The following is a 72,089-nucleotide window of genomic DNA, read 5'->3' on the forward strand; positions in this document are numbered from 1 at the left end:
ACGGGAGAGTGTCAGTTCAAACTGTCACAGGACAGAGAGTTTCAGGTCCAACTGTCCCATGATGGGAGAGGTACAGTTCAAACTGTCACAGGACGGGATAGTGTCAGTTCAAACTGTCACAGACAGAGAATATCAGTTCAAATTGTCACAGGACGGTAGAGTGTCAGTACAAACTGTCACAGGACGGGAGAGTGTCACTTCAAACTCTCACAGGGCATTAGAATCTCAGTTCAAACTGTCACAGGATGGGAGAGTGTCAGATCAAACTGTCACAGGACAGAGAGTGTCAGTTCCAACTGTCACAGTAGAGAGAGTGTCAGATCAATCTGTCACAGGACGGGAGAGTGTCTGTTCAAACTTTCACAGGATAGAGAGTGCCAGTTCAAAATGTCACAGGTCAGAGAGTGTCAGGTCAATCTGTCACAGGATGGGAGCGTGCCGGTTGAGACTGTCACAGGACGGGAGAGTGTCAGTTCAAACTTTCACAGGATGGGAGAGTGTCAGATCAAACTGTCACAGGACAGAGAATGTCAGTTCAAACTGACACAGGACGGGAGAGTGTCAGTTCAAATTGTCACAGGACGGGAGAGTGTCAGCTCATACTGTCAAAGGAGGGGAGAGTGCCAATTCAAACTGTCACAGGACGGGAGAGTGTCAGATCAAACTGTCACAGGACAGAGAGTGTCAGTTCATTCTGTCACAGTACAGAGAGTGTCAGTTCAAACTGTCACAGGATGGGAGCGTGCCGTTTCATTCTGTCACTTGGCGGAAGAGTGTCAGTTGGAACTGTCACAGGACGGGAGAGTGCCGGATCAAACTGTCACAGGACGGAAGAGTGTCGGTTCAAACTGCGACAGGATGGGAGAGTGTCAGTTCAAACTGTCACAGTACGGGAGCGTGTCAGTTCAAACTGTCACAGGACAGAGAATGTCAGTTCAAACTCTCACAGGATGTGTGAGTGACAGTTCAAACTGTCACTGGACGGGAGGGTGTCAGTTCATACTGTCACAGGAGGGGAGAGTGTCAGTTCAAACTGTCACAGAACGGGAGAGTGTCAGATCAAACTGTCACAGGACAGAGATTGTCAGGTAAAACTGTCACAGGACGGGAGCGTGCCGGTTGAGACTGTCACAGGACGGGAGAATGTCAGTTGAAACTGTCACCGGACGGGAGAGTGTCAGTTCAAACTGTCACAGGAAAGAGAATGTCAGTTCAAACTGACACAAGGCGGGAGAGTGTCAGTTCAAACTGTCACATGATGGGAGAGTGTCAGTTCATACTGTCACAGGAGGGGAGAGTGTCAGTTCAAACTGTCACAGGCTGGGAGAGTGTCAGATCAATCTATCACAGGACAGAGAGTGTCAGTTCAAACTGTCACACGAAAGAGAGTGTCAATTCAAACTGTCACAGGACGGGGGCGTACCGTTTCATTCTGTCACATGGTGGGAGAGTGTCAGTTGAAACTGTCACAGGATGGGAGAGTGCCGGATCAAACTGTCACAGGACGGAAGAGTGTCGGTTCAAACTGCCACAGGATGGGAGATTGTCAGTTCAAATAGTCACAGATGGGAGAGTGTCAGTTCAAACTGTCACAGGACGGGAGAATGCAGGTCTAAACTGTCACAGGACGTGAGAGTGTCAGTTCAAACTGTCACAGGACCGAGAGTGTCAGTTCAAACTCTCACAGGATGTGTGAGTGACAGTTCAAACTGTCACTGGACGGGAGGGTGTCAGTTCATACTGTCACAGGAGGGGAGAGTGTCACTTCAAACTGTCACAGGTCGGGAGATTGTCAGTTCAAACTGTCACAGGAGGGGAGAGTGTCAGTTCACACTGTCGCAGGACAGGAGAGTGTCAGATCAAACTGTCACAGGACAGAGAGTGTCAGTTCCAACTGTCACAGTACAGAGAGTGTCAGGTCAATCTGTCACAGGACGGGAGAGTGTCTGTTCTAACTTTCACAGGACAGAGAGTGTCAGTTCAAAATGTCACAGGACAGAGAGTGTCAGTTCAAACTGACACAGGACAGGAGTGTGCCGGTTCAGACTGTCACAGGACGGGAGATTGTCAGTTGAAACTGTCGCAGGACGGGAGAGTGCCGGATCAAACTGTCACAGGATGGAAGTGTGTCGCTTGAAACTGTCACAGGATAGTAGAATATCAGTTCAAACTGTCACAGAACGGGAGAGTGTCAGTTCAAACTTTCACAGGACGGGAGAGTGCCAGTTCAAACTGTGATAGGACGGGAGAGTCTCACTTCAAACTGTCACAGGACAGAGTTTGTCAGTTCAAACTGTCGCAGGACAGAGAGTGTCAGTTCAAACTCTCACAGGACGGGAGAGTGCCAGTTCAAACCGTCACAGGACGGTAGAGTCTCACTTAAAACTGTCACAGGACAGAGTGTATCAGTTCAAACTGTCACAGGACAGAGAGTGTCAGTTCAAACTGTCAGAGGACGGGAGAGTGTAAGTTCAAACTGTCACAGGTTGGGAGAGTGTCAGTTCGAACTGTCACAGGACGGGAGTGTGTAAGTTCAAACTGTTACAGGACCGAGAATGTCAGTTCAAACTGTCACATGATGGAGAGTGTCAGTTCAAATTTTCACAGGACGGGAGAGTGCCAGTTCAAACTGTCACAGGATGGGAGAGTCTCACTTAAAACTGTCACAGGACAGAGTGTATCAGTTCAAACTGTCACAGGACAGAGAGTGTCAGTTCAAACTGTCACAGGACGGGAGAGTGTAAGTTCAAACTGTCACAGGATGGGAGAGTGTCAGTTCGAACTGTCACTGGATGGGAGAGACTCAGTTGAAGCTGTCACAGGATGGGAGTGTGTGAGTTCAAACTGTCAAAGGACGGGAGAGTGTTACTTGAAATTGTCACAGGACGTGAGAGTGTCACTTCAAACTTTCACAGGATGGGAGAGTGTCAGTTCAAATCGTCACAGACGGGAGAGTGTCAGTTCAAACTGTCACAGGATGGGAGAGTGTCAGTTCAAACTGTCACAGGATGGGAGAGCGTCTGTTCAACCTGTCACAGCACAAAGAGTGCCGGTCTAAACTGTCACAGGACGGGAGAGTGTCAGTTCAAACTGTCAAAGGACAGAGAGTGTCAGTTCAAACTGTCACAGGACGGGAGAGTGTCAGTTAATACTGTCACAGAATGGGAGAATGTCATTTCAAACTGTCACAGGACGGCAGAGTGTCAGTTGAAACTGTCACAGGACAGAGAGTTTCAGGTCCAACTGTCACAGGACGGGAGAGTGTCAGTTCAAGCTGTCACAGGACAGAGAATGTCAGTTCAAACTGACACAGGATGGGAGACCGTCAGTTCAAACTGTGACAGGATGGGAGATTGTCACTTCAAACTGTCACAGAGCATTAGAGTCTCAGTTCAAACTGTCACAGGACAGGAGAGTGTCAGATCAAACTGTCACAGGACACAAAGTGTCAGTTCCTACTGTCACAGTACAGAGAGTGTCAGGTCAAACTGTCACAGGACGGGAGAGTGTCTGTTCAAACTTACACAGGACAGAGAGTGACAGTTTAAACGCTCACAGGACAGAGAGTGTCATGTCAAACTGTCACAGGACTGGAGCGTGCCGGTTGAGACTGTCACAGGATGGGAGAGTGTCAGCTGAAACTGTCACAGGATGGGAGTGTGTCAGTTCAAATAGTCACAGACGGGTGAGTGTCAGTTCAAACTGTCACAGGACGGGAGAGTGTCAGTTCAAACTGTCACAGGACAGGAGAGCGTCTTTTCAAACTGTCACAGCACAAAGAGTGCCGGCCTAAACTGTCACAGGACGGGAGAGTGTCAGTTCAAACTGTCACAGGACAGAAAGTGTCAGTTCAAACTGTCACAGGACAGGAGAGTGTCAGTTAAAACTGTCACAGAATGGGAGAATGTCAGTTCAAACTGTCACAGGACGGGAGAGTGTCAGTTCAAACTGTCACAGGACAGAGAGTTTCAGGTCCAACTGTCCCATGATGGGAGAGGTAAAGTTCAAACTGTCACAGGACGGGATAATGTCAGTTCAAACTGTCACAGACAGAGAATATCAGTTCAAATTGTCACAGGACGGGAGAGTGTCAGTACAAACTGTCACAGGATGGGAGAGTGTCACTTCAAACTCTCACAGGGCATTAGAATCTCAGTTCAAACTGTCACAGGATGGGAGAGTGTCAGATCAAACTGTCACAGGACAGAGAGTGTCAGTTCCAACTGTCACAGTAGAGAGAGTGTCAGATCAATCTGTCACAGGACGGGAGAGTGTCTGTTCAAACTTTCACAGGATAGAGAGTGCCAGTTCAAAATGTCACAGGTCAGAGAGTGTCAGGTCAATCTGTCACAGGATGGGAGCGTGCCGGTTGAGACTGTCACAGGACGGGAGAGTGTCAGTTCAAACTTTCACAGGATGGGAGAGTGTCAGATCAAACTGTCACAGGACAGAGAATGTCAGTTCAAACTGACACAGGACGGGAGAGTGTCAGTTCAAATTGTCACAGGACGGGAGAGTGTCAGCTCATACTGTCAAAGGAGGGGAGAGTGCCAATTCAAACTGTCACAGGACGGGAGAGTGTCAGATCAAACTGTCACAGGACAGAGAGTGTCAGTTCATTCTGTCACAGTACAGAGAGTGTCAGTTCAAACTGTCACAGGATGGGAGCGTGCCATTTCATTCTGTCACTTGGCGGAAGAGTGTCAGTTGGAACTGTCACAGGACGGGAGAGTGCCGGATCAAACTGTCACAGGACGGAAGAGTGTCGGTTCAAACTGCGACAGGATGGGAGAGTGTCAGTTCAAACTGTCACAGTACGGGAGCGTGTCAGTTCAAACTGTCACAGGACCGAGAATGTCAGTTCAAACTCTCACAGGATGTGTGAGTGACAGTTCAAACTGTCACTGGACGGGAGGGTGTCAGTTCATACTGTCACAGGAGGGGAGAGTGTCAGTTCAAACTGTCACAGAACGGGAGAGTGTCAGATCAAACTGTCACAGGACAGAGATTGTCAGGTAAAACTGTCACAGGACGGGAGCGTGCCAGTTGAGACTGTCACAGGACGGGAGAATGTCAGTTGAAACTGTCACAGGACGGGAGAGTGTCAGTTCAAACTGTCACAGGAAAGAGAATGTCAGTTCAAACTGACACAAGGCGGGAGAGTGTCAGTTCAAACTGTCACATGATGGGAGAGTGTCAGTTCAAACTGTCACAGGCTGGGAGAGTGTCAGATCAATCTATCACAGGACAGAGAGTGTCAGTTCAAACTGTCACACTAAAGAGAGTGTCAATTCAAACTGTCACAGGACGGGAGCGTACCGTTTCATTCTGTCACATGGTGGGAGAGTGTCAGTTGAAACTGTCACAGGATGGGAGAGTGCCGGATCAAACTGTCACAGGACGGAAGAGTGTCGGTTCAAACTGCCACAGGATGGGAGAGTGTCAGTTCAAATAGTCACAGATGGGAGAGTGTCAGTTCAAACTGTCACAGGACGGGAGAATGCAGGTCTAAACTGTCACAGGACGTGAGAGTGTCAGTTCAAACTGTCACAGGACCGAGAGTGTCAGTTCAAACTCTCACAGGATGTGTGAGTGACAGTTCAAACTGTCACTGGACGGGAGGGTGTCAGTTCATACTGTCACAGGAGGGGAGAGTGTCACTTCAAACTGTCACAGGTCGGGAGATTGTCAGTTCAAACTGTCACAGGAGGGGAGAGTGTCAGTTCACACTGTCGCAGGACAGGAGAGTGTCAGATCAAACTGTCACAGGACAGAGAGTGTCAGTTCCAACTGTCACAGTACAGAGAGTGTCAGGTCAATCTGTCACAGGACGGGAGAGTGTCTGTTCAAACTTTCACAGGACAGAGAGTGTCAGTTTAAAATGTCACAGGACAGAGAGTGTCAGTTCAAACTGACACAGGACAGGACTGTGCCGGGTCAGACTGTCACAGGACGGGAGATTGTCAGTTGAAACTGTCACAGGACGGGAGAGTGCCGGATCAAACTGTCACAGGATGGAAGTGTGTCGCTTGAAACTGTCACAGGATAGTAGAATATCAGTTCAAACTGTCACAGAACGGGAGAGTGTCAGTTCAAACTTTCACAGGACGGGAGAGTGCCAGATCAAACTGTGATAGGACGGGAGAGTCTCACTTCAAACTGTCACAGGACAGAGTTTGTCAGTTCAAACTGTCGCAGGACAGAGAGTGTCAGTTCAAACTGTCACAGGACGGGAGAGTGCCAGTTCAAACTGTCACAGGACGGGCGAGTCTCACTTAAAACTGTCACAGGACAGAGTGTATCAGTTCAAACTGTCACAGGACAGAGAGTGTCTGTTCAAACTGTCACAGGACGGGAGAGTGTAAGTTCAAACTGTCACAGGTTGGGAGAGTGTCAGTTCGAACTGTCACAGGACGGGAGTGTGTAAGTTCAAACTGTTACAGGACCGAGAATGTCAGTTCAAACTGTCACATGATGGAGAGTGTCAGTTCAAATTTTCACAGGACGGGAGAGTGCCAGTTCAAACTGTCACAGGATGGGAGAGTCTCACTTAAAACTGTCACAGGACAGAGTGTATCAGTTCAAACTGTCACAGGACAGAGAGTGTCAGTTCAAACTGTCACAGGACGGGAGAGTGTAAGTTCAAACTGTCACAGGATGGGAGAGTGTCAGTTCGAACTGTCACAGGACGGGAGAGTGCAAGTTCAAACAGTCACAGGACAGAGAATGTCATTTCAAACTGTCACATGATGGAGAGTGTCAGTTCAAACTTTCACAGGATGGGAGAGACTCAGTTGAAGCTGTCACAGGATGGGAGTGTGTGAGTTCAAACTGTCAAAGGACGGGAGATTGTTACTTGAAATTGTCACAGGACGTGAGAGTGTCACTTCAAACTTTCACAGGATGGGAGAGTGTCAGTTCAAATCGTCACAGACGGGAGAGTGTCAGTTCAAACTGTCACGGGATGGGAGAGTGTCAGTTCAAACTGTCACAGGATGGGAGAGCGTCTGTTCAACCTGTCACAGCACAAAGAGTGCATGTCTAAACTGTCACAGGACGGGAGAGTGTCAGTTCAAACTGTCAAAGGACAGAGAGTGTCAGTTCAAACTGTCACAGGACAGGAGAGTGTCAGTTGAAACTGTCACAGGACAGAGAGTTTCAGGTCCAACTATCACAGGACGGGAGTGTGTCAGTTCAAGCTGTCACAGGACAGAGAATGTCAGTTCAAACTGACACAGGATGGGAGACCGTCAGTTCAAACTGTGACAGGATGGGAGATTGTCACTTCAAACTGTCACAGGGCATTAGAGTCTCAGTTCAAACTGTAACAGGACAGGAGAGTGTCAGATCAAACTGTCACAGGACAGAGAATGTCAGTTCCAACTGTCACAGTACAGAGAGTGTCAGGTCAAACTGTCACAGGACGGGAGAGTGTCTGTTCAAACTTACACAGGACAGAGAGTGACAGTTTAAACAGTCACAGGACAGAGAGTGTCATGTCAAACTGTCACAGGACGGGAGCGTGCCGGTTGAGACTGTCACAGGATGGGAGAGTGTCAGCTGAAACTGTCACAGGATGGGATTGTGTCAGTTCAAATAGTCACAGACGGGTGAGTGTCAGTTCAAACTGTCACAGGACGGGAGAGTGTCAGTTCAAACTGTCACAGGACAGGAGAGCATCTTTTCAAACTGTCACAGCACAAAGAGTGCCGGCCTAAACTGTCACAGGACGGGAGAGTGTCAGTTCAAACCGTCACAGGACAGAAAGTGTCAGTTCAAACTGTCACAGGACAGGAGAGTGTCAGTTAAAACTGTCACAGAATGGGAGAATGTCAGTTCAAACTTTCACAGAACGGGAGAGTGTCAGTTCAAACTGTCACAGGACAGAGAGTTTCAGGTCCAACTGTCCCATGATGGGAGAGGTACAGTTCAAACTGTCACAGGACGGGATAGTGTCAGTTCAAACTGTCACAGACAGAGAATATCAGTTCAAATTGTCACAGGACGGGAGAGTGTCAGTACAAACTGTCACAGGACGGGAGAGTGTCACTTCAAACTCTCACAGGGCATTAGAGTCTCAGTTCAAACTGTCACAGGATGTGAGAGTGTCAGATCAAACTGTCACAGGACAGAGAGTGTCAGTTCCAACTGTCACAGTAGAGAGAGTGTCAGATCAATCTGTCACAGGACGGGAGAGTGTCTGTTCAAACTTTCACAGGATAGAGAGTGCCAGTTCAAAATGTCACAGGTCAGAGAGTGTCAGGTCAATCTGTCACAGGATGGGAGCGTGCCGGTTGAGACTGTCACAGGACGGGAGAGTGTCAGTTCAAACTTTCACAGGATGGGAGAGTGTCAGATCAAACTGTCACAGGACAGAGAATGTCAGTTCAAACTGACACAGGACGGGAGAGTGTCAGTTCAAACTGTCACAGGACAGAGAGTGTCAGTTCAAACTGTCACAGGACAGAGAGTGTCAGGTCAAACTGTCACAGGATGGGAGAGTGCCGATTCAGAATTTCACAGGACGGGAGAGTGTCAGTTCAAACTGTCACAGGACGGGAGATTGTCAGTTCAAAGTGTCAAAGGACGAGAGAGTCTCACTTCAAACTGTCACAGGACACAGTGTGTCATTTCAAACTGTCGCAGGAGAGAGAATGTCAGTTCAAACTGTCACAGGACGGGAGAGTGTAAGTTCAAACTGTCACAGGATGGTGGAGTGTCAGTTCGAATTCTCACAGGACGGGAGAGTGTAAATTCAAACTGTCACAGGACAGAGAATGTCAGTTCAAACTGTCACAGTAGAGAGAGTGTCAGGTCAATCTGTCACAGGACGTGAGAGTGTCTGTTCAAACATTCACAGGATAGAGAGTGTCAGTTCAAACTATCACAGGACAGAGAGTGTCAGTTCAAAATGTCACAGGACAGAGAGTGTCAGTTCAAACTGACACAGGACAGGAGTGTGCCGGTTCAGACTGTCACAGGACGGGAGATTGTCAGTTGAAACTGTCACAGGATGGGAGAGTGCCGGATCAAACTGTCACAGGATGGAAGTGTGTCGCTTGAAACTGTCACAGGATAGTAGAATATCAGTTCAAACTGTCACAGAACGGGAGAGTGTCAGTTCAAAATTTCACAGGATGGGAGAGTGCCAGTTCAAACTGTCATAGGACGGGAGAGTCTCACTTCAAACTGTCACAGGACAGAGTTGTCAGTTCAAACTGTCGCAGGACAGAGAGTGTCAGTTCAAACTGTCACAGGACGGGAGAGTGCCAGTTCAAACTGTCACAGGACGGGAGAGTCTCACTTAAAACTGTCACAGGACAGAGTGTATCAGTTCAAACTGTCACAGGACAGAGAGTGTCAGTTCAAACTGTCACAGGATGGGAGAGTGTAAGTTCAAACTGTCACAGGTTGGGAGAGTGTCAGTTCGAACTGTCACAGGACGGGAGAGTGTAAGTTCAAACTGTTACAGGACCGAGAATGTCAGTTCAAACTGTTACATGATGGAGAGTGCCAGTTCAAATTTTCACAGGACGGGAGAGTGCCAGTTCAAACTGTCAGAGGACGGGAGAGTCTCACTTAAAACTGTCACAGGACAGAGTGTATCAGTTCAAACTGTCACAGGACAGAGAGTGTCAGTTCAAACTGTCACAGGACGGGAGAGTGTAAGTTCAAACTGTCACAGGATGGGAGAGTGTCAGTTCGAACTGTCATAGGATGGGAGAGTGTAAGTTCAAACAGTCACAGGACAGAGAATGTCAGTTCAAACTGTCACATGATGGAGAGTGTCAGTTCAAACTTTCACAGGATGGGAGAGAGTCAGTTGAAGCTTTCACAGGATGGGAGTGTGTGAGTTCAAATTGTCAAATGACGGGGGAGTGTTACTTGAAATTGTCACACGACGTGAGAGTGTCACTTCAAACTTTCACAGGATGGGAGAGTGTCAGTTCAAATAGTCACAGACGGGAGAGTGTCAGTTCAAACTGTCACAGGATGGGAGAGTGTCAGTTCAAACTGTCACAGGATGGGAGAGCGTCTGTTCAAACTGTCACAGCACAAAGAGTGCCGGTCTAAACTGTCACAGGACGGGAGAGTGTCAGTTCAAACTGTCAAAGGACAGAGAGTGTCAGTTCAAACTGTCACAGGACAGGAGAGTGTCAGTTAATACTGTCACAGAATGGGAGAATGTCATTTCAAACTGTCACAGGATGGGAGAGTGTCAGTTGAAACGGTCACAGGACAGAGAGTTTCAGGCCCAACTGTCACAGGACGGGAGAGTGTCAGTTCAAGCTGTCACAGGACAGAGAATGTCAGTTCAAACTGACACAGGATGGGAGAGCGTCAGTTCAAACTGTGACAGGATGGGAGATTGTCACTTCAAACTGTCACAGGGCATTAGAGTCTCAGTTCAAACTGTCACAGGACAGGAGAGTGTCAGATCAAACTGTCACAGGACAGAGAATGTCAGTCCCAACTGTCACAGTACAGAGAGGGTCAGGTCAAACTGTCACAGGACGGGAGAGTGTCTGTTCCAACTTACACAGGACAGAGAGTGACAGTTTAAACGGTCACAGGACAGAGAGTGTCATGTCAAACTGTCACAGGACGGGAGTGTGCCGGTTGAGAATGTCACAGGATGGGAGAGTGTCAGCCGAAACTGTCGCAGGATGGGAGTGTTTCAGTTCAAATAGTCACAGACGGGTGAGTGTCAGTTCAAACTGTCACAGGACGGGAGAGTGTCAGTTCAAACTGTCACAGGACAGGAGAGCGTCTTTTCAAACTGTCACAGCACAAAGAGTGCCGGCCTAAACTGTCACAGGACGGGAGAGTGTCAGTTCAAACTGTCACAGGACAGAGAGTGTCAGTTCAAACTGTCACAGGACAGGAGAGTGTCAGTTAAAACTGTCACAGAATGGGAGAATGTCAGTTCAAACTGTCACAGGACGGGAGAGTGTCAGTTCAAACTGTCACAGGACAGAGAGTTTCAGGTCCAACTGTCACATGATGGGAAAGGTACAGTTCAAACTGTCACAGGACGGGATAGTGTCAGTTCAAACTGTCACAGACAGAGAATATCAGTTCAAATTTTCACAGGACGGGAGAGTGTCAGTACAAACTGTCACAGGACGGGAGAGTGTCACTTCAAACTCTCACAGGGCATTAGAGTCTCAGTTCAAACTGTCACAGGACGGGAGAGTGTCAGATCAAACTGTCACAGGACAGAGAGTGTCAGTTCCAACTGTCACAGCAGAGAGAATGTCAGGTCAATCTGTCACAGGACGGGAGAGTGTCTGTTCAAACTTTCACAGGATTGAGAGTGCCAGTTCAAAATGTCATAGGACAGAAAGTGTCAGGTCAATCTGTCACAGGATGGGAGCGTGCCGGTTGAGACTGTCACAGGACGGGAGAGTGTCAGTTCAAACTTTCACAGGATGGGAGAGTGTCAGATCAAACTGTCACAGGACAGAGAATGTCAGTTCAAACTGACACAGGACGGGAGAGTGTCAGTTCAAACTGACACAGGACAGGAGAGTGTCAGTTCATACTGTCACAGGAGGGGAGAATGTCAGTTCAAACTTTCACAGGACGGGAGAGTGTCAGATCAAACTGTCACAGGACAGAGAGTGTCAGTTCCAACTGTCATAGAACAGAGAGTGTCAGGTCAAACTGTCACAGGACGGGAGAGTGTCTGTTCAAAATTTCACAGGACAGAGAGTGTCAGTTCAAACTGTCACAGGACAGAGAGTGTCAGGTCAAACTGTCACAGGATGGGAGTGTGCCGATTCAGAATTTCACAGGACGGGAGAGTGTCAGTTCAAACTGTCACAGGACGGGAGATTGTCAGTTCAAAGTGTCACAGGACGGGAGAGTCTCACTTCAAACTGTCACAGGACACAGTGTGTCAGTTCAAACTGTCGCAGGAGAGAGAATGTCAGTTCAAACTGTCACAGGACGGGAGAGTGTAAGTTCAAACTGTCACAGGATGGTGGAGTGTCAGTTCGAACTCTCACAGGACGGGAGAGTGTAAATTCAAACTGTCACAGGACAGAGAATGTCAGTTCAAACTGTCACAGTAGAGAGAATGTCAGTTCAATCCGTCACAGGACGGGAGAGTGTCTGTTCAAACATTCACAGGATAGAGAGTGTCAGTTCAAACTGTCACAGGACAGAGAGTGACAGGTCAAATTGTCACAGGACAGGAGCGTGCCGGTTGAGACTGTCACAGGATGGGAGAGTGTCAGTTGAAACTGTCACAGGACGGGAGAGTGTCAGTTGAAACTGTCACAGGAAAGAGAATGTCAGTTCAAACTGACACAGGACGGGAGAGTGTCAGTTCAAACTGTCACAGGACGGGAGAGTGTCAGTTCATACTGTCAAAGGAGGGGAGAGTGCCAATTCAAACTGTCACAGGACGGGAGAGTGTCAGATCAAACTGTCACAGGGCAGAGAGTGTCAGTTCATTCTGTCACAGGACAGAGAGTGTCAGTTCAAACTGTCACAGGATGGGAGCGTGCCGTTTCATTCTGTCACTTGGCGGGAGAGTGTCAGTTGGAACTGTCACAGGATGGGAGATTGCCGGATCAAACTGTCACAGGACGGAAGAGTGTCGGTTCAAACTGCGACAGGATGGGAGAGTGTCAGTTCAAACTGTCACAGTACGGGAGAAAGCAGTTCTAAACTGTCACAGGACGGGAGCGTGTCAGTTCAAACTGTCACAGGACAGATAATGTCAGTTCAAACTCTCACAGGATGTGTGAGTGACAGTTCAAACTGTCACTGGACGGGAGGGTGTCAGTTCATACTGTCACAGGAGGGGAGAGTGTCAGTTCAAACTGTCACAGAACGGGAGAGTGTCAGATCAAACTTTCACAGGACAGAGAGTGTCAGTTCCAACTGTCACAGTAGAGAGAGTGTCAGGTCAAACTGACACAGGACAGGAGCGTGCCGGTTCAGACTGTCACAGGACAGGAGAGTGTCAGTTGAAACTGTCACAGGATGTGAGAGTGCCGGATCAAACTGTCACAGGACGGAAGAGTGTTGGTTCAAACTGTCACAGGACCGTAGAATATCAGTTCAAACTGTCACAGAACGGGAGTGTGTCAGTTCAAACATTCACAGGACGGGAGAGTGCCAGTTCAAACTGTCATAGAACGGGAGAGACTCACTTCAAACTGTCACAGAACAGAGTTTGTTAGTTCAAACTGTCGCAGGACAGAGAGTGTCAGTTCAAACTGTCACAGGACGGGAGAGTGTAGGTTCAAACTGTCACAGGATGGGAGAGTGTCAGCTCGAACTGTCACAGGATGGGAGGGTGTAAGTTCAAACTGTCACAGGACTGAGAATGTCAGTTCAAACTGTCACATGATGGAGAGTGTCAGTTCAAACTTTCACAGGATGGGAGAGAGTCAGTTGAAGCTGTCACAGGATGGGAGTGTGTGAGTTCAAACTGTCACATGCCGGGAGAGTGTCAGTTAAAACTGTCACAGAATGGGAGAATGTCATTTCAAACTGTCACAGGACGGGAGAGTGTCAGTCCAAACTGTCACAGGACAGAGAGTTTCAGGTCCAACTGTCACAGGATGGGAGAGTATCAGTTCAAACTGTCACAGTGCAGAGAATGTCAGTTCAAACTGACACAGGACGGGAGAGCCTCAGTTCAAACTGTCACAGGATGGGAGATTGTCACTTCAAACTGTCACAGGGCGTTAGAGTCTCAGTTCAAAATGTCACAGGATGGGAGAGTGTCAGATCAAACTGTCACAGGACAGAGAGTGTCAGTTCCAAATGTCACAGTACAGAGACTGTCAGGTCAATCTGTCACAGGACGGGAGAGTGTCTGTTCAAACTTTCACAGGACAGGGAGTGACAGTTCAAATGGTCACAGGACAGTGAGTGTCAGGTCAAACTGTCACAGGACGGGAGCGTGCCGGTTGAGACTCTCACAGGACGGGAGAGTGTCAGTTGAAATTGTCACAGGACGGGAGAGTGTGAGTTCAAACTGACACAGGACGGGAGAGTGTCAGTTCATACTGTCACAGGAGGGGAGATTGTCAGTTGAAACTGTCACAGGACGGGAGAGGTTCAGTTCAAACTGACACAGGACGAGAGAGTGTCAGTTCATACTGTCACAGGAGGGGAGAGTGTCAGTTCAAACTTTCACAGGACGGGAGAGTGTCAGATCAAACTGTCACAGGACAGAGAGTGTCAGTTCCAACTGTCATAGAACAGAGAGTGTCAGGTCAAACTGTCACAGGACGGGAGAGAGTCTGTTCAAACTTTCACAGGACAGAGAGTGTCAGTTCAAACTGTCACAGGACAGAGAGTGTCAGGTCAAACTGTCACAGGATGGGAGTGTGACGCATCAAACTGTCACAGGACAGAAGAGTGTCAGTTCAAAGTGTCACAGGACAGTATAATCTCAGTTCAAACTGTCACAGAACGGGAGTGTGTCAGTTCAAACATTCACAGGACGGGAGAGTGCCAGTTCAAACTGTCATAGGACGGGAGAGACTCACTTCAAACTGTCACAGAACAGAGTTTGTTAGTTCAAACTGTCGCAGGACAGAGAGTGTCAGTTCAAACTGTCACAGGACGGGAGAGTGTAGGTTCAAACTGTCACAGGATGGGAGAGTGTCAGCTCGAACTGTCACAGGATGGGAGGGTGTAAGTTCAAACTGTCACAGGACTGAGAATGTCAGTTCAAACTGTCACATGATGGAGAGTGTCAGTTCAAACTTTCACAGGATGGGAGAGAGTCAGTTGAAGCTGTCACAGGATGGGAGTGTGTGAGTTCAAACTGTCACATGCCGGGAGAGTGTCAGTTAAAACTGTCACAGAATGGGAGAATGTCATTTCAAACTGTCACAGGACGGGAGAGTGTCAGTCCAAACTGTCACAGGACAGAGAGTTTCAGGTCCAACTGTCACAGGATGGGAGAGTATCAGTTCAAACTGTCACAGTGCAGAGAATGTCAGTTCAAACTGACACAGGACGGGAGAGCCTCAGTTCAAACTGTCACAGGATGGGAGATTGTCACTTCAAACTGTCACAGGGCGTTAGAGTCTCAGTTCAAAATGTCACAGGATGGGAGAGTGTCAGATCAAACTGTCACAGGACAGAGAGTGTCAGTTCCAAATGTCACAGTACAGAGACTGTCAGGTCAATCTGTCACAGGACGGGAGAGTGTCTGTTCAAACTTTCACAGGACAGGGAGTGACAGTTCAAATGGTCACAGGACAGTGAGTGTCAGGTCAAACTGTCACAGGACGGGAGCGTGCCGGTTGAGACTCTCACAGGACGGGAGAGTGTCAGTTGAAATTGTCACAGGACGGGAGAGTGTGAGTTCAAACTGACACAGGACGGGAGAGTGTCAGTTCATACTGTCACAGGAGGGGAGATTGTCAGTTGAAACTGTCACAGGACGGGAGAGGTTCAGTTCAAACTGACACAGGACGAGAGAGTGTCAGTTCATACTGTCACAGGAGGGGAGAGTGTCAGTTCAAACTTTCACAGGACGGGAGAGTGTCAGATCAAACTGTCACAGGACAGAGAGTGTCAGTTCCAACTGTCATAGAACAGAGAGTGTCAGGTCAAACTGTCACAGGACGGGAGAGAGTCTGTTCAAACTTTCACAGGACAGAGAGTGTCAGTTCAAACTGTCACAGGACAGAGAGTGTCAGGTCAAACTGTCACAGGATGGGAGTGTGACGCATCAAACTGTCACAGGACAGAAGAGTGTCAGTTCAAAGTGTCACAGGACAGTATAATCTCAGTTCAAACTGTCACAGGACGGGAGAGTGTCAGTTCAAACTGTCACAGGATGGGAGAGTGTCAGTTCAAACTGTCACAGGATGGGAGAGTCTCACTTCAAACTGTCACAGGACAGAGTGTGTCAGTTCAAACTGTCGCAGGACAGAGAGTGTCAGTTCAAACTGTCACAGGACGTGAGAGTGTAAGTTCAAACTGTCACAGGATGGGGGAAGTGTCTGTTCGAACTGTCACAGGACGGGAGAGTGTAAATTCAAACTGTCACAGGACAGAGAATGTCAGTTCAAACTGTCATATGATGGAGAGTGTCAGTTCAAATTTTAACAGGATGGGAGAGAGTCAGTTGAAGCTGTCACAGGATGGGAGCGTGTAAGTTCAAACTGTCACATGATGGGAGAGTGTCAGTTCAAAAAGTCACAGGACAGAGAGTTTCAGGTCCAGCTGTCACAGGACGGGAGAGGTTCAGTTCAAACAGTCACAGGACGGGAGAGTGTCAGTTCAAACTGTCACAGGCCAGAGAATGCCAGTTCAAACTGACACAGGATGGGAGTGTGTCAGTACAAACTGTCACAGGATGGGAGAGTGTCACTTCAAACTGTCACAGGGCGTTAGAGTCTCAGTTCAAACTGTCACAGGATGGGAGAGTGTCAGATCCAACTGTCACAGTACAGAGAGTGTCAGGTCATACTGTCACAGGACGGGAGAGTGTCAGGTCAAACTTTCACAGGACGGGAGAGTGTCAGTTCAAACTGTCACAGGACAGAGAGTGTCAGGTCAAAATGTCACAGGATGGGAGCGTGCCAGTTGAGACTGTCACAGGATGGGAGAGTGTCAGTTGAAAATGTCACAGGACGGGAGAGTGTCAGTTCAAACTGTCACAGGACAGTGAATGTCAGTTCAAAATGACACAGGACAGGAGAGTGTCAGTTCAAGTTGTCACAGGACGGGATAGTGTCAGACCAAACTGTCACAGGACAGAGAGTGTCAGTTCCAGCTGTCACAGTACAGAGAGTGTCAGGTCAAACTGTCACAGGACGGGAGAGTGTCTGTTCAAACGTTCACATGACAGAGAGTGTCAGTTCAAACTGTCACAGGACAGATAGTGTCAGGACAAACTGTCACAGGACGGGAGCGTGCCAGTTCAGACAGTCACAGGACGGGAGAGTGCCAGTTGAAACTGTCACAGGACGGGAGAGTGCCGGATCAAACTGTCACAGGACGGAAGAATTTCGGTTCAAAATGTCACAGGACAGTAGAATGTCAGTTCAAACTGTCACAGGACGGGAGAGTGTCAGTTCAAACTGTCACAGGATGGGAGAGTGTCAGTTGAAACTGTCACAGGACGGGAGGGTGTCAGTTCAATCTGTCACAGGATGGGAGTGTGTCAGTTCTAACTGTCACAGGACGAGAGAGTGTAATTTCAAACTGTCACAGGACAGAGAGTGTCAGTTCAAACTGTCACAGGATGGGAGCGCGCTGGTTCAGACTGTCATAGGACGGGAGAGTGTCAGTTGAAAGTGTCACAGGACAGGAGAGTGCCGGATCAAACTGTCACAGGACGGAAGAGTTTCGGTTCAAACTGTCACAGTACAGTAGAGTGTCAGTTCAAACTGTCACAGGACGGGAGAGTGTCAGTGCAAACTGTCACAGGACGGGAGAGTGTCAGTTCAAACCGACACAGGACGGCAGAGTCTCAGTTCAAACTGTCACAGGACAGAGTGTGTCAGTTCAAACTGTCACAGGACAGAGAGTGTCAGTTCAAACTGTCACAGGACAGGAGAGTGTAAGGTCAAACTGTCACAGGATGGGAGAGTGTCAGTTCAAACTGTCACAGGAAGGGAGAGTGTCAGTTCGAACTGTCACAGGACAGAGAATGTCAGTTCAAACTGTCACATGATGGAGAGTGTCAGTTCAAACTGAAACAGGATGGGAGAGAGTCAGTTCAAGCTGTCACAGGATCGGAGCGTGTGAGTTCAAACTGTCACAGGACGGGAGAGTGTCACTTCAAACTGTCACAGAATGGGAGATTGTAAATTCAAACTGTCACAAGATGGGGGAGTGTCAGTTCAAGCTGTTACAGGACAGAGAGTGTCAGTTCAAATTGTCACAGGACAGAGAGTGTCAGATCAAACTTTCACAGGACAGGAGCATGCCGGTTCAGACTGTCAGAGGATGGCAGAGTGTCCGTTGAAACTGTCACAGGACGGGAGAGTGCCGGATCAAACTGTCGCTGGACGGAAGAGTGTCGGTTCAAACTGTCACAGGTCAGTCGACTGTCAGTTCAAACTGTCACAGGACGGGAAAGTGTCATATCAAACTGTCACAGGATGGGAGCGTGTGAGTTCAAACTGTCATAGGACGGGGCAGATTTACTTCAAACTATCACAGGATGGGAGATTGTCAGTTCAAACTGTCACAGGATGGGAGAGTGTCAGTTTGAACTGTCACAGGATGGGAGAGCATCAGTTCAAACTGTCACTGCACGGAGATTGCCGGTCTAAACTGTCACAGGACGGGAGAGTGTCAGTTCAAACTGTCACAGGACAGGAGAATGTCAGTTCAAACTGTCACAGGATGTGTGAGTGACAGTTCAAACTGTCACTGGATGGGAGAGTGTCAGATCAAACTATCACGGGATGGGAGAATGTCAGTTCAAACTATCACTGGACGGGAGAGTGTCAGATCAAACTGTCACAGGACAGAGAGTGTCAGTTGCAACTGTCACAGTGCAGAGAGTGGCAGTTCAAATTGCCACATGACGGAGAGTGGCAGTTCAAACTGTCACAGGATGGGAGAGAGTCAGTTCAAGCTGTCACAGGATGGGAGAGTTTCAGTTCAAACTGTCACAGGATGGGAGAGTGCGGAGCAAACTGTCACAGGACGGAAGAGTGTCGGTTCAAACTGTCACAGGACAGTAGAATGACAGTCCAAACTGTCACAAGATGGGAGAGTGTCAGTTCAAACTGTCACAGGACGGGAGAGTGTCAGTTCAAACTGTCACAGGACGGGGGAGTCTCACTTCAAACTGTCACAGGACAGAGTGTGTCAGTTCAAACTGTCGCAGTACAGAGAGTGTCAGTTCAAACTGTCAGAGGATGGGAGAGTTTAAGTTCAAACTGTCACAGGATGGGACAGTGTCAGTTCGAACTGTCACAGGACGGGAGAGTGTAAGTTTGAACTGTCACAGGACAGGGAATGTCAGTTCAAACTGTCACAAGACGGAGAGTGTCAGTTCAAACTTTCACAGGATGGGACAGAGTCAGTTGAAGCTGTCACAGGACGGGAGCGTGTCAGTTCAAACTGTCACAGGACAGGAGAGTGTTACTTTAAATTGTCACAGGACGTGAGAGTGTCACTTCAAACTTGCACAGGATGGGAGCGTGACAGTTCAAATAGTCACAGACGGGAGAGTGTCAGTACAAACTGTCACAGGACGGGAGAGTGTCAGTTCAAACTGTCACAGGATGGGAGAGCGTCAGTTCAAACTGTCACAGGACGGAAGAGTGTCGGTTCAAACTGTCACAGCACAGAGAGTGCCAGTCTAAACTGTCACAGGATGGCAGAGTGTCAGTTCCAACTGTCACAGGACAGAGAGTGTTAGTTCAAACTGTCACAGGACAGAGAATGTCAGTTCAAACTGTCACTTGATGGAGAGTGTCAGTTCAAACTGTCACAGGACAGGAGAGTGCGGAGCAAACTGTCACAGGACGGAAGAGTGTCGGTTCAGACTGTCACAGGACAGTAGAATGTCAGTCCAAACTGTCACAAGATGGGAGAGTGTCAGTTCAAGTTGTCACAGGACGGGATAGTGTCAGACCAAACTGTCACAGGACAGAGAGTGTCAGTTCCAGCTGTCACAGTACAGAGAGTGTCAGGTCAAACTGTCGCAGGACAGGAGAGTGTCTGTTCAAACTTTCACATGACAGAGAGTGTCAGTTCAAACTGTCACAGGACAGATAGTGTCAGGTCAAACTGTCACAGGACGGGAGCGTGCCATTTCAGACAGTCACAGGAAGGGAGATTGTCAGTTGAAACTGTCACAGGACGGGAGAGTGCCGGATCAAACTGTCACAGGACGGAAGAGTTTCGGTTCAAAATGTCACAGGACAGTAGAATGTCAGTTCAAACTGTCACAGGATGGGAGAGTGTCAGTTCAAACTGTCACAGGATGGGAGAGTGTCAGTTGAAACTGTCACAGGACGGGAGGGTGTCAGTTCAATCTGTCACAGGATGGGAGTGTGTCAGTTCTAACTGTCACAGGACAGAGAATGTCAGTTCAAAATGTGACATGATGGAGAGTGTCAGTTCAAACTTTCACATGATGGCAGAGAGTCAGTTGAAGCTGTCACAGGATGGGAGCTTGTGAGTTCCAACTGTCACAGGATGGGAGAGTGTTACTTGAAATTGACACAGGACGTGAGAGTGTCACTTCAAACTTTCACAGGATGGGAGAGTGTCAGTTCAAATAGTCACAGACGGGAGAGTGTCAGTTCAAACTGTCACAGGATGGGAGCGCACTGGTTCAGACTGTCATAGGACGGGAGAGTGTCAGTTGAAACTGTCACAGGACAGGAGAGTGCTGGATCAAACTGTCACAGGACGTAAGAGTTTCGGTTCAAACTGTCACAGGACAGTAGAGTGTCAGTTCAAACTGTCACAGGACAGAGTGTGTCAGTTCAAACAGTCGCAGGACAGAGAGTGTCAGCTCAAACTGTCACAGGACGGGAGAGTGTAAGTTCAAACTGTCACAGGATGGGGGAGTGTCTGTTCGAACTGTCACAGGACGGGAGAGTGTAAATTCAAACTGTCACAGGACAGAGAATGTCAGTTCAAACTGTCATATGATGGAGAGTCTCAGTTCAAATTTTAACAGGATGGGAGAGTGTCAGTTGAAACTGTCACAGGACAGGAGAGTGCTGGATCAAACTGTCACAGGACGGAAGAGATTCGGTTCAAACTGTCACAGGACAGTAGAGTGTCAGTTCAAACTGTCACAGGACAGAGTGTGTCAGTTCAAACTGTCGCAGGACAGAGAGTGTCAGTTCAAACTGTCACAGGATGGGAGAGTGTAAGTTCAAACTGTCACAGGATGGGGGAGTGTCTGTTCGAACTGTCACAGGATGGGAGAGTGTAAATTCAAACTGTCACAGGACAGAGAATGTCAGTTCAAACTTTCATATGATGGAGAGTGTCAGTTCAAATTTTAACAGGATGGGAGAGAGTCAGTTGAAGCTGTCACAGGATGGGAGCGTGTATGTTCAAACTGTCACATGATGGGAGAGTGTCAGTTCAAAAAGTCACAGGACAGAGAGTTTCAGGTCCAACTGTCACAGGACGGGAGATGTTCAGTTCAAACAGTCACAGGACGGGAGAGTGTCAGGTCAAACTGTCACAGGCCAGAGAATGCCAGTTCATCTGACACAGGATGGGAGAGTGTCAGTACAAACTGTCACAGGATGGGAGAGTGTCACTTCAAACTGTCACAGGGCGTTAGAGTCTCAGTTCAAACTGTCTCAGGACGGGAGAGTGTCAGATCCAACTGTCACAGTACAGAGAGTGTCAGGTCATACTGTCACAGGACGGGAGAGTGTCAGGTCAAACTTTCACAGGACGGGAGAGTGTCAGGTCAAACTTTCACAGGACAGAGAGTGTCAGGTCATACTGTCACAGGACGGGAGAGTGTCAGGTCAAACTTTCACAGGACGGGAGAGTGTCTGTTGAAAATGTCACAGGACGGGAGAGTGTCAGTTCAAACTGTCACAGGACAGAGAATGTCAGTTCAAAATGACACAGGACAGGAGAATCTCAGTTCAAGTTGTCACAGGATGGGATAGTGTCAGATCAAACTGTCACAGGACAGAGATTGTCAGTTCCAGCTGTCACAGTACAGAGAGTGTCAGGTCAAACTGTCACAGGACGGGAGAGTGTCTGTTCAAACATTCACATGACAGAGAGTATCAGTTCAAACTGTCACAGGACAGATAGTGTCAGGTCAAACTGTCACAGGACGGGAGCGTGCCAGTTCAGACAGTCACAGGATGGGCGAGTGTCAGTTGAAACTGTCACAGGATGGGAGGGTGCCGGATCAAACTGTCACAGGACGGAAGAGTTTCGGTTCAAAACGTCACAGGACATTAGAATGTCAGTTCAAACTGTCACAGGACGGGAGAGTGTCAGTTCAAACTGTCACAGGATGGAAGAGTGTCAGTTGAAACTGTCACAGGATGGGAGAGTGTCAGTTCAATCTGTCACAGGATGGGAGTGTGTCAGTTCTAACTGTCACAGGACGAGAGAGTGTAAGTTCAAACTGTCACAGGACAGAGAATGTCAGTTCAAACTGTCACATGATGGAGAGTGTCAGTTCAAACTTTCACATGATGGGAGAGAATCAGTTGAAGCTGTCACAGGATGGGAGCTTGTGAGTTCCAACTGTCACAGGATGGGAGAGTGTTACTTGAAATTGACACAGGACGTGAGAGTGTCACTTCAAACTTTCACAGGATGGGTGAGTATCAGTTCGAATAGTCACAGACGGGAGAGTGTCAGTTCAAACTGTCACAGGACGGGAGAGTGTCAGTTCAAACTGTCACAGGATGGGAGAGCGTCTGTTCAAACTGTCACAGGACAGAGAGTGTCAGTTCAAACTGTCACAGGATGGAAGCGCGCTGGTTCAGACTGTCATAGGACGGGAGAGTGTCAGTTGAAACTGTCACAGGACGGAAGAGTTTCGGTTCAAACTGTCACAGGACAGTAGAGTGTCAGTTCAATCTGTCACAGGACGGGAGAGTGTCAGTGCAAACTGTCACAGGATGGGAGAGTGTCAGTTCAAACTGACACAGGACGGCAGAGTCTCAGTTCAAACCGTCACAGGACAGAGTGTGTCAGTTCAAACTGTCACAGGACAGAGAGTGTCAGTTCAAACTGTCACAGGACAGGAGAGTGTAAGGTCAAACTGTCACAGGATGGGAGAGTGTCAGTTCAAACTGTCACAGGACGGGAGAGTGTCAGTTCGTACTGTCACAGGACAGGGAATGTCAGTTCAAACTGTCACATGATGGAGAGTGTCAGTTCAAACTGTCACAGGATGGGAGAGAGTCAGTTCAAGCTGTCACAGGATCAGAGCGTGTGAGTTCAAACTGTCACAGGACGGGAGAGTGTCACTTCAAACTGTCACAGAATGGGAGATTGTAAATTCAAACTGTCACAAGACGGGGGAGTGTCAGTTCAAGCTGTTACAGGACAGAGAGTGTCAGTTCAAATTGTCACAGGACAGAGAGTGTCAGATCAAACTTTCACAGGACAGGAGCATGCCGGTTCAGACTGTCAGAGGATGGGAGAGTGTCAGTTGAAACTGTCACAGGATGGGAGAGTGCCGGATCAAACTGTCACTGGACGGAAGAGTGTCGGTTCAAACTGTCACAGGTCAGTAGACTGTCAGTTCAATCTGTCACAGGACGGGAAAGTGTAATATCAAACTGTCACAGGATGGGAGTGTGTGAGTTCAAACTGTCATAGGACGGGGCAGATTTATTTCAAACTATCACAGGATGGGAGATTGTCAGTTCAAACTGTCACAGGATGGGAGAGTGTCAGTTTGAACTGTTACAGGATGGGAGAGCATCAGTTCAAACTGTCACTGCATGGAGATTGCCGGTCTAAACTGTCACAGGACGGGAGAGTGTCAGTTCAAACTGTCACAGGACAGGAGAATGTCAGTTCAAACTGTCACAGGATGTGTGAGTGACAGTTCAAACTGTCACTGGACGGGAGAGTGTCAGATCAAACTATCACGGGATGGGAGAATGTCAGTTCAAACTATCACTGGATGGGAGAGTGTCAGATCAAACTGTCACAGGACAGAGAGTGTCAGTTACAACTGCCACAGTACAGGGAGTGGCAGTTCAAAGTGCCACATGACGGAGAGTGGCAGTTCAAACTGTCACAGGATGGGAGAGAGTCAGTTCAAGCTGTCACAGGATGGGAGAGTGTCAGTTCAAACTGTCACAGGATGGGAGAGTGCGGAGCAAACTGTCACAGGACGGAAGATTGTCGGTTCAAACTGTCACAGGACAGTAGAATGTCAGTCCAAACTGTCACAAGATGGGAGAGTGTCAGTTCAAACAGTCACAGGACGGGAGAGTGTCAGTTCAAACTGTCACAGGACGGGAGAGTCTCACTTCAAACTGTCACAGGACAGAGTGTGTCAGTTCAAATTGTCGCAGTACAGAGAGTGTCAGTTCAAACTGTCAGAGGATGGGAGAGTTTAAGTTCAAACTGTCACAGGATGGGACAGTGTCAGTTCGAACTGTCACAGGACGGGAGAGTGTAAGTTTGAACTGTCACAGGACAGGGAATGTCAGTTCAAACTGTCACATGACGGAGAGTGTCACTTCAAACTTTCACAGGATGGCAGAGAGTCAGTTGAAGCTGTCACAGGATGGGAGCGTGTCAGTTCAAACTGTCACAGGACGGGAGAGTGTTACCTTAAATTGTCACAGGACGTGAGAGTGTCACTTCAAACTTGCACACGATGGGAGCGTGACAGTTCAAACAGTCACAGACGGGAGAGTGTCAGAACAAACTGTCACAGGACGGGAGAGTATCAGTTCAAACTGTCACAGGATGGGAGAGCGTCAGTTCAAACGGTCACAGCACAGAGAGTGCCGGTCTAAACTGTCACAGGATGGCAGAGTGTCAGTTCCAACTGTCACAGGACAGAGAGTGTTAGTTCAAACTGTCACAGAACAGGAGACTGTCAGTTAAAACTGTGACAGAATGGGAGAATGTCCGTTCAAACTGTCACAGGACGGTAGAGTGTCAGTTCGAACTGTCACAGGACGGGAGAGTGTGGAGCAAACTGTCACAGTACGGAAGAGTGTCGGTTCAAACTGTCACAGGACAGTAGAATGTCAGTCCAAACTGTCACAGGATGGGAGAGTGTCAGTTCAAACTGTCACAGGACGGGAGAGTGTCAGTTCAAACTGTCACAGGATGGGAGAGTCTCACTTCAAACTCTCCCAGGACAGAGTGTGTCAGTTCAAACTGTCGCAGTACAGAGAGTGTCAGTTCAAACTGTCACAGGATGGGACAATTTAAGTTCAAACTGCCACAGGATGGGAGAGTGTCAGTTTGAACTGTCACAGGACGGGAGAGCATCAGTTCAAACTGTCACTGCACGGAGATTGCCGGCCTAAACTGTCACAGGACGGGTGAGTGTCAGTTCAAACTGTCACAGGACAGGAGAATGTCAGTTCAAACTGTCACAGGATGTGTGAGTGACAGTTCAAACTGTCACTGGATGGGAGAGTGTCAGATCAAAATATCACAGGATGGGAGAATGTCAGTTCAAACTATCACTGGACGGTAGAGTGTCAGATCAAACTGTCACAGGACAGAGAGTGTCAGTTCCAACTGTCACAGTACAGAGAGTGGCAGTTCAAAGTGCCACATGACGGAGAGTGGCAGTTCAACTGTCACAGGATGGGAGAGATTCAGTTCAAGCTGTCACAGGATGGGAGAGTGTCAGTTCAAACTGTCACAGGACGGGAGAGTGTGGAGCAAACTGTCACAGGACGGAAGAGTGTTGGTTCAAACTGTCACAGGACAGTAAAATGTCAGTCCAAACTGTCACAGGACGTGAGAGTGTCAGTTCAAACTGTCACAGGATGGGAGAGTGTCAGTTCAAACTGTCACAGGACGGGAGAGTCTCACTTCAAACTGTCACAGGACAGAGTGTGTCAGTTCAAACTGTCGCAGTACAGAGAGTGTCAGTTCAAACTGTCACAGGATGGGTTAGTTTAAGTTCAAACTGTCACAGGATGGGACAGTGTCAGTTCGAACTGTCACAGTATGGGAGAGTGTAAGTTTGAACTGTCACAGGACAGAGAATGTCAGTTCAAACTGTCACATGACGGAGAGTGTCAGTTCAAACTTTCACAGGATGGGAGAGAGTCAGTTGAAGCTGTCACAGGACGGGAGCGTGTCAGTTCAATCTGTCACAGGACGGGAGAGTGTTACTTTAAATTGTCACAGGACGTGAGAGTGTCACTTCAAACTTGCACAGGATGGGAGCATGACAGTTCAAATAGTCACAGACGGGAGAGTGTCAGTACAAACTGTCACAGGGCGGGAGAGTGTCAGTTCAAACTGTCACAGGATGGGAGAGCGTCAGTTCAAACTGTCACAGCACAGAGAGTGCCGGTCTAAACTGTCACAGGATGGCAGAGTGTCAGTTCCAACTGTCACAGGACAGAGAGTGTTAGTTCAAACTGTCACAAAACAGGAGAGTGTCAGTTAAAACTGTTACAGAATGGGAGAATGTCAGTTCAAACTGTCACAGCACGGGAGAGTGTCAGTTCAAACTGTTACAGGACGGGAGAGTGCGGAGCAAACTGTCACAGGACGGAAGAGTGTCAGTTCAAACTGTCACAGGATGGGAGAGTTTAAGTTCAAACTGTCACATGATGGGAGAGTGTCAGTTTGAACTGTCACAGGACGGGAGAGCGTCAGTTCAAACTGTCACTGCACGGAGATTGCCGGCCTAAACTGTCACAGGACGGGGGAGTGTCAGTTCAAACTGTCACAGGGCAGGAGAATGTCAGTTCAAACTGTCACAGGATGTGTGAGTGACAGTTCAAACTGTCACTGGATGGGAGAGTGTCAGATCAAAATATCACAGGATAGGAGAATGTCAGTTCAAACTATCACTGGACGGGAGAGTGTCAGATCAAACTGTCACAGGACAGGGAGTGTCAGTTCCAACTGTCACAGTACAGAGTGGCAGTTCAAAGTGCCACATGATGGAGAGTGGCAGTTCAAACTGTCACAGGATGGGAGAGATTCAGTTCAAGCTGTCACAGGATGGGAGAGTGTCAGTTCAAACTGTCACAGGACGGGAGAGTGCAGAGCAAACTGTCACAGGACGTTAGAGTGTCGGTTCAAACTGTCACAGGACAGTAGAATGTCAGTCCAAACTGTCACAGGACGTGAGAGTGTCAGTTCAAACTGTCGCAGTACAGAGAGTGTCAGTTCAAACTGTCACAGGATGGGAGAGTTTAAGTTCAAACTGTCACAGGATGGGACAGTGTCAGTTTGAGCTGTCACAGGACGGGAGAGTGTAAGTTTGAACTGTCACAGGACAGAGAATGTCAGTTCAAACTGTCACATGATGGAGAGTGTCAGTTCAAACTTTCACAGGATGGGAGAGAGTCAGTTGAAGCTGTCAGAGGATGGGAGCGTGTCAGTTCAAACTGTCACAGGATGGGAGAGTGTTACTTTAAATTGTCACAGGACGTGAGAGTGTCACTGCAAACTTACACAGGATGGGATCGTGACAGTTCAAATAGTCACAGACGGGAGAGTGTCAGTACAAACTGTCACAGGACGGGAGAGTGTCAGTTCAAACTGTCACAGGATGGCAGAGTGTCAGTTCCAACTGTCACAGGATAGAGAGTGTTAGTTCAAACTGTCACAGAACATAGAGTGTCAGTTAAAACTGTCACAGAATGGGAGAATGTCAGTTCAAACTGTCACAGGATGGGAGATTGTCAGTTCAAACTGTCACAGGACGGGAGAGTGCAGAGCAAACTGTCACAGGACGGAAGAGTGTCTGTTCAAACTGTCACAGGGCAGTAGAATGTCAGTCCAAACTGTCACAGGATGGGAGAGTGTCAGTTCAAACTGTCACAGGACGGGAGAGTGTCAGTTCAAACTGTCACATGATGGAGAGTGTCAGTTCAAACTTTCACAGGATGGGAGAGAGTCAGTTGAAGCTGTCACAGGATGGGAGCGTGTCAGTTCAAACTGTCACAGGACGGGAGAGTGTTACTTTAAATTGTCACAGGACGTGAGAGTGTCACTTCAAACTTGCACAGGATGGGAGCATAACAGTTCAAATAGTCACAGACGGGAGAGTGTCAGTACAAACTGTCACAGGACGGGAGAGTGTCAGTTCAAACTGTCACAGGATGGGAGAGCGTCAGTTCAAACTGTCACAGCACAGAGAGTGCCGGTCTATACTGTCACAGGATGGCAGAGTGTCAGTTCCAACTGTCACAGGACAGAGAGTGTTAGTTCAAACTGTCACAGAACAGGAGACTGTCAGTTAAAACTGTCACAGGACGGGAGAGTGCGGAGCAAACTGTCACAGGACGGAAGAGTGTCGGTTCAAACTGTCACAGGACAGTAGAATGTCAGTCCAAACTGTCACAGGACGGGAGAGTGTCAGTTCAAACTGTCACAGGATGGGAGAGTGTCAGATCAATATGTCACAGGACGGGAGAGTCTCACTTCAAACTCTCACAGGACAGAGTGTGTCAGTTCAAACTGTCGCAGTACAGAGAGTGTCAGTTCAAACTGTCACAGGATGGGACAATTTAAGTTCAAACTGTCACAGGATGGGAGAGTGTCAGTTTGAAATGTCACAGGACGGGAGAGCGTCAGTTCAAACTGTCACTGCACGGAGATTGCCGGTCTAAACTGTTACAGGACGGGGGCGTGTCAGTTCAAACTGTCACAGGACAGGAGAATGTCAGTTCAAACTGTCACAGGATGTGTGAGTGACAGTTCAAACTGTCACTGGACGGGAGAGTGTCAGATCAATCTATCACAGCATGGGAGAATGTCAGTTCAAACTATCACTGGACGGGAGAGTGTCAGATCAAACTGTCACAGGACAGAGAGTGTCAGTTCCAACTGTCACAGTACAGAGAGTGGCAGTTCAAAGTGCCACATGACGGAGAGTGGCAGTTCAAACTGTCACAGGATGGGAGAGATTCAGTTCAAGCTGTCACAGGATGGGAGAGTGTCAGTTCAAACTGTCACAGGACGGGAGAGTGTCAGTTCAAACTGTCATAGGACGGGAGAGTCTCACTTCAAACTGTCACAGGACAGAGTGTGTCAGTTCAAACTGTCGCAGTACAGAGAGTGTCAGTTCAAACTGTCACAGGATGGGAGAGTTTAAGTTCAAACTGTCACAGGATGGGCCAGTGTCAGTTCGAACTGTCACAGGATGGGAGAGTGTAAGTTTGAACTGCCACAGGACAGAGAATGTCAGTTCAAACTGTCACATGACGGATAGTGTCAGTTCAAACTTTCACAGGATGGGAGAGAGTCAGTTGAAGCTGTCACAGGATGGGAGCGTGTCAGTTCAATCTGTCACAGGACGGGAGAGTGTTACTTTAAATTGTCACAGGACGTGAGAGTGTCACTTCAAATTTGCACAGGATGGGAGCATAACAGTTCAAATAGTCACAGACGGGAGAGTGTCAGTACAAACTGTCACAGGACGGGAGAGTGTCAGTTCAAACTGTCACAGGATGGGAGAGCGTCAGTTCAAACTGTCACAGCACAGAGAGTGCCGGTCTAAACTGTCACAGGATGGCAGAGTGTCAGTTCCAACGGTCACAGGACAGAGAGTGTTAGTTCAAACTGTCACAAAACAGGAGAGTGTCAGTTAAAAATGTTGCAGAATGGGAGAATGTCAGTTCAAACTGTCACAGGACGGGAGAGTGTCAGTTCAAACTGTCACAGGATGGGAGAGTGCGGAGCAAACTGTCACAGGACGGAAGAGTGTCAGTTCAAACTGTCACAGGATGGGAGAGTTTAAGCTCAAACTGTCACAGGATGGGAGAGTGTCAGTTTGAACTGTCACAGGACGGGAGAGCATCAGTTCAAACTGTCACTGCACGGAGATTGCCGGCCTAAACTGTCACAGGACGGGGGAGTGTCAGTTCAAACTGTCACAGGACAGGAGAATGTCAGTTCAAACTGTCACAGGATGTGTGAGTGACAGTTCAAACTGTCACATGACGGAGAGTGTCAGTTCAAACTTTCACAGGATGGGAGAGAGTCAGTTGAAGCTGTCACAGGATGGGCCGTGTCAGTTCAAACTATCACTGGACGGGAGAGTGTCAGATCAAACTGTCACAGGACAGAGAGTGTCAGTTCCAACTGTCACAGTACAGAGAGTGGCAGTTCAAAGTGCCACATGACGGAGAGTGGCAGTTCGAACTGTCACAGGATGGGAGAGATTCAGTTCAAGCTGTCACAGGATGGGAGAGTGTCAGTTCAAACTGTCACAGGACGGGAGAGTGTGGAGCAAACTGTCACAGGACGGAAGTGTGTCGTTTCAAACTGTCACAGGACAGTAGAATGTCAGTCCAAACTGTCACAGGACGTGAGAGTGCCAGTTCAAACTGTCACAGGATGGGAGAGTGTCAGTTCAAACCGTCACAGGATGGGAGAGTCTCACTTCAAACTGTCACAGGACAGAGAGTGTCAGTTCAAACTGTCAGAGGATGGGAGAGTTTAAGTTCAAACTGTCACAGGATGGGACAGTGTCAGTTCGAATTGTCACAACATGGGAGAGTGTAAGTTTGAACTGTCACAGGACAGAGAATGTCAGTTCAAACTGTCACATGACGGAGAGTGTCCGTTCAAACTTTCACAGGATGGGAGAGAGTCAGTTGAAGCTGTCACAGGATGGGAGCGTGTCAGTTCAATCTGTCACAGGACGGGAGAGTGTTACTTTAAATTGTCACAGGACGTGAGAGTGTCACTTCAAACTTGCACAGGATGGGAGCATGACAGTTCAAATAGTCACAGACGGGAGAGTGTCAGTACAAACTGTCACAGGACGGGAGAGTGTCAGTTCAAACTGTCACAGGATGGGAGAGCGTCAGTTCAAACTGTCACAACACAGAGAGTGCCAGTCTAAACTGTCACAGGATGGCAGAGTGTCAGTTCCAACTGTCACAGGACAGAGAGTGTTAGTTCAAACTGTCACAAAACAGGAGAGTGTCAGTTAAAACTGTTACAGAATGGGAGAATGTCAGTTCAAACTGTCACAGGATGGGAGAGTGTCAGTTCAAACTGTCACAGGATGGGAGAGTGCGGAGCAAACTGTCACAGGATGGAAGAGTGTCAGTTCAAACTGTCACAGGATGGGAGAGATTAAGTTCAAACTGTCACAGGATGGGAGAGTGTCAGTTTGAACTGTCACAGGACGGGAGAGCGTCAGTTCAAACTGTCACTGCACGGAGATTGCCGGCCTAAACTGTCACAGGACGGGGGAGTGTCAGTTCAAACTGTCACAGGACAGGAGAATGTCAGTTCAAACTGTCACAGGATGTGTGAGTGACAGTTCAAACTGTCACTGGACGGGAGAGTGTCAGATCAAACTATCACAGGATGGGAGAATGTCAGTTCAAACTATCACTGGACGGGAGAGTGTCAGATCAAACTGTCACAGGACAGAGAGTGTCAGTTCCAACTGTCACAGTACAGAGATTGGCAGTTCAAAGTGCCCCATGACGGAGAGTGGCAGTTCAAACTGTCACAGGATGGGAGAGATTCAGTTCAAGCTGTCACAGGATGGGAGAGAGTCAGTTCAAACTGTCACAGGACGGGAGAGTGCGGAGCAAACTGTCACAGGACGGAAGAGTGTCGGTTCAAACTGTCACAGGACAGTAGAATGTCAGTCCAAACTGTCACAGGACGGGAGAGTGACAGTTCAAACTGTCGCAGTACAGATAGTGTCAGTTCAAACTGTCACAGGATGGAGTTTAAGTTCAAACTGTCACAGCACATAGAATGCCGGTCTAAACTGTCACAGGATGGCAGAGTGTCAGTTCCAACTGTCACATGACAGAGAGTGCTAGTTCAAACTGTCACAGAACAGGAGAGTGTCAGTTAAAACTGTCACAGAATGCGAGAATGTCAATTCAAACTGTCACAGGACGGGAGAGTGTCAGTTCAAACTGTCACAGGACGGGAGAGTGCGGAGCAAACTGTCACAGGACGGAACAGTGTCGGTTCAAACTGTCACAGGACAGTAGAATGTCAGTCCAAACTGTCACAGGACGGGAGAGGGTCAGTTCAAACTGTCACAGGACGGGAGATTGTCAGTTCAAACTGTCACAGGACGGGAGAGTCTCACTTCAGTCTCTCACAGGACAGAGTGTGTCAGTTCAAACTGTCGCAGTACAGAGAGTGTCAGTTCAAACTGTCACAGGATGGGAGAGTTTAAGTTCCAACTGTCACAGGATGGGACAGTGTCATTTCGAACTGTCACAGGACGGGAGAGTGTAAGTTTGAACTGTCACAGGACAGAGAATGTCAGTTCAAACTGTCACATGATGGAGTGTGTCAGTTCAAACTTTCACAGGATGGGAGAGATTCAGTTGAAGCTGTCACAGGATGGGAGCGTGTCAGTTCAAACTGTCTCAGGACGGGAGAGTGTTACTTTAAATTGTCACAGGACATGAGAGTGTCACTTCAAACTTGCACAGGATGGGAGCGTGACAGTTCAAATAGTCACAGACGGGAGAGTGTCAGTACAAACTGTCACAGGACGGGAGAGTGTCAGTTCAAATTGTCACAGAATGGGAGAGCGTCAGTTCAAACTTTCACAACACAGGGAGTGCCGGTCTAAACTGTCACAGAACAGGAGAGTGTCAGTTAAAAATGTCACAGAATGGGAGAATGTCAGTTCAAACTGTCACCGGATGGGAGAGTGTCAGTTCAAACTGTCACAGGATAGAGAGTTTCAGTTCCAACTGTCACAGGACGGGAGAGGTTCACTTCAAACTGTCACAGGATGGGAGAGTGTCAGATCAAACTGTCACAGGACAGAGAATGTCAGTTCAAACAGACACAGGACGGGAGAGTGTCAGTTCAAACTGTCACGGGATGGGAGAGTGTCACATTAAACTGTCACAGGACGTTAGAGTCTCAGTTCAAACTGTCACAGGACGGGAGAGTGTCACTTCAAACTGTCACAGGATGGGAGAGAGTCAGTTCAAACTGTCACAGGACAGACAGTGTCATTTGAATCTGTCACTGGACAGCAGATCGTCAGTTCAAAATGTCACAGGACGGGTGAGTGTCAGTTCAAACTGTCACAGGACGGGAGAGTGTCAGTTCAAACTGTCACAGGACAGAGAGTGTAAGTTCAAACTGTCACAGGATGGGAGAGTTACAGAACAAACTGTCACATGACGGAGAGTGTCAGTTCAAACTGTCACAGCCCGGGAGATTGTCAGTTCAAACTGTCACAGCACAGAGAGTGTAAGTTCAAACTGTCACAGGACAGAAAGTGTCAGTTTGAACTGTCACAGGACGGGAGAGTGTAAGTTCAAATTGGCACAGGACAGAGAATGTCAGTTCAAACTGCCACATGACGGAGAGTATCAGTTCAAACTGTCACAGGATGGGAGGGAGTCAGTTCAAGCTGTCACAGGATGGGAGCGTGTGAGTTCAAACTGAAACAGGACGCGAGAGTGTCAGTTCAAATAGTCACAGACGGGAGAGTGTCAGTTCAAACTGTCACAGAATGGGAGAATGTCAGTTGGAACTGTCACAGGACGGGAGGGTGTCAGTTCAAACAGTCACAGGACGGGGGAGTGTCAGTTCAAACTGACACAGGACGGGAGAGTGTCAGTTCGAACTGTCACAGGACGGGAGAGTGCGGAGCAAACTGTCACAGGACGGAAGAGTGTCGGTTCAAACTGTCACAGGACAGTAGAATGTCAGTCCAAACTGTCACAGGACGGGAGAGTGTCAGTTCAAACTGTCACAGGACGGGAGAGTGTCAGTTCAAACTGTCACAGGACGGGAGAGTCTCACTTCAGTCTCTCACAGGACAGAGTGTGTCAGTTCAAACTGTCGCAGTACAGAGAGTGTCAGTTCAAACTGTCACAGGATGGGAGAGTTTAAGTTCAAACTGTCACAGGATGGGACAGTGTCATTTCGAACTGTCACAGGATGGGAGAGTGTAAGTTTGAACTGTCACAGGACAGAGAATGTCAGTTCAAACTGTCACATGATGGAGTGTGTCAGTTCAAACTTTCACAGGATGGGAGAGAGTCAGTTGAAGCTGTCACAGGATGGGAGCGTGTCAGTTCAAACTGTCTCAGGACGGGAGAGTGTTACTTTAAATTGTCACAGGACGTGAGAGTGTCACTTCAAACTTGCACAGGATGGGAGCGTGACAGTTCAAATAGTCACAGACGGGAGAGTGTCTGTACAAACTGTCACAGGACAGGAGAGTGTCAGTTCAAACTGTCACAGAATGGGAGAGCGTCAGTTCAAACTGTCACAACACAGGGAGTGCCGGTCTAAACTGTCACAGAACAGGAGAGTGTCAGTTAAAACTGTCACAGAATGGGAGAATGTCAGTTCAAACTGTCACCGGATGGGAGAGTGTCAGTTCAAGTTGTCACAGGATAGAGAGTTTCAGTTCCAACTGTCACAGGACGGGAGAGGTTCAGTTCAAACTGTCACAGGACGGGAGAGTGTCAGATCAAACTGTCACAGGACAGAGAATGTCAGTTCAAACAGACACAGGACGGGAGAGTGTCAGTTCAAACTGTCACGGGATGGGAGAGTGTCACTTTAAACTGTCACAGGACGTTAGAGTCTCAGTTCAAACTGTCACAGGACGGGAGAGTGTCACTTCAAACTGTCACAGGATGGGAGAGAGTCAGTTCAAACTGTCACAGGACAGACAGTGTCATTTGAATCTGTCACTGGACAGCAGATCGTCAGTTCAAAATGTCACAGGACGGGTGAGTGTCAGTTCAAACTGTCACAGGACGGGAGAGTGTCAGTTCAAACTGCCACAGGAAGGGTGAGTGTCTCTTCAAACTGTCACAGGACAGAGAGTGTCAGTTCAAACCGTCAGAGGACAGGAGAGCATCCGTTCAAACTGTCTCAGGACAGGAGAGTGCCGGTTCAAACTGTCACAGGACGGAAGAGTGTCATTTCAAACTGTCACAGTTCAGTAGAGTGTCAGTTCACACTGTCACAGAACGGGAGAGTGTCAGTTCATACTGTCACAGGATGGGAGATTGTCAGTTCAAACTGACACAGGATGGGAGAGTCTGAGTTCAACCAGTCACAGGACAGAGAGTGTCATTTCAAACTGTCACAGGACAGAGAGTGTAAGTTCAAACTGTCACAGGATGGGAGAGTAACAGAACAAACAGTCACATGATGGAGAGTGCCAGTTCAAACTGTCACAGAATGGGAGAGATTCAGTTCAAGCTGTCACAGGATGGGAGCGTGTGAGTTCAAACTGTTACAGGACGGGACAGTGTTACTTCAAAATGTCACAGCCCGGGAGATTGTCAGTTCAAACTGTCACAGGACAGAGAGTGTAAGTTCAAACTGTCACAGGACAGAGAGTGTCAGTTTGAACTGTCACAGGATGGGAGAGTGTAAGTTCAAATTGGCACAGGACAGAGAATGTCAGTTCAAACTGCCACATGACGGAGAGTATCAGTTCAAACTGTCACAGGATGGGAGGGAGTCAGTTCAAACTGACACAGGACGGGAGAGTGTCAGTTCAAATAGTCACAGACGGGTGAGTGTCAGTTCAAACTGTCACAGAATGGGAGAATGTCAGTTGAAACTGTCACAGGACGGGAGAGTGTCAGTTCAAACTGTCACAGGACGGGAGAGTGTCAGTTCAAACTGTCACAGGACGGGAGAGTGTCAGTTCGAACTGTCACAGGACGGGAGAGTGCGGAGCAAACTGTCACAGGACGGAAGAGTGTCGGTTCAAACTGTCACAGGACAGTAGAATGTCAGTCCAAACTGTCACAGGACGGGAGAGTGTCAGTTCAAACTGTCACAGGACGGGAGAGTGTCAGTTCAAACTGTCACAGGACGGGAGAGTCTCACTTCAGTCTCTCACAGGACAGAGTGTGTCAGTTCAAACTGTCGCAGTACAGAGAGTGTCAGTTCAAACTGTCACAGGATGGGACAGTGTCATTTCGAACTGTCACAGGACGGGAGAGTGTAAGTTTGAACTGTCACAGGACAGAGAATGTCAGTTCAAACTGTCACATGATGGAGTGTGTCAGTTCAAACTTTCACAGGATGGGAGAGAGTCAGTTGAAGCTGTCACAGGATGGGAGCGTGTCAGTTCAAACTGTCTCAGGACGGGAGAGTGTTACTTTAAATTGTCACAGGACGTGAGAGTGTCACTTCAAACTTGCACAGGATGGGAGCGTGACAGTTCAAATAGTCACAGACGGGAGAGTGTCAGTACAAACTGTCACAGGACGGGAGAGTGTCAGTTCAAACTGTCACAGAATGGGAGAGCGTCAGTTCAAACTGTCACAACACAGGGAGTGCCGGTCTAAACTGTCACAGAACAGGAGAGTGTCAGTTAAAACTGTCACAGAATGGGAGAATGTCAGTTCAAACTGTCACCGGATGGGAGAGTGTCAGTTCAAACTGTCACAGGATAGAGAGTTTCAGTTCCAACTGTCACAGGACGGGAGATGTTCAGTTCAAACTGTCACAGGACGGGAGAGTGTCAGATCAAACTGTCACAGGACAGAGAATGTCAGTTCAAACAGACACAGGACGGGAGAGTGTCCGTTCAAACTGTCACGGGATGGGAGAGTGTCACTTTAAACTGTCACAGGACGTTAGAGTCTCAGTTCAAACTGTCACAGGACGGGAGAGTGTCACTTCAAACTGTCACAGGATGGGAGAGAGTCAGTTCAAACTGTCACAGGACAGACAGTGTCATTTGAATCTGTCACTGGACAGCAGATCGTCAGTTCAAAATGTCACAGGACGGGTGAGTGTCAGTTCAAACTGTCACAGGACGGGAGAGTGCCAGTTCAAACTGCCACAGGAAGGGTGAGTGTCTCTTCAAACTGTCACAGGACAGAGAGTGTCAGTTCAAACCGTCAGAGGACAGGAGAGCGTCCGTTCAAACTGTCTCAGGACAGGAGAGTGCCGGTTCAAACTGTCACAGGACGGAAGAGTGTCATTTCAAACTGTCACAGTTCAGTAGAGTGTCAGTTCACACTGTCACAGAACGGGAGAGTGTCAGTTCATACTGTCACAGGATGGGAGATTGTCAGTTCAAACTGACACAGGATGGGAGAGTCTGAGTTCAACCAGTCACAGGAAAGAGAGTGTCATTTCAAACTGTCACAGGACAGAGAGTGTAAGTTCAAACTGTCACAGGATGGGAGAGTAACAGAACAAACAGTCACATGAAGGAGAGTGCCAGTTCAAACTGTCACAGAATGGGAGAGATTCAGTTCAAGCTGTCACAGGATGGGAGCGTGTGAGTTCAAACTGTTACAGGACGGGACAGTGTTACTTCAAAATGTCACAGCCCGGGAGATTGTCAGTTCAAACTGTCACAGGACAGAGAGTGTAAGTTCAAACTGTCACAGGACAGAGAGTGTCAGTTTGAACTGTCACAGGATGGGAGAGTGTAAGTTCAAATTGGCACAGGACAGAGAATGTCAGTTCAAACTGCCACATGACGGAGAGTATCAGTTCAAACTGTCACAGGATGGGAGGGAGTCAGTTCAAACTGACACAGGACGGGAGAGTGTCAGTTCAAATAGTCACAGATGGGTGAGTGTCAGTTCAAACTGTCACAGAATGGGAGAATGTCAGTTGAAACTGTCACAGGACGGGAGAGTGTCAGTTCAAACTGTCACAGGACGGGAGAGTGTCAGTTCAAACTGTCACAGGACGGGAGAGTGTCAGTTCGAACTGTCACAGGACGGGAGAGTGCGGAGCAAACTGTCACAGGACGGAAGAGTGTCGGTTCAAACTGTCACAGGACAGTAGAATGTCAGTCCAAACTGTCACAGGACGGGAGAGTGTCAGTTCAAACTGTCACAGGACGGGAGAGTGTCAGTTCAAACTGTCACAGGACGGGAGAGTCTCACTTCAGTCTCTCACAGGACAGAGTGTGTCAGTTCAAACTGTCGCAGTACAGAGAGTGTCAGTTCAAACTGTCACAGGATGGGACAGTGTCATTTCGAACGGTCACAGGACGGGAGAGTGTAAGTTTGAACTGTCACAGGACAGAGAATGTCAGTTCAAACTGTCACATGATGGAGTGTGTCAGTTCAAACTTTCACAGGATGGGAGAGAGTCAGTTGAAGCTGTCACAGGATGGGAGCGTGTCACTTCAAACTGTCTCAGGACGGGAGAGTGTTACTTTAAATTGTCACAGGACGTGAGAGTGTCACTTCAAACTTGCACAGGATGGGAGCGTGACAGTTCAAATAGTCACAGACGGGAGAGTGTCAGTACAAACTGTCACAGGACGGGAGAGTGTCAGTTCAAACTGTCACAGAATGGGAGAGCGTCAGTTCAATCTGTCACAACACAGGGAGTGCCGGTCTAAACTGTCACAGAACAGGAGAGTGTCAGTTAAAACTGTCACAGAATGGGAGAATGTCAGTTCAAACTGTCACCGGATGGGAGAGTGTCAGTTCAAACTGTCACAGGATAGAGAGTTTCAGTTCCAACTGTCACAGGACGGGAGATGTTCAGTTCAAACTGTCACAGGACGGGAGAGTGTCAGATCAAACTGTCACAGGACAGAGAATGTCAGTTCAAACAGACACAGGACGGGAGAGTGTCAGTTCAAACTGTCACGGGATGGGAGAGTGTCACTTTAAACTGTCACAGGACGTTAGAGTCTCAGTTCAAACTGTCACAGGACGGGAGAGTGTCACTTCAAACTGTCACAGGATGGGAGAGAGTCAGTTCAAACTGTCACAGGACAGACAGTGTCATTTGAATCTGTCACTGGACAGCAGATCGTCAGTTCAAAATGTCACAGGACGGGTGAGTGTCAGTTCAAACTGTCACAGGACGGGAGAGTGTCAGTTCAAACTGCCACAGGAAGGGTGAGTGTCTCTTCAAACTGTCACAGGACAGAGAGTGTCAGTTCAAACCGTCAGGGGACAGGAGAGCGTCCGTTCAAACTGTCTCAGGACAGGAGAGTGCCGGTTCAAACTGTCACAGGACGGAAGAGTGTCGGTTCAAACTGTCACAGTTCAGTAGAGTGTCAGTTCACACTGTCACAGAACGGGAGAGTGTCAGTTCATACTGTCACAGGATGGGAGATTGTCAGTTCAAGCTGTCACAGGATGGGAGCGTGTGAGTTCAAACTGTTACAGGATGGGACAGTGTTACTTCAAAATGTCACAGCCCGGGAGATTGTCAGTTCAAACTGTCACAGGACAGAGAGTGTAAGTTCAAACTGTCACAGGACAGAGAGTGTCAGTTTGAACTGTCACAGGATGGGAGAGTGTAAGTTCAAATTGGCACAGGACAGAGAATGTCAGTTCAAACTGCCACATGACGGAGAGTATCAGTTCAAACTGTCACAGGATGGGAGGGAGTCAGTTCAAGCTGTCACAGGATGGGAGCGTGTGAGTTCAAACTGACACAGGACGGGAGAGTGTCAGTTCAAATAGTCACAGATGGGAGAGTGTCAGTTCAAACTGTCACAGAATGGGAGAATGTCAGTTGAAACTGTCACAGGACGGGAGAGTGTCAGTTCAAACAGTCACAGGACGGTGGAGTGTCAGTTCAAACTGTCACAGGACGGGAGAGTGTCAGCTCGAACTGTCACAGGACGGGAGAGTGTGGAGCAAACTGTCACAGGACGGAAGAGTGTCGGTTCAAACTGTCACAGGACAGTAGAATGTCAGTCCAAACTGTCACAGGACGGGAGAGTGTCAGTTCAAACTGTCACAGGACGGGAGATTGTCAGTTCAAACTGTCACAGGACGGGAGAGTCTCACTTCAGTCTCTCACAGGACAGAGTGTGTCAGTTCAAACTGTCGCAGTACAGAGAGTGTCAGTTCAAACTGTCACAGGATGGGAGAGTTTAAGTTCAAACTGTCACAGGATGGGACAGTGTCATTTCGAACTGTCACAGGACGGGAGAGTGTAAGTTTGAACTGTCACAGGACAGAGAATGTCAGTTCAAACTGTCACAAGATGGAGTGTGTCAGTTCAAACTTTCACAGGATGGGAGAGAGTCAGTTGAAGCTGTCACAGGATGGGAGCGTGTCAGTTCAAACTGTCTCAGGACGGGAGAGTGTTACTTTAAATTGTCACAGGACGTGAGAGTGTCACTTCAAACTTGCACAGGATGGGAGCGTGACAGTTCAAATAGTCACAGACGGGAGAGTGTCAGTACAAACTGTCACAGGACGGGAGAGTGTCAGTTCAAACTGTCACAGAATGGGAGAGCGTCAGTTCAAACTGTCACAACACAGGGAGTGCCGGTCTAAACTGTCACAGAACAGGAGAGTGTCAGTTAAAACTGTCACAGAATGGGAGAATGTCAGTTCAAACTGTCACTGGATGGGAGAGTGTCAGTTCAAACTGTCACAGGATAGAGAGTTTCAGTTCCAACTGTCACAGGACGGGAGATGTTCAGTTCAAACTGTCACAGGATGGGAGAGTGTCAGATCAAACTGTCACAGGACAGAGAATGTCAGTTCAAACAGACACAGGACGGGAGAGTGTCAGTTCAAACTGTCACGGGATGGGAGAGTGTCACTTTAAACTGTCACAGGACGTTAGAGTCTCAGTTCAAACTGTCACAGGATGGGAGAGTGTCACTTCAAACTGTCACAGGATGGGAGAGAGTCAGTTCAAACTGTCACAGGACAGACAGTGTCATCTGAATCTGTCACTGGACAGCAGATCGTCAGTTCAAAATGTCACAGAACGGGTGAGTGTCAGTTCAAACTGTCACAGGACGGGAGAGTGTCAGTTCAAACTGCCACAGGAAGGGTGAGTGTCTCTTCAAACTGTCACAGGACAGAGAGTGTCAGTTCAAACCGTCAGAGGACAGGAGAGCATCCGTTCAAACTGTCTCAGGACAGGAGAGTGCCGGTTCAAACTGTCACAGGACGGAAGAGTGTCGGTTCAAACTGTCACAGTTCAGTAGAGTGTCAGTTCACACTGTCACAGAACGGGAGAGTGTCAGTTCATACTGTCACAGGATGGGAGATTGTCAGTTCAAACTGACACAGGATGGGAGAGTCTGAGTTCAACCAGTCACAGGACAGAGAGTGTCATTTCAAACTGTCACAGGACAGAGAGTGTAAGTTCAAACTGTCACAGGATGGGAGAGTTACAGAACAAACTGTCACAAGACGGAGAGTGTCAGTTCAAACTGTCACAGAATGGGAGAGATTCAGTTCAAGCTATCACAGGATGGGAGCGTGTGAGTTCAAACTGTTACAGGACGGGACAGTGTTACTTCAAAATGTCACAGCCCGGGAGATTGTCAGTTCAAACTGTCACAGGACAGAGAGTGTAAGTTCAAACTGTCACAGGACAGAGATAGTCAGTTTGAACTGTCACAGGATGGGAGAGTTTCAGTTCCAACTGTCACAGGACGGGAGATGTTCAGTTCAAACTGTCACAGGACGGGAGAGTGTCAGATCAAACTGTCACAGGACAGAGAATGTCAGTTCAAACAGACACAGGACGGGAGAGTGTCAGTTCAAACTGTCACGGGATGGGAGAGTGTCACTTTAAACTGTCACAGGACGTTAGAGTCTCAGTTCAAACTGTCACAGGACGGGAGAGTGTCACTTCAAACTGTCACAGGATGGGAGAGAGTCAGTTCAAACTGTCACAGGACAGACAGTGTCATTTGAATCTGTCACTGGACAGCAGATCGTCAGTTCAAAATGTCACAGGACGGGTGAGTGTCAGTTCAAACTGTCACAGGACGGGAGAGTGTCAGTTCAAACTGCCACAGGAAGGGTGAGTGTCTCTTCAAACTGTCACAGGACAGAGAGTGTCAGTTCTAACCGTCAGGGGACAGGAGAGCGTCCGTTCAAACTGTCTCAGGACAGGAGAGTGCCGGTTCAAACTGTCACAGGACGGAAGAGTGTCGGTTCAAACTGTCACAGTTCAGTAGAGTGTCAGTTCACACTGTCACAGAACGGGAGATTGTCAGTTCATACTGTCACAGGATGGGAGATTGTCAGTTCAAGCTGTCACAGGATGGGAGCGTGTGAGTTCAAACTGTTACAGGATGGGACAGTGTTACTTCAAAATGTCACAGCCCGGGAGATTGTCAGTTCAAACTGTCACAGGACAGAGAGTGTAAGTTCAAACTGTCACAGGACAGAGAGTGTCAGTTTGAACTGTCACAGGATGGGAGAGTGTAAGTTCAAATTGGCACAGGACAGAGAATGTCAGTTCAAACTGCCACATGACGGAGAGTATCAGTTCAAACTGTCACAGGATGGGAGGGAGTCAGTTCAAGCTGTCACAGGATGGGAGCGTGTGAGTTCAAACTGACACAGGACGGGAGAGTGTCAGTTCAAATAGTCACAGATGGGAGAGTGTCAGTTCAAACTGTCACAGAATGGGAGAATGTCAGTTGAAACTGTCACAGGACGGGAGAGTGTCAGTTCAAACAGTCACAGGACGGTGGAGTGTCAGTTCAAACTGTCACAGGACGGGAGAGTGTCAGCTCGAACTGTCACAGGACGGGAGAGTGTGGAGCAAACTGTCACAGGACGGAAGAGTGTCGGTTCAAACTGTCACAGGACAGTAGAATGTCAGTCCAAACTGTCACAGGACGGGAGAGTGTCAGTTCAAACTGTCACAGGACGGGAGATTGTCAGTTCAAACTGTCACAGGACGGGAGAGTCTCACTTCAGTCTCTCACAGGACAGAGTGTGTCAGTTCAAACTGTCGCAGTACAGAGAGTGTCAGTTCAAACTGTCACAGGATGGGAGAGTTTAAGTTCAAACTGTCACAGGATGGGACAGTGTCATTTCGAACTGTCACAGGACGGGAGAGTGTAAGTTTGAACTGTCACAGGACAGAGAATGTCAGTTCAAACTGTCACAAGATGGAGTGTGTCAGTTCAAACTTTCACAGGATGGGAGAGAGTCAGTTGAAGCTGTCACAGGATGGGAGCGTGTCAGTTCAAACTGTCTCAGGACGGGAGAGTGTTACTTTAAATTGTCACAGGACGTGAGAGTGTCACTTCAAACTTGCACAGGATGGGAGCGTGACAGTTCAAATAGTCACAGACGGGAGAGTGTCAGTACAAACTGTCACAGGACGGGAGAGTGTCAGTTCAAACTGTCACAGAATGGGAGAGCGTCAGTTCAAACTGTCACAACACAGGGAGTGCCGGTCTAAACTGTCACAGAACAGGAGAGTGTCAGTTAAAACTGTCACAGAATGGGAGAATGTCAGTTCAAACTGTCACTGGATGGGAGAGTGTCAGTTCAAACTGTCACAGGATAGAGAGTTTCAGTTCCAACTGTCACAGGACGGGAGATGTTCAGTTCAAACTGTCACAGGATGGGAGAGTGTCAGATCAAACTGTCACAGGACAGAGAATGTCAGTTCAAACAGACACAGGACGGGAGAGTGTCAGTTCAAACTGTCACGGGATGGGAGAGTGTCACTTTAAACTGTCACAGGACGTTAGAGTCTCAGTTCAAACTGTCACAGGATGGGAGAGTGTCACTTCAAACTGTCACAGGATGGGAGAGAGTCAGTTCAAACTGTCACAGGACAGACAGTGTCATCTGAATCTGTCACTGGACAGCAGATCGTCAGTTCAAAATGTCACAGAACGGGTGAGTGTCAGTTCAAACTGTCACAGGACGGGAGAGTGTCAGTTCAAACTGCCACAGGAAGGGTGAGTGTCTCTTCAAACTGTCACAGGACAGAGAGTGTCAGTTCAAACCGTCAGAGGACAGGAGAGCATCCGTTCAAACTGTCTCAGGACAGGAGAGTGCCGGTTCAAACTGTCACAGGACGGAAGAGTGTCGGTTCAAACTGTCACAGTTCAGTAGAGTGTCAGTTCACACTGTCACAGAACGGGAGAGTGTCAGTTCATACTGTCACAGGATGGGAGATTGTCAGTTCAAACTGACACAGGATGGGAGAGTCTGAGTTCAACCAGTCACAGGACAGAGAGTGTCATTTCAAACTGTCACAGGACAGAGAGTGTAAGTTCAAACTGTCACAGGATGGGAGAGTTACAGAACAAACTGTCACAAGACGGAGAGTGTCAGTTCAAACTGTCACAGAATGGGAGAGATTCAGTTCAAGCTATCACAGGATGGGAGCGTGTGAGTTCAAACTGTTACAGGACGGGACAGTGTTACTTCAAAATGTCACAGCCCGGGAGATTGTCAGTTCAAACTGTCACAGGACAGAGAGTGTAAGTTCAAACTGTCACAGGACAGAGATAGTCAGTTTGAACTGTCACAGGATGGGAGAGTGTAAGTTCAAATTGGCACAGGACAGAGAATGTCAGTTCAAACTGCCACATGACGGAGAGTATCAGTTCAAACTGTCACAGGATGGGAGGGAGTCAGTTCAAGCTGTCACAGGATGGGAGCGTGTGAGTTCAAACTGACACAGGACGGGAGAGTGTCAGTTCAAATAGTCACAGACGGGAGATTGTCAGTTCAAACTGTCACAGAATGGGAGAATGTCAGTTGAAACTGTCACAGGACGGGAGAGTATCAGTTCAAACAGTCACAGGACGGTGGAGTGTCAGTTCAAACTGTCACAGGACGGGAGAGTGTCAGTTCGAACTGTCACAGGACGGGAGAGTGCGGAGCAAACTGTCACAGGACGGAAGAGTGTCGGTTCAAACTGTCACAGGACAGTAGAATGTCAGTCCAAACTGTCACAGGACGGGAGAGTGTCAGTTCAAACTGTCACAGGACGGGAGAGTGTCAGTTCAAACTGTCACAGGACGGGAGAGTCTCACTGCAGTCTCTCACAGGACAGAGTGTGTCAGTTCAAACTGTCGCAGTACAGAGAGTGTCAGTTCAAACTGTCACAGGATGGGAGAGTTTAAGTTCAAACTGTCACAGGATGGGACAGTGTCATTTCGAACTGTCACAGGACGGGAGAGTGTAAGTTTGAACTGTCACAGGACAGAGAATGTCAGTTCAAACTGTCACAAGATGGAGTGTGTCAGTTCAAACTTTCACAGGATGGGAGAGAGTCAGTTGAAGCTGTCACAGGATGGGAGCGTGTCAGTTCAAACTGTCTCAGGACGGGAGAGTGTTACTTTAAATTGTCACAGGACGTGAGAGTGTCACTTCAAACTTGCACAGGATGGGAGCGTGACAGTTCAAATAGTCACAGATGGGAGAGTGTCAGTACAAACTGTCACAGGACGTTAGAGTCTCAGTTCAAACTGTCACAGGACGGGAGAGTGTCACTTCAAACTGTCACAGGATGGGAGAGAGTCAGTTCAAACTGTCACAGGACAGACAGTGTCATTTGAATCTGTCACTGGACAGCAGATCGTCAGTTCAAAATGTCACAGGACGGGTGAGTGTCAGTTCAAACTGTCACAGGACGGGAGAGTGTCAGTTCAAACTGTCACAGGACAGAGAGTGTAAGTTCAAACTGTCACAGGATGGGAGAGTTACAGAACAAACTGTCACATGACGGAGAGTGTCAGTTCAAACTGTCACAGCCCGGGAGATTGTCAGTTCAAACTGTCACAGGACAGAGAGTGTAAGTTCAAACTGTCACAGGACAGAAAGTGTCAGTTTGAACTGTCACAGGACGGGAGAGTGTAAGTTCAAATTGGCACAGGACAGAGAATGTCAGTTCAAACTGCCACATGATGGAGAGTATCAGTTCAAACTGTCACAGGATGGGAGGGAGTCAGTTCAAGCTGTCACAGGATGGGAGCGTGTGAGTTCAAACTGAAACAGGACGGGAGAGTGTCAGTTCAAATAGTCACAGACGGGAGAGTGTCAGTTCAAACTGTCACAGAATGGGAGAATGTCAGTTGGAACTGTCACAGGACGGGAGGGTGTCAGTTCAAACAGTCACAGGACGGGGGAGTGCCAGTTCAAACTGTCACAGGACGGGAGAGTGTCAGTTCGAACTGTCACAGGACGGGAGAGTGCGGAGCAAACTGTCACAGGACGGAAGAGTGTCGGTTCAAACTGTCACAGGACAGTAGAATGTCAGTCCAAACTGTCACAGGACGGGAGAGTGTCAGTTCAAACTGTCACAGGACGGGAGAGTTTCAGTTCAAACTGTCACAGGACGGGAGAGTCTCACTTCAGTCTCTCACAGGACAGAGTGTGTCAGTTCAAACTGTCGCAGTACAGAGAGTGTCAGTTCAAACTGTCACAGGATGGGAGAGTTTAAGTTCAAACTGTCACAGGATGGGACAGTGTCATTTCGAACTGTCACAGGATGGGAGAGTGTAAGTTTGAACTGTCACAGGACAGAGAATGTCAGTTCAAACTGTCACATGATGGAGTGTGTCAGTTCAAACTTTCACAGGATGGGAGAGAGTCAGTTGAAGCTGTCACAGGATGGGAGCGTGTCAGTTCAAACTGTCTCAGGACGGGAGAGTGTTACTTTAAATTGTCACAGGACGTGAGAGTGTCACTTCAAACTTGCACAGGATGGGAGCGTGACAGTTCAAATAGTCACAGATGGGAGAGTGTCAGTACAAACTGTCACAGGACAGGAGAGTGTCAGTTCAAACTGTCACAGAATGGGAGAGCGTCAGTTCAAACTGTCACAACACAGGGAGTGCCGGTCTAAACTGTCACAGAACAGGAGAGTGTCAGTTAAAACTGTCACAGAATGGGAGAATGTCAGTTCAAACTGTCACCGGATGGGAGAGTGTCAGTTCAAACTGTCACAGGATAGAGAGTTTCAGTTCCAACTGTCACAGGACGGGAGAGGTTCAGTTCAAAAGTCACAGGATGGGAGAGTGTCAGATCAAACTGTCACAGGACAGAGAGTTTCAGTTCCAACTGTCACAGGACGGGAGATGTTCAGTTCAAACTGTCACAGGATGGGAGAGTGTCAGATCAAACTGTCACAGGACAGAGAATGTCAGTTCAAACAGACACAGGACGGGAGAGTGTCAGTTCAAACTGTCACGGGATGGGAGAGTGTCACTTTAAACTGTCACAGGACGTTAGAGTCTCAGTTCAAACTGTCACAGGATGGGAGAGTGTCACTTCAAACTGTCACAGGATGGGAGAGAGTCAGTTCAAACTGTCACAGGACAGACAGTGTCATCTGAATCTGTCACTGGACAGCAGATCGTCAGTTCAAAATGTCACAGAACGGGTGAGTGTCAGTTCAAACTGTCACAGGACGGGAGAGTGTCAGTTCAAACTGCCACAGGAAGGGTGAGTGTCTCTTCAAACTGTCACAGGACAGAGAGTGTCAGTTCAAACCGTCAGAGGACAGGAGAGCATCCGTTCAAACTGTCTCAGGACAGGAGAGTGCCGGTTCAAACTGTCACAGGACGGAAGAGTGTCGGTTCAAACTGTCACAGTTCAGTAGAGTGTCAGTTCACACTGTCACAGAACGGGAGAGTGTCAGTTCATACTGTCACAGGATGGGAGATTGTCAGTTCAAACTGACACAGGATGGGAGAGTCTGAGTTCAACCAGTCACAGGACAGAGAGTGTCATTTCAAACTGTCACAGGACAGAGAGTGTAAGTTCAAACTGTCACAGGATGGGAGAGTTACAGAACAAACTGTCACAAGACGGAGAGTGTCAGTTCAAACTGTCACAGAATGGGAGAGATTCAGTTCAAGCTATCACAGGATGGGAGCGTGTGAGTTCAAACTGTTACAGGACGGGACAGTGTTACTTCAAAATGTCACAGCCCGGGAGATTGTCAGTTCAAACTGTCACAGGACAGAGAGTGTAAGTTCAAACTGTCACAGGACAGAGATAGTCAGTTTGAACTGTCACAGGATGGGAGAGTGTAAGTTCAAATTGGCACAGGACAGAGAATGTCAGTTCAAACTGCCACATGACGGAGAGTATCAGTTCAAACTGTCACAGGATGGGAGGGAGTCAGTTCAAGCTGTCACAGGATGGGAGCGTGTGAGTTCAAACTGACACAGGACGGGAGAGTGTCAGTTCAAATAGTCACAGACGGGAGATTGTCAGTTCAAACTGTCACAGAATGGGAGAATGTCAGTTGAAACTGTCACAGGACGGGAGAGTATCAGTTCAAACAGTCACAGGACGGTGGAGTGTCAGTTCAAACTGTCACAGGACGGGAGAGTGTCAGTTCGAACTGTCACAGGATGGGAGAGTGCGGAGCAAACTGTCACAGGACGGAAGAGTGTCGGTTCAAACTGTCACAGGACAGTAGAATGTCAGTCCAAACTGTCACAGGACGGGAGAGTGTCAGTTCAAACTGTCACAGGACGGGAGAGTGTCAGTTCAAACTGTCACAGGACGGGAGAGTCTCACTGCAGTCTCTCACAGGACAGAGTGTGTCAGTTCAAACTGTCGCAGTACAGAGAGTGTCAGTTCAAACTGTCACAGGATGGGAGAGTTTAAGTTCAAACTGTCACAGGATGGGACAGTGTCATTTCGAACTGTCACAGGACGGGAGAGTGTAAGTTTGAACTGTCACAGGACAGAGAATGTCAGTTCAAACTGTCACAAGATGGAGTGTGTCAGTTCAAACTTTCACAGGATGGGAGAGAGTCAGTTGAAGCTGTCACAGGATGGGAGCGTGTCAGTTCAAACTGTCTCAGGACGGGAGAGTGTTACTTTAAATTGTCACAGGACGTGAGAGTGTCACTTCAAACTTGCACAGGATGGGAGCGTGACAGTTCAAATAGTCACAGATGGGAGAGTGTCAGTACAAACTGTCACAGGACGTTAGAGTCTCAGTTCAAACTGTCACAGGACGGGAGAGTGTCACTTCAAACTGTCACAGGATGGGAGAGAGTCAGTTCAAACTGTCACAGGACAGACAGTGTCATTTGAATCTGTCACTGGACAGCAGATCGTCAGTTCAAAATGTCACAGGACGGGTGAGTGTCAGTTCAAACTGTCACAGGACGGGAGAGTGTCAGTTCAAACTGTCACAGGACAGAGAGTGTAAGTTCAAACTGTCACAGGATGGGAGAGTTACAGAACAAACTGTCACATGACGGAGAGTGTCAGTTCAAACTGTCACAGCCCGGGAGATTGTCAGTTCAAACTGTCACAGGACAGAGAGTGTAAGTTCAAACTGTCACAGGACAGAAAGTGTCAGTTTGAACTGTCACAGGACGGGAGAGTGTAAGTTCAAATTGGCACAGGACAGAGAATGTCAGTTCAAACTGCCACATGATGGAGAGTATCAGTTCAAACTGTCACAGGATGGGAGGGAGTCAGTTCAAGCTGTCACAGGATGGGAGCGTGTGAGTTCAAACTGAAACAGGACGGGAGAGTGTCAGTTCAAATAGTCACAGACGGGAGAGTGTCAGTTCAAACTGTCACAGAATGGGAGAATGTCAGTTGGAACTGTCACAGGACGGGAGGGTGTCAGTTCAAACAGTCACAGGACGGGGGAGTGCCAGTTCAAACTGTCACAGGACGGGAGAGTGTCAGTTCGAACTGTCACAGGACGGGAGAGTGCGGAGCAAACTGTCACAGGACGGAAGAGTGTCGGTTCAAACTGTCACAGGACAGTAGAATGTCAGTCCAAACTGTCACAGGACGGGAGAGTGTCAGTTCAAACTGTCACAGGACGGGAGAGTTTCAGTTCAAACTGTCACAGGACGGGAGAGTCTCACTTCAGTCTCTCACAGGACAGAGTGTGTCAGTTCAAACTGTCGCAGTACAGAGAGTGTCAGTTCAAACTGTCACAGGATGGGAGAGTTTAAGTTCAAACTGTCACAGGATGGGACAGTGTCATTTCGAACTGTCACAGGATGGGAGAGTGTAAGTTTGAACTGTCACAGGACAGAGAATGTCAGTTCAAACTGTCACATGATGGAGTGTGTCAGTTCAAACTTTCACAGGATGGGAGAGAGTCAGTTGAAGCTGTCACAGGATGGGAGCGTGTCAGTTCAAACTGTCTCAGGACGGGAGAGTGTTACTTTAAATTGTCACAGGACGTGAGAGTGTCACTTCAAACTTGCACAGGATGGGAGCGTGACAGTTCAAATAGTCACAGATGGGAGAGTGTCAGTACAAACTGTCACAGGACAGGAGAGTGTCAGTTCAAACTGTCACAGAATGGGAGAGCGTCAGTTCAAACTGTCACAACACAGGGAGTGCCGGTCTAAACTGTCACAGAACAGGAGAGTGTCAGTTAAAACTGTCACAGAATGGGAGAATGTCAGTTCAAACTGTCACCGGATGGGAGAGTGTCAGTTCAAACTGTCACAGGATAGAGAGTTTCAGTTCCAACTGTCACAGGACGGGAGAGGTTCAGTTCAAAAGTCACAGGATGGGAGAGTGTCAGATCAAACTGTCACAGGACAGAGAATGTCAGTTCAAACAGACACAGGACGGGAGAGTGTCAGTTCAAACTGTCACGGGATGGGAGAGTGTCACTTTAAACTGTCACAGGACGTTAGAGTCTCAGTTCAAACTGTCACAGGACGGGAGAGTGTCACTTCAAACTGTCACAGGATGGGAGAGAGTCAGTTCAAACTGTCACAGGACAGACAGTGTCATTTGAATCTGTCACTGGACAGCAGATCGTCAGTTCAAAATGTCACAGGACGGGTGAGTGTCAGTTCAAACTGTCACAGGACGGGAGAGTGTCAGTTCAAACTGCCACAGGAAGGGTGAGTGTCTCTTCAAACTGTCACAGGACAGAGAGTGTCAGTTCAAACCGTCAGGGGACAGGAGAGCGTCCGTTCAAACTGTCTCAGGACAGGAGAGTGCCGGTTCAAACTGTCACAGGACGGAAGAGTGTCGGTTCAAACTGTCACAGTTCAGTAGAGTGTCAGTTCACACTGTCACAGAACGGGAGAGTATCAGTTCAAACTGTCACAGGATGGGAGGGAGTCAGTTCAAGCTGTCACAGGATGGGAGCGTGTGAGTTCAAACTGACACAGGACGGGAGAGTGTCAGTTCAAATAGTCACAGATGGGAGAGTGTCAGTTCAAACTGTCACAGAATGGGAGAATGTCAGTTGAAACTGTCACAGGACGGGAGAGTGTCAGTTCAAACAGTCACAGGACGGTGGAGTGTCAGTTCAAACTGTCACAGGACGGGAGAGTGTCAGCTCGAACTGTCACAGGACGGGAGAGTGTGGAGCAAACTGTCACAGGACGGAAGAGTGTCGGTTCAAACTGTCACAGGACAGTAGAATGTCAGTCCAAACTGTCACAGGACGGGAGAGTGTCAGTTCAAACTGTCACAGGACGGGAGATTGTCAGTTCAAACTGTCACAGGACGGGAGAGTCTCACTTCAGTCTCTCACAGGACAGAGTGTGTCAGTTCAAACTGTCGCAGTACAGAGAGTGTCAGTTCAAACTGTCACAGGATGGGAGAGTTTAAGTTCAAACTGTCACAGGATGGGACAGTGTCATTTCGAACTGTCACAGGACGGGAGAGTGTAAGTTTGAACTGTCACAGGACAGAGAATGTCAGTTCAAACTGTCACAAGATGGAGTGTGTCAGTTCAAACTTTCACAGGATGGGAGAGAGTCAGTTGAAGCTGTCACAGGATGGGAGCGTGTCAGTTCAAACTGTCTCAGGACGGGAGAGTGTTACTTTAAATTGTCACAGGACGTGAGAGTGTCACTTCAAACTTGCACAGGATGGGAGCGTGACAGTTCAAATAGTCACAGACGGGAGAGTGTCAGTACAAACTGTCACAGGACGGGAGAGTGTCAGTTCAAACTGTCACAGAATGGGAGAGCGTCAGTTCAAACTGTCACAACACAGGGAGTGTCGGTCTAAACTGTCACAGAACAGGAGAGTGTCAGTTAAAACTGTCACAGAATGGGAGAATGTCAGTTCAAACTGTCACTGGATGGGAGAGTGTCAGTTCAAACTGTCACAGGATAGAGAGTTTCAGTTCCAACTGTCACAGGACGGGAGATGTTCAGTTCAAACTGTCACAGGACGGGAGAGTGTCAGATCAAACTGTCACAGGACAGAGAATGTCAGTTCAAACAGACACAGGACGGGAGAGTGTCAGTTCAAACTGTCACGGGATGGGAGAGTGTCACTTTAAACTGTCACAGGACGTTAGAGTCTCAGTTCAAACTGTCACAGGATGGGAGAGTGTCACTTCAAACTGTCACAGGATGGGAGAGAGTCAGTTCAAACTGTCACAGGACAGACAGTGTCATCTGAATCTGTCACTGGACAGCAGATCGTCAGTTCAAAATGTCACAGAACGGGTGAGTGTCAGTTCAAACTGTCACAGGACGGGAGAGTGTCAGTTCAAACTGCCACAGGAAGGGTGAGTGTCTCTTCAAACTGTCACAGGACAGAGAGTGTCAGTTCAAACCGTCAGAGGACAGGAGAGCATCCGTTCAAACTGTCTCAGGACAGGAGAGTGCCGGTTCAAACTGTCACAGGACGGAAGAGTGTCGGTTCAAACTGTCACAGTTCAGTAGAGTGTCAGTTCACACTGTCACAGAACGGGAGAGTGTCAGTTCATACTGTCACAGGATGGGAGATTGTCAGTTCAAACTGACACAGGATGGGAGAGTCTGAGTTCAACCAGTCACAGGACAGAGAGTGTCATTTCAAACTGTCACAGGACAGAGAGTGTAAGTTCAAACTGTCACAGGATGGGAGAGTTACAGAACAAACTGTCACAAGACGGAGAGTGTCAGTTCAAACTGTCACAGAATGGGAGAGATTCAGTTCAAGCTATCACAGGATGGGAGCGTGTGAGTTCAAACTGTTACAGGACGGGACAGTGTTACTTCAAAATGTCACAGCCCGGGAGATTGTCAGTTCAAACTGTCACAGGACAGAGAGTGTAAGTTCAAACTGTCACAGGACAGAGATAGTCAGTTTGAACTGTCACAGGATGGGAGAGTTTCAGTTCCAACTGTCACAGGACGGGAGATGTTCAGTTCAAACTGTCACAGGACGGGAGAGTGTCAGATCAAACTGTCACAGGACAGAGAATGTCAGTTCAAACAGACACAGGACGGGAGAGTGTCAGTTCAAACTGTCACGGGATGGGAGAGTGTCACTTTAAACTGTCACAGGACGTTAGAGTCTCAGTTCAAACTGTCACAGGACGGGAGAGTGTCACTTCAAACTGTCACAGGATGGGAGAGAGTCAGTTCAAACTGTCACAGGACAGACAGTGTCATTTGAATCTGTCACTGGACAGCAGATCGTCAGTTCAAAATGTCACAGGACGGGTGAGTGTCAGTTCAAACTGTCACAGGACGGGAGAGTGTCAGTTCAAACTGCCACAGGAAGGGTGAGTGTCTCTTCAAACTGTCACAGGACAGAGAGTGTCAGTTCAAACCGTCAGGGGACAGGAGAGCGTCCGTTCAAACTGTCTCAGGACAGGAGAGTGCCGGTTCAAACTGTCACAGGACGGAAGAGTGTCGGTTCAAACTGTCACAGTTCAGTAGAGTGTCAGTTCACACTGTCACAGAACGGGAGATTGTCAGTTCATACTGTCACAGGATGGGAGATTGTCAGTTCAAGCTGTCACAGGATGGGAGCGTGTGAGTTCAAACTGTTACAGGATGGGACAGTGTTACTTCAAAATGTCACAGCCCGGGAGATTGTCAGTTCAAACTGTCACAGGACAGAGAGTGTAAGTTCAAACTGTCACAGGACAGAGAGTGTCAGTTTGAACTGTCACAGGATGGGAGAGTGTAAGTTCAAATTGGCACAGGACAGAGAATGTCAGTTCAAACTGCCACATGACGGAGAGTATCAGTTCAAACTGTCACAGGATGGGAGGGAGTCAGTTCAAGCTGTCACAGGATGGGAGCGTGTGAGTTCAAACTGACACAGGACGGGAGAGTGTCAGTTCAAATAGTCACAGATGGGAGAGTGTCAGTTCAAACTGTCACAGAATGGGAGAATGTCAGTTGAAACTGTCACAGGACGGGAGAGTGTCAGTTCAAACAGTCACAGGACGGTGGAGTGTCAGTTCAAACTGTCACAGGACGGGAGAGTGTCAGCTCGAACTGTCACAGGACGGGAGAGTGTGGAGCAAACTGTCACAGGACGGAAGAGTGTCGGTTCAAACTGTCACAGGACAGTAGAATGTCAGTCCAAACTGTCACAGGACGGGAGAGTGTCAGTTCAAACTGTCACAGGACGGGAGATTGTCAGTTCAAACTGTCACAGGACGGGAGAGTCTCACTTCAGTCTCTCACAGGACAGAGTGTGTCAGTTCAAACTGTCGCAGTACAGAGAGTGTCAGTTCAAACTGTCACAGGATGGGAGAGTTTAAGTTCAAACTGTCACAGGATGGGACAGTGTCATTTCGAACTGTCACAGGACGGGAGAGTGTAAGTTTGAACTGTCACAGGACAGAGAATGTCAGTTCAAACTGTCACAAGATGGAGTGTGTCAGTTCAAACTTTCACAGGATGGGAGAGAGTCAGTTGAAGCTGTCACAGGATGGGAGCGTGTCAGTTCAAACTGTCTCAGGACGGGAGAGTGTTACTTTAAATTGTCACAGGACGTGAGAGTGTCACTTCAAACTTGCACAGGATGGGAGCGTGACAGTTCAAATAGTCACAGACGGGAGAGTGTCAGTACAAACTGTCACAGGACGGGAGAGTGTCAGTTCAAACTGTCACAGAATGGGAGAGCGTCAGTTCAAACTGTCACAACACAGGGAGTGCCGGTCTAAACTGTCACAGAACAGGAGAGTGTCAGTTAAAACTGTCACAGAATGGGAGAATGTCAGTTCAAACTGTCACTGGATGGGAGAGTGTCAGTTCAAACTGTCACAGGATAGAGAGTTTCAGTTCCAACTGTCACAGGACGGGAGATGTTCAGTTCAAACTGTCACAGGACGGGAGAGTGTCAGATCAAACTGTCACAGGACAGAGAATGTCAGTTCAAACAGACACAGGACGGGAGAGTGTCAGTTCAAACTGTCACGGGATGGGAGAGTGTCACTTTAAACTGTCACAGGACGTTAGAGTCTCAGTTCAAACTGTCACAGGATGGGAGAGTGTCACTTCAAACTGTCACAGGATGGGAGAGAGTCAGTTCAAACTGTCACAGGACAGACAGTGTCATCTGAATCTGTCACTGGACAGCAGATCGTCAGTTCAAAATGTCACAGAACGGGTGAGTGTCAGTTCAAACTGTCACAGGACGGGAGAGTGTCAGTTCAAACTGCCACAGGAAGGGTGAGTGTCTCTTCAAACTGTCACAGGACAGAGAGTGTCAGTTCAAACCGTCAGAGGACAGGAGAGCATCCGTTCAAACTGTCTCAGGACAGGAGAGTGCCGGTTCAAACTGTCACAGGACGGAAGAGTGTCGGTTCAAACTGTCACAGTTCAGTAGAGTGTCAGTTCACACTGTCACAGAACGGGAGAGTGTCAGTTCATACTGTCACAGGATGGGAGATTGTCAGTTCAAACTGACACAGGATGGGAGAGTCTGAGTTCAACCAGTCACAGGACAGAGAGTGTCATTTCAAACTGTCACAGGACAGAGAGTGTAAGTTCAAACTGTCACAGGATGGGAGAGTTACAGAACAAACTGTCACAAGACGGAGAGTGTCAGTTCAAACTGTCACAGAATGGGAGAGATTCAGTTCAAGCTATCACAGGATGGGAGCGTGTGAGTTCAAACTGTTACAGGACGGGACAGTGTTACTTCAAAATGTCACAGCCCGGGAGATTGTCAGTTCAAACTGTCACAGGACAGAGAGTGTAAGTTCAAACTGTCACAGGACAGAGATAGTCAGTTTGAACTGTCACAGGATGGGAGAGTGTAAGTTCAAATTGGCACAGGACAGAGAATGTCAGTTCAAACTGCCACATGACGGAGAGTATCAGTTCAAACTGTCACAGGATGGGAGGGAGTCAGTTCAAGCTGTCACAGGATGGGAGCGTGTGAGTTCAAACTGACACAGGACGGGAGAGTGTCAGTTCAAATAGTCACAGACGGGAGATTGTCAGTTCAAACTGTCACAGAATGGGAGAATGTCAGTTGAAACTGTCACAGGACGGGAGAGTATCAGTTCAAACAGTCACAGGACGGTGGAGTGTCAGTTCAAACTGTCACAGGACGGGAGAGTGTCAGTTCGAACTGTCACAGGACGGGAGAGTGCGGAGCAAACTGTCACAGGACGGAAGAGTGTCGGTTCAAACTGTCACAGGACAGTAGAATGTCAGTCCAAACTGTCACAGGACGGGAGAGTGTCAGTTCAAACTGTCACAGGACGGGAGAGTGTCAGTTCAAACTGTCACAGGACGGGAGAGTCTCACTGCAGTCTCTCACAGGACAGAGTGTGTCAGTTCAAACTGTCGCAGTACAGAGAGTGTCAGTTCAAACTGTCACAGGATGGGAGAGTTTAAGTTCAAACTGTCACAGGATGGGACAGTGTCATTTCGAACTGTCACAGGACGGGAGAGTGTAAGTTTGAACTGTCACAGGACAGAGAATGTCAGTTCAAACTGTCACAAGATGGAGTGTGTCAGTTCAAACTTTCACAGGATGGGAGAGAGTCAGTTGAAGCTGTCACAGGATGGGAGCGTGTCAGTTCAAACTGTCTCAGGACGGGAGAGTGTTACTTTAAATTGTCACAGGACGTGAGAGTGTCACTTCAAACTTGCACAGGATGGGAGCGTGACAGTTCAAATAGTCACAGATGGGAGAGTGTCAGTACAAACTGTCACAGGACGTTAGAGTCTCAGTTCAAACTGTCACAGGACGGGAGAGTGTCACTTCAAACTGTCACAGGATGGGAGAGAGTCAGTTCAAACTGTCACAGGACAGACAGTGTCATTTGAATCTGTCACTGGACAGCAGATCGTCAGTTCAAAATGTCACAGGACGGGTGAGTGTCAGTTCAAACTGTCACAGGACGGGAGAGTGTCAGTTCAAACTGTCACAGGACAGAGAGTGTAAGTTCAAACTGTCACAGGATGGGAGAGTTACAGAACAAACTGTCACATGACGGAGAGTGTCAGTTCAAACTGTCACAGCCCGGGAGATTGTCAGTTCAAACTGTCACAGGACAGAGAGTGTAAGTTCAAACTGTCACAGGACAGAAAGTGTCAGTTTGAACTGTCACAGGACGGGAGAGTGTAAGTTCAAATTGGCACAGGACAGAGAATGTCAGTTCAAACTGCCACATGATGGAGAGTATCAGTTCAAACTGTCACAGGATGGGAGGGAGTCAGTTCAAGCTGTCACAGGATGGGAGCGTGTGAGTTCAAACTGAAACAGGACGGGAGAGTGTCAGTTCAAATAGTCACAGACGGGAGAGTGTCAGTTCAAACTGTCACAGAATGGGAGAATGTCAGTTGGAACTGTCACAGGACGGGAGGGTGTCAGTTCAAACAGTCACAGGACGGGGGAGTGCCAGTTCAAACTGTCACAGGACGGGAGAGTGTCAGTTCGAACTGTCACAGGACGGGAGAGTGCGGAGCAAACTGTCACAGGACGGAAGAGTGTCGGTTCAAACTGTCACAGGACAGTAGAATGTCAGTCCAAACTGTCACAGGACGGGAGAGTGTCAGTTCAAACTGTCACAGGACGGGAGAGTTTCAGTTCAAACTGTCACAGGACGGGAGAGTCTCACTTCAGTCTCTCACAGGACAGAGTGTGTCAGTTCAAACTGTCGCAGTACAGAGAGTGTCAGTTCAAACTGTCACAGGATGGGAGAGTTTAAGTTCAAACTGTCACAGGATGGGACAGTGTCATTTCGAACTGTCACAGGATGGGAGAGTGTAAGTTTGAACTGTCACAGGACAGAGAATGTCAGTTCAAACTGTCACATGATGGAGTGTGTCAGTTCAAACTTTCACAGGATGGGAGAGAGTCAGTTGAAGCTGTCACAGGATGGGAGCGTGTCAGTTCAAACTGTCTCAGGACGGGAGAGTGTTACTTTAAATTGTCACAGGACGTGAGAGTGTCACTTCAAACTTGCACAGGATGGGAGCGTGACAGTTCAAATAGTCACAGATGGGAGAGTGTCAGTACAAACTGTCACAGGACAGGAGAGTGTCAGTTCAAACTGTCACAGAATGGGAGAGCGTCAGTTCAAACTGTCACAACACAGGGAGTGCCGGTCTAAACTGTCACAGAACAGGAGAGTGTCAGTTAAAACTGTCACAGAATGGGAGAATGTCAGTTCAAACTGTCACCGGATGGGAGAGTGTCAGTTCAAACTGTCACAGGATAGAGAGTTTCAGTTCCAACTGTCACAGGACGGGAGAGGTTCAGTTCAAAAGTCACAGGATGGGAGAGTGTCAGATCAAACTGTCACAGGACAGAGAATGTCAGTTCAAACAGACACAGGACGGGAGAGTGTCAGTTCAAACTGTCACGGGATGGGAGAGTGTCACTTTAAACTGTCACAGGACGTTAGAGTCTCAGTTCAAACTGTCACAGGACGGGAGAGTGTCACTTCAAACTGTCACAGGATGGGAGAGAGTCAGTTCAAACTGTCACAGGACAGACAGTGTCATTTGAATCTGTCACTGGACAGCAGATCGTCAGTTCAAAATGTCACAGGACGGGTGAGTGTCAGTTCAAACTGTCACAGGACGGGAGAGTGTCAGTTCAAACTGCCACAGGAAGGGTGAGTGTCTCTTCAAACTGTCACAGGACAGAGAGTGTCAGTTCAAACCGTCAGGGGACAGGAGAGCGTCCGTTCAAACTGTCTCAGGACAGGAGAGTGCCGGTTCAAACTGTCACAGGACGGAAGAGTGTCGGTTCAAACTGTCACAGTTCAGTAGAGTGTCAGTTCACACTGTCACAGAACGGGAGAGTGTCAGTTCATACTGTCACAGGATGGGAGATTGTCAGTTCAAGCTGTCACAGGATGGGAGCGTGTGAGTTCAAACTGTTACAGGATGGGACAGTGTTACTTCAAAATGTCACAGCCCGGGAGATTGTCAGTTCAAACTGTCACAGGACAGAGAGTGTAAGTTCAAACTGTCACAGGACAGAGAGTGTCAGTTTGAACTGTCACAGGATGGGAGAGTGTAAGTTCAAATTGGCACAGGACAGAGAATGTCAGTTCAAACTGCCACATGACGGAGAGTATCAGTTCAAACTGTCACAGGATGGGAGGGAGTCAGTTCAAGCTGTCACAGGATGGGAGCGTGTGAGTTCAAACTGACACAGGACGGGAGAGTGTCAGTTCAAATAGTCACAGATGGGAGAGTGTCAGTTCAAACTGTCACAGAATGGGAGAATGTCAGTTGAAACTGTCACAGGACGGGAGAGTGTCAGTTCAAACAGTCACAGGACGGTGGAGTGTCAGTTCAAACTGTCACAGGACGGGAGAGTGTCAGCTCGAACTGTCACAGGACGGGAGAGTGCGGAGCAAACTGTCACAGGACGGAAGAGTGTCGGTTCAAACTGTCACAGGACAGTAGAATGTCAGTCCAAACTGTCACAGGACGGGAGAGTGTCAGTTCAAACTGTCACAGGACGGGAGAGTGTCAGTTCAAACTGTCACAGGACGGGAGAGTCTCACTTCAGTCTCTCACAGGACAGAGTGTGTCAGTTCAAACTGTCGCAGTACAGAGAGTGTCAGTTCAAACTGTCACAGGATGGGAGAGTTTAAGTTCAAACTGTCACAGGATGGAACAGTGTCATTTCGAACTGTCACAGGACGGGAGAGTGTAAGTTTGAACTGTCACAGGACAGAGAATGTCAGTTCAAACTGTCACAAGATGGAGTGTGTCAGTTCAAACTTTCACAGGATGGGAGAGAGTCAGTTGAAGCTGTCACAGGATGGGAGCGTGTCAGTTCAAACTGTCTCAGGACGGGAGAGTGTTACTTTAAATTGTCACAGGACGTGAGAGTGTCACTTCAAACTTGCACAGGATGGGAGCGTGACAGTTCAAATAGTCACAGACGGGAGAGTGTCAGTACAAACTGTCACAGGACGGGAGAGTGTCAGTTCAAACTGTCACAGAATGGGAGAGCGTCAGTTCAAACTGTCACAACACAGGGAGTGCCGGTCTAAACTGTCACAGAACAGGAGAGTGTCAGTTAAAACTGTCACAGAATGGGAGAATGTCAGTTCAAACTGTCACCGGATGGGAGAGTGTCAGTTCAAACTGTCACAGGATAGAGAGTTTCAGTTCCAACTGTCACAGGATGGGAGATGTTCAGTTCAAACTGTCACAGGACGGGAGAGTGTCAGATCAAACTGTCACAGGACAGAGAATGTCAGTTCAAACAGACACAGGACGGGAGAGTGTCAGTTCAAACTGTCACGGGATGGGAGAGTGTCACTTTAAACTGTCACAGGACGTTAGAGTCTCAGTTCAAACTGTCACAGGACGGGAGAGTGTCACTTCAAACTGTCACAGGATGGGAGAGAGTCAGTTCAAACTGTCACAGGACAGACAGTGTCATTTGAATCTGTCACTGGACAGCAGATCGTCAGTTCAAAATGTCACAGGACGGTTGAGTGTCAGTTCAAACTGTCACAGGACGGGAGAGTGTCAGTTCAAATTGCCACAGGAAGGGTGAGTGTCTCTTCAAACTGTCACAGGACAGAGAGTGTCCGTTCAAACTGTCTCAGGACAGGAGAGTGCCGGTTCAAACTGTCACAGGACGGAAGAGTGTCGGTTCAAACTGTCACAGTTCAGTAGAGTGTCAGTTCACACTGTCACAGAACGGGAGAGGGTCAGTTCATACTGTCACAGGATGGGAGATTGTCAGTTCAAACTGACACAGGATGGGAGAGTCTGAGTTCAACCAGTCACAGGACAGAGAGTGTCATTTCAAACTGTCACAGGACAGAGAGTGTAAGTTCAAACTGTCACAGGATGGGAGAGTTACAGAACAAACTGTCACAAGACGGAGAGTGTCAGTTCAAACTGTCACAGAATGGGAGAGATTTAGTTCAAGCTATCACAGGATGGGAGCGTGTGAGTTCAAACTGTTACAGGACGGGACAGTGTTACTTCAAAATGTCACAGCCCGGGAGATTGTCAGTTCAAACTGTCACAGGACAGAGAGTGTAAGTTCAAACTGTCACAGGACAGAGAGTGTCAGTTTGAACTGTCACAGGATGGGAGAGTGTAAGTTCAAATTGGCACAGGACAGAGAATGTCAGTTCAAACTGCCACATGACGGAGAGTATCAGTTCAAACTGTCACAGGATGGGAGGGAGTCAGTTCAAGCTGTCACAGGATGGGAGCGTGTGAGTTCAAACTGACACAGGACGGGAGAGTGTCAGTTCAAATAGTCACAGACGGGAGAGTGTCAGTTCAAACTGTCACAGAATGGGAGAATGTCAGTTGAAACTGTCACAGGACGGGAGAGTGTCAGTTCAAACAGTCACAGGACGGTGGAGTGTCAGTTCAAACTGTCACAGGACGGGAGAGTGTCAGTTCGAACTGTCACAGGACGGGAGAGTGCGGAGCAAACTGTCACAGGACGGAAGAGTGTCGGTTCAAACTGTCACAGGACAGTAGAATGTCAGTCCAAACTGTCACAGGACGGGAGAGTGTCAGTTCAAACTGTCACAGGACGGGAGAGTGTCAGTTCAAACTGTCACAGGACGGGAGAGTCTCACTTCAGTCTCTCACAGGACAGAGTGTGTCAGTTCAAACTGTCGCAGTACAGAGAGTGTCAGTTCAAACTGTCACAGGATGGGAGAGTTTAAGTTCAAACTGTCACAGGATGGGACAGTGTCATTTCGAACTGTCACAGGACGGGAGAGTGTAAGTTTGAACTGTCACAGGACAGAGAATGTCAGTTCAAACTGTCACAAGATGGAGTGTGTCAGTTCAAACTTTCACAGGATGGGAGAGAGTCAGTTGAAGCTGTCACAGGATGGGAGCGTGTCAGTTCAAACTGTCTCAGGACGGGAGAGTGTTACTTTAAATTGTCACAGGACGTGAGAGTGTCACTTCAAACTTGCACAGGATGGGAGCGTGACAGTTCAAATAGTCACAGACGGGAGAGTGTCAGTACAAACTGTCACAGGACGGGAGAGTGTCAGTTCAAACTGTCACAGAATGGGAGAGCGTCAGTTCAAACTGTCACAACACAGGGAGTGCCGGTCTAAACTGTCACAGAACAGGAGAGTGTCAGTTAAAACTGTCACAGAATGGGAGAATGTCAGTTCAAACTGTCACCGGATGGGAGAGTGTCAGTTCAAACTGTCACAGGATAGAGAGTTTCAGTTCCAACTGTCACAGGATGGGAGATGTTCAGTTCAAACTGTCACAGGACGGGAGAGTGTCAGATCAAACTGTCACAGGACAGAGAATGTCAGTTCAAACAGACACAGGACGGGAGAGTGTCAGTTCAAACTGTCACGGGATGGGAGAGTGTCACTTTAAACTGTCACAGGACGTTAGAGTCTCAGTTCAAACTGTCACAGGACGGGAGAGTGTCACTTCAAACTGTCACAGGATGGGAGAGAGTCAGTTCAAACTGTCACAGGACAGACAGTGTCATTTGAATCTGTCACTGGACAGCAGATCGTCAGTTCAAAATGTCACAGGACGGTTGAGTGTCAGTTCAAACTGTCACAGGACGGGAGAGTGTCAGTTCAAATTGCCACAGGAAGGGTGAGTGTCTCTTCAAACTGTCACAGGACAGAGAGTGTCCGTTCAAACTGTCTCAGGACAGGAGAGTGCCGGTTCAAACTGTCACAGGACGGAAGAGTGTCGGTTCAAACTGTCACAGTTCAGTAGAGTGTCAGTTCACACTGTCACAGAACGGGAGAGTGTCAGTTCATACTGTCACAGGATGGGAGATTGTCAGTTCAAACTGACACAGGATGGGAGAGTCTGAGTTCAACCAGTCACAGGACAGAGAGTGTCATTTCAAACTGTCACAGGACAGAGAGTGTAAGTTCAAACTGTCACAGGATGGGAGAGTTACAGAACAAACTGTCACAAGACGGAGAGTGTCAGTTCAAAGTGTCACAGAATGGGAGAGATTCAGTTCAAGCTATCACAGGATGGGAGCGTGTGAGTTCAAAATGTTACAGGACGGGACAGTGTTACTTCAAAATGTCACAGCCCGGGAGATTGTCAGTTCAAACTGTCACAGGACAGAGAGTGTAAGTTCAAACTGTCACAGGACAGAGAGTCTCGGTTTGAACTGTCACAGGACGGGAGAGTGTAAGTTCAAATTGGCACAGGACAGAGAATGTCAGTTCAAACTGCCACATGACGGAGAGTATCAGTTCAAACTGCCACAGGATGGGAGGGAGTCAGTTCAAGCTATCACAGGATGGGAGCGTGTGAGTCCAAACTGATACAGGACGGGAGAGTGTCAGTTCAAATAGTCACAGACGGGAGAGTGTCAGTTCAAACTGTCACAGAATGGGAGAATGTCAGTTGAAACTGTCACAGGACGGGAGAGTGTCAGTTCAAACTGTCACAGGATGGGAGAATGTCAGATCAAACAGTCACAGGACAGAGACTGCCAGTTCGAACTGACACAGGACGGGAGAGTGTCAGTTCAAAATGTCATAGGACGGGAGACAGTCAGTTCAAACTGTCACAGGACGGGAGAGTGTTACTTCAAACTGTCACAGGACGGGAGATTGTCAATTCAACTGTCACAGGATGGGAGAGTGTCAGTTCAAACTGTCACAGGACAGAGTGTCAGTTCAAACTGTCACAGGGCAGAGAGAGTCAGTTCAAATTGTCACAGGACGGGAGCATGCCGTTTCAGTCTGTCATATGGCGGGAGAATGTCAGTTGAAAGTGTCACAGGAAGGAAGAATGTTGGACCAAACTGCCACAGGACAGTAGACTGTCAGTTCAAACTCTCACAGAACGGGAGAGTGTCAGCTCAAACTGTCACAGGATGGGAGAGTGTCAGTTCAAATAGTCACAGACGGGAGATTGTCAGTTCAAACTGTCACTGGACGGGAGAGTGCCGGTCTAAACTGTCACAGGACGGGAGAGTGTCAGTTCAAACTGTCACAGGACAGAGAGTGTCAGTTCAAACTGTCACAGGACAGGAGAGTGTCAGTTCAAACTCTCACACGATGTGTGAGTGACAGTTCAAAGTGTCACTGGACGGGAGGGTGTCAGTTCATACAGTCACAGGAGGGGAGAGAGTCAGTTGAAAATGTCACAGGACGGGAGAGTATCAGACCAAACTGTCACATGCCAGAGAGTGTCAGTTCCAACTGTCACAGTACAGAGAGTGTCAGGTCAAACTGTCACAGGACGGGAGAGTGTCTGTTCAAACTTTCACAGAACAGAGAGTGTCAGTTCAAACTGTCACAGGACAGAGAGTGTCAGGTCAAACTGTCACACGCCGGGAGCGTGCCGGGTCAGACTGTCACAGGATGGCAGAGTGTCAGTTGAAACTGTCACAGGATGGGAGAATGCCGGATCAATCTGTCACAGGATGGAAGAGTGACAGTTCAATCTGTCACAGGACAGTAGAACGTCAGTTCAAACTGTCACAGGACGGGAGAGTGTCAGTTCAAACTGTCACAGGACGGGAGAGTGTCAGTTCAAACTTTCACAGGACGGGAGAGTGTCAGATCAAACTGTCACAGGACAGAGAGTGTCAGTTCCAACTGTCATAGAACAGAGAGTGTCAGGTCAAACTGTCAAAGGACCGGAGAGTGTCTGTTCAAAATTTCAAAGGACAGAGAGTGTCAGTTCAAACTGTCACAGGACAGAGAGTGTCAGGTCAAACTGTCCCAGGACAGAGAATGTCAGTTCAAACTGACACAGGACGGGAGAGTGTCAGTTCAAACTGTCACTGGACGGGAGAGTGTCACTTCAAACTGTCACAGGATGGCAGAGAGTCAGATCAAACTGTCACAGGATGGCAGAGTGTCAGTTCAAACTTTCCCAGGACGGTTGAGTGTCAGTTCCATCTGTCACAGGACAGACAGTGTCATTTGAATCTGTCACTGGACAGCAGATCGTCAGTTCAAAATGTCACAGGATGGGTGAGTGTCAGTTCAAACTGTCACAGGACAGGAGAGTGTCGGTTCAAACTGCCACAGGACAGTAGAGTGTCAGTTCAAACTGTCACAGGACGGGAGAGTGTCAGTGCAAACTGTCACAGGACGGGAGAGTGTCAGTCCAAATCGACACAGGATGGCAGAGTCTCAGTTCATACCGTAACAGGACAGAGTGTGTCAGTTCAAACTGTCACAGGACAGAGAGTGTCAGTTCAAACTGTCACAGGACGGGAGAGTGTAAGGTCAAACTGTCACAGGATGGGAGAGTGTAAGTTCAAACTGTCACAGGATGGGAGAGTGTCAGTTCGAACTGTCACAGGACAGAGAATGTCAGTTCAAACTGTCACATGATGGAGAGTGTCAGTTCAAACTGTCACAGGATGGGAGACAGTCAGTTCAAGCTGTCACAGGATCGTAGCGTGTGAGTTCAAACTGTCACAGGATGGGAGAGTGTCACTTCAAACTGTCACAGGATGGGAGATTGTAAATTCAAACTGTCACAAGATGGGGGAGTGTCAGATCAAGCTGTTACAGGATAGAGAGTGTCAGTTCACATTGTCACAGGACAGAGAGCGTCAGATCAAACTTTCACAGGACAGGAGCATGCCGGTTCAGACTGTCAGAGGACGGGAGAGTGTCAGTTGAAACTGTCACAGGATGGGAGAGTGCCGGATCAAACTGTCACTGGACGGAAGAGTGTCGGTTCAAACTGTCACAGGTCAGTAGACTGTCAGTTCAAACTGTCACAGGACGGGAGATTCTCATGTCAAACTGTCACAGGATGGGAGCGTGTGAGTTCAAACTGTCACAGAACGGGACAGATTTACTTCAAACTGTCACAGAATGGGAGATTGTCAGTTCAAACTGTCACAGGATGGGAGAGTGTCAGTTTGAACTGTCACAGGACGGGAGAACTTCAGTTCAAACTGTCACTGCACGGAGATTGCCGGTCTAAACTGTCACAGGACGGGAGAGTGTCAGTTCAAACTGTCACAGGACAGGAGAATGTCAGTTCAAACTGTCACAGGATGTGTGAGTGACAGTTCAAACTGTCACTGGACGGGAGAGTGTCAGATCAAACTATCACAGGATGGGAGAATGTCAGTTCAAACTATCACTGGACGGGAGAGTGTCAGATCAAACTGTCACAGGACAGAGAGTGTCAGTTCCAACTGTCACAGTACAGAGAGGGCAGTTCAAAGTGACACATGACGGAGAGTGGCAGTTCAAACTGTCACAGGATGGGAGAGAGTCAGTTCAAGCTGTCACAGGATGGGAGTGTGTCAGTTCAAACTGTCAGAGGACGGGAGAGTGCGGAGCACACTGTCACAGGACGGAAGAGTGTCGGTTCAAACCGTCACAGGACAGTAGAATGTCAGTCCAAACAGTCACAGGACGGGAGAGTGTCAGTTCAAACTGTCACAGGACGGGAGACTGTCAGTTCAAACTGTCACAGGATGGGAGAGTCTCACTTCAAACTGTCACAGGACAGAGTGTGTCAGTTCAAACTGTCGCAGCACAGAGAGTGTCAGTTCAAACTGTCACAGGATGGGAGAGTTTAAGTTCAAACTGTCACAGGATGGGACAGTGTCAGTTCGAAATGTCACAGGACGGGAGAGTGTAAGTTTGAACTGTCACAGGACAGACAATGTCAGTTCAAACTGTCACATGATGGAGAGTGTCAGTTCAAACTTCCACAGGATGGGAGAGAGTCAGTTGAAGCTATCACAAGATGGGAGCGTGTCAGTTCAAACTGTCACAGGACGTGAGAGTGTCACTTCAAACTTGCACAGGATGGGAGCGTGACAGTTGAAATAGTCACAGGATGGGAGAGTGTCAGTTCAAACTGTCACAGGACAGGAGAGTGCGGAGCAAACTGTCACAGGACAGAAGAGTGTTGGTTCAAACTGTCACAGGACAGTAGAATGTCAGTCCAAACTGTCACAGGACGGGAGAGTGTCAGTTCAAACTGTCACAGGACGGGAGAGTGTCAGTTCAAACTGTCACGGGACGGGAGAGAGTCACTTTAAACTGTCACAGGACGTTAGAGTCTCAGTTCAAACTGTCACAGGACGGGAGAGTGTCACTTCAAACTGTCACAGGATGGGAGAGAGTCAGATCAAACTGTCACAGGATGGGAGAGTGTCAGTTCAAACTTTCACAGGACGGGTGAGTGTCAGTTCCATCTGTCACAGGACAGACAGTGTCATTTGAATCTGTCACTGGACAGCAGATCGTCAGTTCAAAATGTCACAGGATGGGTGAGTGTCAGTTCAAACTGTCACAGGACGGGAGAGTGTCAGTTCAAACTGCCACAGGAAGGGTGAGTGTCTCTTCAAACTGTCGCAGGACGGGAGAGTGTCAGATCAAAGTGTCACAGGATGGGAGAGTATCAATTCAAACTGTCGCAGGAAAGGAGAGTGTCAGTTCAATCTGTCACAGGACAGAGAGTGTCAGTTCAAACCATCACAGGACAGGAGAGCGTCCGTTCAAACTGTCTCAGGACAGGAGAGTGCCGGTTCAAACTGTCACAGGACGGAAGAGTGTCGGTTCAAACTGTCACAGTTCAGTAGACTGTCAGTTCACACTGTCACAGGACGGGAGAGTGTCAGTTCAAACTGTCACTGGATGGGAGATTGTCAGTTCAAACTGACACAGGATGGGAGAGTCTCAGTTCAACCAGTCACAGGACAGAGAGTGTCATTTCAAACTGTCACAGGACAGAGAGTGTCAGTTCAAACTGTCACAGGATGGGAGAGTTACAGAACAAACTGTCATATGACGGAGAGTGTCAGTTCAAACTGTCACAGAATAGGAGAGAGTCAGTTCAAGCTGTCACAGGATGGGAGCGTTTGAGTTCAAACTGTCACAGGACGGGACAGAGTTACTTCAAACTGTCACAGACCGGGAGATTGTCAGTTCAAACTGTCACAGGACAGAGAAGGTCAGTTCAAACTGTCACAGGACAGAGAGTGTCAGTTCGAACTGTCACAGGACGGGAGAGTGTAAGTTCAAATTGGCACAGGACAGAGAATGTCAGTTCAAACTGCCACATGACGGAGAGTATCAGTTCAAACTGTCACAGGATCGGAGGGAGTCAGTTCAAGCTGTCACAGGACGGGAGCGTGTGAGTTCAAACTGTCACAGGACGGGAGAGTGTCAGTTCAAATAGTCACAGACGGGAGAGTGCCAGTTCAACCTGTCACAGAATGGGAGAATGTCAGTTGAAACTGTCACAGGATGGGAGAGTGTCAGTTCAAACTGTCACAGGACAGAGAGTGTCAGTACCAACTGTCACAGGACGGGAGAGGTGCAGTTCAAATTGTCACAGGATGGGAGAGTGTCAGTTCAAACTGTCACAGGACAGAGACTGCCAGTTGGAACTGACACAGGACGGGGGAATGTCAGTTCAAACTGTCACAGGACGGGAGACAGTCAGTTCAAGCTGTCACAGGATGGGAGCGTGTGAGTTCAAACTGTCACAGGACGGGAGAGTGTTATTTTAATTGTCACAGGACGTGAGAGTGTCACTTCAAACTTGCACAGGATGGGAGCATGACAGTTCAAATAGTCACAGACGGGAGAGTGTCAGTACAAACTGTCACAGGACGGGAGAGTGTCAGTTCAAACTGTCACAGGATGGGAGAGCGTCAGTTCAAACTGTCACAACACAGAGAGTGCCGGTCTAAACTGTCACAGGATGGCAGAGTGTCAGTTCCAACTGTCACAGGACAGAGAGTGTGAGTTCAAACTGTCACAAAACAGGAGAGTGTCAGTTAAAACTGTTACAGAATGGGAGAATGTCAGTTCAAACTGTCACAGGACGGGAGAGTGTCAGTTCAAACTGTCACAGGACGGGAGAGTGCGGAGCAAACTGTCACAGGACGGAAGAGTGTCAGTTCAAACTGTCACAGGATGGGAGAGATTAAGTTCAAACTGTCACAGGATGGGAGAGTGTCAGTTTGAACTGTCACAGGATGGGAGAGCGTCAGTTCAAACTGTCACTGCACGGAGATTGCCGGCCTAAACTGTCACAGGACGGGGGAGTGTCAGTTCAAACTGTCACAGGACAGGAGAATGTCAGTTCAAACTGTCACAGGATGTGTGAGTGACAGTTCAAACTGTCACTGGACGGGAGAGTGTCAGATCAAACTATCACAGGATGGGAGAATGTCAGTTCAAACTATCACTGGACGGGAGAGTGTCAGATCAAACTGTCACAGGATAGAGAGTGTCAGTTCCAACTGTCACAGTACAGAGATTGGCAGTTCAAAGTGCCCCATGACGGAGAGTGGCAGTTCAAACTGTCACAGGATGGGAGAGATTCAGTTCAAGCTGTCACAGGATGGGAGAGAGTCAGTTCAAGCTGTCACAGGACGGGAGAGTGCGGCGCAAACTGTCACAGGACGGAAGAGTGTCAGTTCAAACTGTCACAGGACAGTAGAATGTCAGTCCAAACTGTCACAGGACGGGAGAGTGACAGTTCACACTGTCGCAGTACAGAGAGTGTCAGTTCAAACTGTCACAGGATGGGAGAGTTTAAGTTCAAACTGTCACAGCACATAGAATGCCGGTCTAAACTGTCACAGGATGTCAGAGTGTCAGTTCCAACTGTCACATGACAGAGAGTGCTAGTTCAAACTGTCACACAACAGGAGAGTGTCAGTTAAAACTGTCACAGAATGGGAGAATGTCAGTTAAAACTGTCACAGGACGGGAGAGTGTCAGTTCAAACTGTCACAGGACGGGAGAGTGCGGAGCAAACTGCCACAGGACGGAAGAGTGTCGGTTCAAACTGTCACAGGACAGTAGAATGTCAGTCCAAACTGTCACAGGACGGGAGAGTGTCAGTTCAAACTGTCACAGGACGGGAGATTGTCAGTTCAAACTGACACAGGATGGGAGAGTCTGAGTTCAACCAGTCACAGGACAGAGAGTGTCATTTCAAACTGTCACAGGACAGAGAGTGTAAGTTCAAACTGCCACAGGATGGGAGAGTTACAGAACAAACTGTCACATGACGGAGAGTGTCAGTTCAAACTGTCACAGAATGGGAGAGATTCAGTTCAAGCTGTCACAGGATGGGAGCGTGTGATTTCAAACTGTTACAGGACGGGACAGTGTTACTTCAAAATGTCACAGCCCGGGAGATTGTCAGTTCAAACTGTCACAGGACAGAGAGTGTAAGTTCAAACTGTCACAGGACAGAGAGTGTCAGTTTGAACTGTCACAGGACGGGAGAGTGTAAGTTCAAATTGGCACAGGACAGAGAATGTCAGTTCAAACTGCCACATGACGGAGAGTATCAGTTCAAACTGTCACAGGATGGGAGGGAGTCAGTTCAAACTGTCACAGGATGGGAGCGTGTGAGTTCAAACTGACACAGGACGGGAGAGTGTCAGTTCAAATAGTCACAGACGGGAGAGTGTCAGTTCAAACTGTCACAGGATGGGAGAGAGTCAGTTCAAACTGTCACAGGACAGACAGTGTCATTTGAATCTGTCACTGGACAGCAGATCGTCAGTTCAAAATGTCACAGGATGGGTGAGTGTCAGGTCAAACTGTCACAGGACGGGAGAGTGTCAGTTCTAACTGCCACAGGAAGGGTGAGTGTCTCTTCAAACTGTCACAGGACAGAGAGTGTCAGTTCAAACCGTCAGAGGACAGGAGAGCGTCCGTTCAAACTGTCTCAGGACAGGAGAGTGCCGGTTCAAACTGTCACAGGATGGAAGAGTGTCGGTTCAAACTGTCACAGTTCAGTAGAGTGTCAGTTCACACTGTCACAGAACGGGAGAGTGTCAGTTCATACTGTCACAGGATGGGAGATTGTCAGTTCAAACTGACACAGGATGGGAGAGTCTGAGTTCAACCAGTCACAGGACAGAGAGTGTCATTTCAAACTGTCACAGGACAGAGAGTGTAAGTTCAAACTGTCACAGGATGGGAGAGTTACAGAACAAACTGTCACATGACGGAGAGTGTCAGTTCAAACTGTCACAGAATGGGAGAGATTCAGTTCAAGCTGTCACAGGATGGGAGCGTGTGATTTCAAACTGTTACAGGACGGGACAGTGTTACTTCAAAATGTCACAGCCCGGGAGATTGTCAGTTCAAACTGTCACAGGACAGAGAGTGTAAGTTCAAACTGTCACAGGACAGAGAGTGTCAGTTTGAACTGTCACAGGACGGGAGAGTGTAAGTTCAAATTGGCACAGGACAGAGAATGTCAGTTCAAACTGCCACATGACGGAGAGTATCAGTTCAAACTGTCACAGGATGGGAGGGAGTCAGTTCAAGCTGTCACAGGATGGGAGCGTGTGAGTTCAAACTGACACAGGACGGGAGAGTGTCAGTTCAAATAGTCACAGACGGGAGAGTGTCAGTTCAAACTGTCACAGAATGGGAGAATGTCAGTTGAAACTGTCACAGGACGGGAGAGTGTCAGTTCAAACTGTCACAGGACGGCAGAGTGTCAGTTCAAACTGTCACAGGACGGGAGAGTGCCAGTTCGAACTGTCACAGGACGGGAGAGTGCGGAGCAAACTGTCACAGGACGGAAGAGTGTCGGTTCAAACTGTCACAGGACAGTAGATCGTCAGTCCAAACTGTCACAGGACGGGAGAGTGTCAGTTCAAACTGTCACAGGACGGGAGAGTGTCAGTTCAAACTGTCACAGGATGGGAGAGTCTCACTTCAGTCTCTCACAGGACAGAGTGTGTCAGTTCAAACTGTCGCAGTACAGAGAGTGTCAGTTCAAACTGTCAAAGGATGGGAGAGTTTAAGTTCAAACTGTCACAGGATGGGACAGTGTCATTTCGAACTGTCACAGGATGGGAGAGTGTAAGTTTGAACTGTCACAGGACAGAGAATGTCAGTTCAAACTGTTACATGATGGAGTGTGTCAGTTCAAACATTCACAGGATGGGAGAGAGTCAGTTGAAGCTGTCACAGGATGGGAGCGTGTCAGTTCAAACTGTCTCAGGACGGGAGAGTGTTACTTTAAATTGTCACAGGACGTGAGAGTGTCACTTCAAACTTGCACAGGATGGGAGCGTGACAGTTCAAATAGTCACAGACGGGAGAGTGTCAGTACAAACTGTCACAGGACGGGATAGTGTCAGTTCAAACTGTCACAGAATGGGAGAGCGTCAGTTCAAACTGTCACAACACAGGGAGTGCCGGTCTAAACTGTCACAGAACAGGAGAGTGTCAGTTAAAACTGTCACAGAATGGGAGAATGTCAGTTCAAACTGTCACCGGATGGGAGAGTGTCAGTTCAAACTGTCACAGGGGAGAGAGTTTCAGTTCCAACTGTCACAGGACGGGAGAGGTTCAGTTCAAACTGTCACAGGACGGGAGAGTGTCAGATCAAACTGTCACAGGACAGAGAATGTCAGTTCAAACAGACACAGGACGGGAGAGTGTCAGTTCAAACTGTCACGGGATGGGAGAGTGTCACTTTAAACTGTCACAGGACGTTAGAGTCTCAGTTCAAACTGTCACAGGACGGGAGAGTGTCACTTCAAACTGTCACAGGATGGGAGAGAGTCAGTTCAAACTGTCACAGGACAGACAGTGTCATTTGAATCTGTCACTGGACAGCAGATCGTCAGTTCAAAATGTCACAGGACGGGTGAGTGTCAGTTCAAACTGTCACAGGACGGGAGAGT

This window comes from Somniosus microcephalus, chromosome 5 (assembly GCF_052327205.1).
Source record: "Somniosus microcephalus isolate GS21.2 chromosome 5, FLI_Smic_1.0, whole genome shotgun sequence".
In the NCBI taxonomy this organism is placed as follows: Eukaryota; Metazoa; Chordata; class Chondrichthyes; order Squaliformes; family Somniosidae; genus Somniosus; species Somniosus microcephalus.